Genomic DNA, 60,948 nt, shown 5'->3' with positions numbered 1-60,948 from the left:
GCCATTTACTGCAAACCTATTCAAATGGAAATTAGAATATAATCTCTGTCATGAGACAGTACGGGTAACCAATAATCTTGCCAGTTTGATAACTCCTTAACCTTTTAGATATAAAAAATATACTTTTTATACTTCCTTATATAACATCAAGCTTTCTGTTTTCATTGTGTTGCTTTGCTCAGTATAATAATCATTTATTTATTTAAATATATTTTCAGAATGATCCTAAAATACCAGATATGGTTCAGTTTGGCTAATGATTCAGATTTCTAAAAATAACAATATTTAAGTCTTCATTGTTCAAAATCTGCGCCAGAGTTAGTGTAATATCAAGTTCAATTTTAAAGAAAACTGAATTATGGGATAAATTTATGGGTACCCCAGGCCCGCTACCTTAATTAAAGTTCTCGGCTTGTTCATGTTTTTTTTTTTTATTATCATTCTGTTTGTATTGTTTTTTTTTATGTTTAATATGTTTTGTTTGTTTGGTTTGGTTTTTATATGTTATTTTTTTCTCGGTAAAATAGAACAATGAACGCAGAGTGACCAAGGGCACCAATATTCTAGCTGATATGAACAGAATGTAATCCAGGGACCAGACGGAGTAAACAGACAAACATGAAAAAGAACATAAAACAAATCAAAATAACACAAAGCAACAAAAGTAAATGAGCAACTCCGATGGTGACAGCAGTAACATTACAGTGCAGATGCCCGGATGCCAATGATTGTATAACAGAAATCGAGTGTCGATGCAGCTACATGACTGTATTATTTCATTACATTTGTATCATCCTGTATTCACTCGATAATTAACACTTTATACTATCGTTGTACAAAAACACGATTTTGGGGATCTAATACATCGATGAATGAAAATGAATATAAAAATAGACAAAATTATTTCCAATGGAAATCATACTTTACTTTATAAGTTATAAAATACTAAGAAAATGACCAATGATTGTATCTCAAAATGTAAATGCCAAATCATTTAAATATCAAACACTTTGTATCAAGTATCGAGTTGATAAAAGTCCTTTCTGTTGAATTATATCACTATTTTTCGAAAGTGATTGAATATCGAGCAAAATTGTATTACATATCACTCTAACTAAATCAATCACTTAAACATGTTAAAAACGAAAATTGCGTGGAACGTGCTACTAACCTATGTAACACAAAACGTTATGACATATATCCCAATATGGCATATCAAATATTAAAAAAAAAAACAACAAATTTTTAACTTTTTAGGTTACACATTATCATGGGAAAAATACAGATCCATTGCCAACACTTTTGAAATTCAAGATAAATGATATTATTTAATTGTATTTAAAATGCAATTAGGATAGACAACAAAGCTTAGTGGGAGAGGCGAGAGTCTATAGATAGGTTACAAATAATATGTAAATGCAACAATGTAGTCTTACGCTGAATTAAACCACGTAAAACGTTTTGATATTATTAAAGTAAAAGATTAAATTATTTCTTATACATATATAAACAGGTTAAATAGTAGCTGTAATTTACATTAATAAAAATAGTACATTATGGGTACCACTCATGCAAGATACAAATGAAATAACACGACTGTTAGACAGTTATTTATAAAACATTATAAGTTTCTCCGTTGATTTTGTAGGCACGAAGGAGGTGGTCTAGACTGAAAAAAGTCATTGTTCAAAAAAGGGACGGAAAGACAAATCTTTATTACCTGTATTTCAAAATAAGTAATTATATTATTTCATGCTAATGTCAAGACAAAAATTGGTTCCGGAATGATGCTGATGTACTTTTACTTTCATAATGGTGCAATTGTGATATCAAATATACTTAAAATTACATCTAAGATACATATTAAATGTGACGTTAGCTAGGCTAACTTTGTTATCAGCTTATCTAGTAAATGTATTACAGCTCATGATTCTAATAGTACTGATTAGAGATGATTTTGTGAAATTTATACTTAGGTGTGTTGCCTCAGAATATTAATAATACAGAGCAACAATGTGTTTGCATGTACAAATATGATATATCCCTCTTAATTATGCAGACTTTAAAATCCAAGCTTAATTATTAGATTTTCTTCAACACAATTGTTTCTGATTTTAATCTAATTGAAATTCATAGTTTTTTTTTCATTTTTGTATTATACTTCTTTGTTTTCTTAGTGTTTTTGTTTTGTTTTTGTTTTTGTTTTTGTTTTTGTTTTTGTTTTTTTTTTTTTTTTGGGGGGGGGGTGTTTGTTTAATTTTCCTAAAGTTATTTTCAAACTTCTTTTTCCTTCAATAACAAAGTAATGTGTTGATAGGCCTGTTACAGTTTTTTTTTAGATAAGGAACCAAGATCCTAGCGGAAATCAAAATAATTTAATCCAGAGACAAAAAGCGACCTCTCCTTTTCTGTAAAAAAAATGCATGCAATTTTTCTTGTCTTTTCTGTACAGAAAGATAAAATGCAATTTCTTACTTCCGTTTTGGAAACAAAGCAAACAGTTGGGTAAAACATTTAAATGTATCGATACTTAAAATTTTATACAACTTTTGAAAAAAGAAAAAAAAAACACGATTTAGGGCTTTTGATGAATCGATAGAAGACAGCAAAGCAGCAAACATAGTGAGAAGACACAGGTATAAAACAACAAGAATCCTTACACTAAAATTTCAAACAAATTAAGGATGATGATACATGTACGAACCAAAACTAAGTTTATGTCAATTTGAATATCGAATAATATCGAATATAAGGCTAAATATGATTAAAACTGAAAATTCAATACAAAAGTGCGACAAAACGGGATTTAGGCGTCCAATACGGCCATTATCCGTTCAATACGTCATACTGGCCTGATTAAAATCCATAATGGCTAAGGATATTACATGTATGTTGTATTGGACTTTTAAGTGAACACAATTATAATTGCGTATGACTTTCAAGTATAAAAACAAAAAATAAAAGGACACAATTACTGTTTACACAAATATACGTATAAACTGTCCAGTTTTTGAAAATTTAATTGAAGACAAAATCATTCGGCTGATAAACTGTAACAATAAACATATTCTCAATAGGGACATGTTTAAAAAAATCATGACAATGTCAAAACATCTTCTATTGAGCAATTGCAATGTCACTTTACTGTAGGAAGCGTGTTTACCCAATGTCTATATTTTAATTTCTATGTTATTCGGTAAGCGGTGTATGAAACGTTACATTCCCGATAAATTAGCTTTTAAATTTTCAACTGACTTTGACTTTAAAATATATGATACATTCTGAGACGTTATATATATATATATATATATACAACGTCTCAGATCGTGACGACTCTGTTCGCTACACTGCTCCATCGGATCAAATTGATACAGGGAAGATATGTAAACGTATAGAAAGGTCAGAAAAATTCCCAACGATGTTAGAACTGTCAAATTTTCGATGCAACTTTTTGGTCGGTCCCTCCGCGGGACTTGAACTTGTACCGCTGTGGCATCTATGGCAACATCGCCTGCACAAAGTCCAGCGCCCTAGACCACTGGGCCAGCTAGGCTATGTAAAAATATAGCTTTCGCTGGCCGGGTGATTCCTCCTCGTAGGATTAATCTAGGGCTGTAACTTCGTACACGATGTATGGTAGTACGGGACAGTCTAGGGAGCTGGACTTTGTGCAGGCAGTGTTGCCATACATGTCACAGCGGTACGAGTTCGAGTCCCTCGGAGGGAACGACCAAAAATTTGCATCGCAAATTTGACAGTTCTAACATCGTTGGGAATTTTTCCGACCTTTCTATATACGTAATCATGTAATAAAAAGTTTAAAGTTTCAAGTTTATATTGTTACAGTAACCTGAACCCTCGACCAAGGATTGATACAGATAGCACAAGGCCTTCTTTTGAACTGTATAATATCACACGAAACCCGATACGGCAGTAAACAATGGGTAGAAAACGCAATGTTATGTTTAAATGGTATACCATCTAACCCATATAAATATCAGGCATCAAAAGAATCTCCTAATAGAATCCTATTTTCCACAATAGGAATATGTAATATGTCTGCTTTTGTAATACTGGGTACGAGAAAAATCACATTATTATATGAAGACAAACGATGGATCATCCAATATATGTGTCCCTTGGCGATTCTGAGGCATAAAAAAGTTTTGTTTTGCCATATTAGATATATAGTTTATGTTAGGTATGACATACACATTAACATACAGTTTTGTTTTTACTCTTGTATTTCGTTAACGGTGGTATAAAATTATTGAATAAAAAAACATAGCTCATATGTGAATTAGCAGACTTGCTATACGTCCCTTTCTCTTTATATTAAAGGATATATGAACAATGTTATTGATTGCAGCTATCTCTCTGATAGCAAAGACTCTTTTACAGAAATAAGTGGTGATGTTATCAGAGAAATTAATTACATAAATTGCCTATGTCATATATATAATAAAGAAGGACTTCCTAGTAAAGAGTTCAACACATTGTTCTTCATGACCTATTCCTTATACGGAATATAAACATGAACATACTTAACGGTTTGTATTTCAGAGAATAAAGGCGATGATTTAAATGAGATAAATGCAACTTTAGTCGTGGCATTATGTATCATTATTGATTTTGTTGTTGTAATGGTAATTGGCATATGGGCACTAGTCATTCGGCCCCGTGCAGGTCCGGTTGTTAAAAGAATAGGCCTGCAGCAGCGCTAAGCTTGTCGTAAAAGGCGACTAAATAGTGCTCAGAACCCTAACCGGGGATTAGGGCGCTTTGCCCACAGAGCAACTGGGATGTGTGTCCCAGGTGGTTGAATGGGTATCCCCTGGCGTGTTACATGCTGGGGTTGTCAGGCTATAATACGGAAAACCTGACCGCAAACCATACTGGTGCACCGTGTTGGGAAAGATGCCACGATTCTCGCACGTTAAAGAACCCTACTGTGGTATTCTCCCGGAGTAGGAACCATCGGCTCCGCCACAGGAGGCTAAATTGCCCGACCCTACCCACCTCTCCCTATTTCCAGTGGCAATCAAAATTTGTCGACCCCATTGTCCTTGTGTCCCATCCCTTTTTCATTTCATCATTTCCTGATCATTTCATGTTCATTTTATCATCAATTTCATGTTCATCGTCTGAATATAGCCGAAATATTGCTGCTCGGACGTTAAACACCAACAAACAAAACAAACAAAATAGTCATTCGCTTACAACGAAGAGGTTAAAAAAAAACAAAACAAAACAAAAAAAAAAAACAAAACAAAACAAAAAAAACAGGAAATTTACTGGAAATGCACAAAGCATACTAAGAGTAAACATGTAGGTAAAGACTAAAGAATAAACAGCATATAGTTAATGTTAAAACGATACATATACGTGTATTTTGAACATTTAAATAAGAATCGTTTCATTTTTATCCGACAAAACAGTTTTATGATTAAGCAATCAACCATTATTATTTTTTTTCATTGGAGTCTATAGACAAATTGCGTGCACATTAATATGAAAAAATATGCAGATAGTCTATTTAATATTAAAAATATATTACTAGTCTTTTATATCACACAGCCATATTGATTTTGGATTATGAACTTTTCTAACAAATGAAAAAGAAAAATTTTGCAAAACTTTAAGTTTGGTTTATTCGTTTCAAAATTACAATTAACTATAAATTCAAAAAGTGAATACCAGGAAACAGTTATACCCTCAAGTGAATCAATGTACATATGAAAGACTAAGTTTGAGAAGAAAAACCTGGAAAAAACGTTTATTTTGACGTTTCCAAAGTAAAGTTGTGTTTTGCGACGTAAAAACTATTTTCACGTCAATTTAAAAAAACAATAAAAAGTATCGAAAAGTTACGGTACTACGTTAAATTATTACGACTGTGGACGTAATGAATAAAAATATACGATTTTAGTGAATCTGATAAAATAATGAAAGAAATGTTGAAAAGAAAACCGGAAAAAGAAAGGCCCACCCTTTTTCGCGCGCACTCCTGTATGTTTATATGCAATGACGTCCTGCTGAAATCAGGATCAGCGTGTCTGCATCAAATTATTTTGAAATATGTAGACACGCGCGTCCACATTCGGTAGTGAAATATTGTAAAATCAACGTATTTATGATCGTCTAATTACCTCTTGACAATTATTTCAGCTATAAGATATAATAAACTGTACAAATATTGCAAAAGATTTTTTGTTTTTTTTTTCAAATCGGACGAAAACACAAAACAAAAAATGATGTATTCTGGTGTGGCCCTTTTGACCCCCTATGATTCGAAAACCGTAAGAGATATCCGAAATCTGATTGAAAAATGCAGGCAGGTTTATTAATGAGGAATCCAATGAAATCAAAATCGGACCAAAAATAAAAGTTATGAAAATGTTTTTAGGCGTTGTCCAATTTTGACCCCCTATAACTCGAAAAGGTCCAAAACACATAAAAACAACTGTACATTTGTTTAGCCGAATTAAATAAAGAACACAGTAAAAATAGAATATTTAAGATAAAAAAAATCTAGATGGGATTTAATAGAATACGTATTTTAACCCTTTTTGGCCCATTTTCCTAAGTTTGCAGGGGCAACAAAGTCCATATTAAATAGGAATCTTCTTAGTTGTTGGTAAATTCATATCAACATTTCAGAACAATTCGTCAACCACAACGACGACGCGGACGACAACTGCGCCATAGCATTATACGACCACAAGTTTTGTTCGTCGTATAATACAAACGGGAGATTTCGGAGTCAAATTTTCTCAAAGAGGGAGATTTGTCAAGGTTTTTGTTTTCTCGAAATGTTTAGTAACATACCTTATAAAATTACGAAACAAGTACATATATTTGGAAATATCAACATACATCTACATTAGAGATATAAAACCCTATAGGACAGATTCACTTCATACGCTTTCACAATATGATTTCCGGGGGGGGGGGGGTGAGTTAATACTGACTTTTTTGCTTGTAGGTTTGTAAGCTTTCTGTTTTATTGAGGATGTATTACTTTTTTTGGCGCATCACGAATTTTTTTTTTTCATAATTCCTAACATTAGAACTATTTACCATATCAGGATGTAATCTGATCATGTCAATTGACCAAAACGTACGAAAAATCGATATCGAATCGGATAATTAAATAAAAAAAAAACATGTAGTGTGTGTTATTTTATGTAATAAATTAAATAAGCATACTCCTTTTTACATGTAACAACTATAGAACGGTGTACGTCGCAAAACAAAAAGACATCAATTTTTTGTCGCTTTCGACGTTACCAAAAATGACACCAACATCGTACGCTACGTCTTTGTATTTAATCTTTAGTTATATTTATTTGTTAGAAATAATTATTCATAAACATTATTGTCATGGATGAAATATACAACATTAAATCAGACATTATTCTGTAGTGAATGAACTGTCCGTTAGACAATAAATGTAGAATGTTTAATGAATGTTCGGCATCTGAATGGATATCGAATGTTACTGAAATGTGAGCCTTAAAACAAAAACAAAAAAATAATAATAAAAAAAATTAATGTGTGTGTGCATGAGTTGCAGTGCTATTATAATGCCTAAAACATAGAATCATTGACTTGATTGTTCTAAAACTAAATTTTCTACAGATAAAAGTATAAAATTTGTCTTTATATCTTTGGTAAACAATCATATTCATTCAATATAGTTAAGATGTCAAGGTAAAAAAAACATTTTTTTTTTATTTTTTACTCGTTTTACAGTTGTCAACTATTCACTGCGATTCTTCAGATCTGCACAATAACGTGTTTCTAAAGTAAAACACAGGCTGGTACTTATTTGTAAATCTTGTGAGCATATCTTTAAATTCAAAGATCATTGTGATATTTTTATTTGCGGCAGGAATTTTAAATCATAATCTCCATCTTATTGTGGGCGCCACGATTTCCAATTAAGAAATAAATCACGGAAACTCCATTTCATCATTGTTTTTACAGGGGCAGTCCATTTATGTCGCATCAATTTCGACTGCGATAGTGAAATGTTAAATAACCACATGAATGGCCACATCTACCCAAAATAACTGAGATAAAAGATACTACAGACATTGTGAAGTCAGCCTCATATCTTGACCTACACTAAGAAATCGATGGTAAAGGAAAACTATTGACCAAACTTTACGACAAACGTGATGACTTTTCATTCAGACTTGTCAACTTTCCTCTCATCTGTGGCAACATCCCTTCGGCTTCTGCGTATGGAGTGTTCATATCACAACTCATACGTTATGCAAGAGCTTGCCGACACTACGCGGACTTTTTGTATCGCGCTAGAACTCTAACAAATAGTATTCTGGAACAGGGTTATTTTGCTACAAGATTGAAGTCTTCACTACAGAAGTTTTATGGTCGTCATCATGAACTCGTGGATCGTTATGGTGTATCCATCAGCACCATGAAAACTGATTTATTCAACGGGTCATAGTTTTCCTTTCCTCGTTTGTCTACCCCGGACCTGACTTTTTATGAGCAACTCGGCGGGTGTTTCTAGAAAAGCAGAGGACGCTTACCCTACCGGTGCACCTGGTCCATGCTCCCAGTTTTTAGTGGAGTCCGAGTTGCTCATTTACTTTTGTTACTTTGTATGTATGATTTTAGTTACTTTGTGTTCTTTGTTGTGTAAGTCTGTTTTCCATGTCTGGTCTTTGTCCCTGGATTACATTCTTTTGATTACCGCTATAACCTTGGTTCCCTTGATTACTCCTTCATATTTTTGAATTGCCTGTGTACATGTCAAAAAGTTAAAGAGCAACCTGCAGTCAACTTAAACTGGGAGAATCAAGTGCAAATGTAAGGTATGCGTCCTCTGCTTTTTTGAAAAAAAAAACCTGTCGGGTTGCACATGAAATACTACTTTCGAAGTGGACAAAAGAATAAAGAAAAACTCTGACACGGTAAGCAAATCGATTATTATGGTGCATAACGATACACTATAACGGCCCGAGACTCTACGATGACGACCATAGAATTTTATAGCAATGATTTTATCTTCTAGCCAAATTACCGTGTTCAAGAGTTTAAAAAGTCTAGCACGGTACAAAAAGTCTGTATATGTATCTATTTTCGACAAGATCAAGCAGAAATTATCAAACTAGCTTTAAATACTTAAAATCAGATAAAAACTTAATTTCGTGAAATTTTATGCCTATTATTTCTTATGAAACTTGAATTTGAATTATCAAAATTTTCGCATTATTATCTTTTTTTATTAACTTTTGCTAGAAACATAACTTGACTTGTAGAAAGAGTTCCGCTCCAATATTTATATAAATCCAGTAGATCATAGCAAAGACAACCATTCATGTTTGAATTGTTTAATTATCGGCAAACAAATTAGAGCACAAAGCATATTAGGGCAAATGATACAGTTACGATCACTCCGGAATGCTCTTCTACGACAGCAGATAGAACATAAATCCTGACAGACGCTGTCAGGACACATTTTGCCCTATTCCCTGACAGACCCTGATAGAAACTGCCCTGGGTCGTGACAACAAAATACGAAAATCTGTTTTAAACTGTCATACCCTTGGACAGTTAATGACATTAAATCTATCTATTCTACTTGACGTCGTTTAGAACTTACAGTTCGGGATTTATATTGGAAACTGTGTGATGTACAATGTAATGTAAATTAACAAATCTTGAGTAAACGTGAGTCATTTTTTTTCAATGTCACATTTTTTTAATGTTTGAATGCGAACATTCCATAAAGGTTTAAAATTATTGACTAAAATGCTATTTTTATTCAATTGAAAATCATATTGGTGGCTACAACACATAATTTGCAGTCAAATTCTTTAAATATGCCGAAGTCTTGCAAAATGTATAATCGACAGCACTTTTTATTCCATATGGATCTAAAATCAATGATTAAGATACTAAATGCAAATGATTGTTTACCAAAGATATAAAGACAAATTTGACACTTTTATGTGTAGCAAATTTAGTTATAAAACAATCAAGTCAATGATTCGTTGTTCTGTCTAGAGCCCCGTGCAGGTCCGGGTGTCAAAAGAATAGGCCTGCAGCAGCGCTAAGCTTGTCGTAAAAGGCGACTAAATAGTGCTCAGAAACCTAGCCGGGGGCTAGGCGCTCTGCCCACAGAGCAACTGGGATGTGCCCCAGGCGGTGGAATGGGGTATCCCTGGCGTGTTACATGCTGGGGTTGTCAGGCTATAATACGGAAAACCTGACCCCAAACCATAGTGGTGCACCGTGTTGGGAAAGATGCCACGACCTTACCCATCCCCCCTTTTTCCAGTGGCAATCAAAATTTGTCCACCTAATATCCTTGTTACCCATCCTTTTTTTAATCATTTCATGTTCATTTTATCATCCGTTTCATGTTCATTGTCTGAATATAGCTGAAATATTGATGCTCGGACGTTAAACCCCAACAAACAAATATTGTTCTGTCTAGAACAGTTACTGATAGGAGAGCTTCAAGACCTAAGTCATATTATGATAGAGCTTGTCCTGTAATAATGACTGCCCAATCAATACAGTTTCTGACAATTTCGACTTAGTATTAAGCCAGTAGTGTATGTGCTAACTCTTCCATAGTAGAGGCAGTGGTTTGTGTGTTAACTCTGCCATAGTAGAGCCGGTAAATTGTGTGTTAACTTTTTCATAGTAGAGTCGTTAAATTGTGTGTTAACTCTTCCATTGAATCGCAGGTAAATTATGTGTTACTTTTGCAATATATATTTTCAATAATAGAGTAAGAAGATCTTATGTTAACTATTACATAGCCAATTTAGCATTTTGGTCGCTCCTTTTGTAAAATATGTCTGAAATCAACAACGAATCATGTGATAATTTAAATAGTATAAATGGGAATACCACTTTGGCACGAATTCATAACGGAACCAAAGCACTTCAATTAAAGTAAGTAAATTGATCAGTTTTTACATTGTACCTGTATCCTAAAGAAAACAAGAAATAATTTTACGAAATATTTACGGTTGAATATAAGCCTTCCAATCATTGATTCATAGTATGATATACGATTGTTTGTAGTCTCATTTAAACAGGGAAAATTTACATAATCATCCGCATGTTGTCATTATATTAAGTAGACAGGTGCATTGGAAAGTTCTCTTTCCTATCTCAAAAATTATGCTTAATATCTACAGATGATTTAAAGTTTAACAGGTTTTATCTACTTCAATGTGAAATATGCCTCTGGTTGCATGTAACACATTTACCATTTAATAAATTTTAGATCACTTCTGTTTTTTATTGATTTTGGTGGTAGGCTTTAAATTTCTAGCGCTTTATTTTTATATTTTCATATTTCCGGTTTCGTTTTTCTTATCTTATATTCTTATATGCAGTGATTGTGTATTGATTGATTTGTTGCTTATGATGTAACGTCCAATAGCAGATACGTCTCGCATTTCAGGACAAACAGGACAAAAAAATTAAATAATCGCGTATATCCAGCTTTATCCCAACCCACAAGCTTAACTGAATCTTTCTTCGCAAGTCAACCAGCTTGGATACATTATTTTGACCCCGGGCCGTCGATTCTTCATTCAATCCCTTTCAAGTCTGTGCATTGCAGTACTTACTAATTTTAAAGTCCGTTGTGTGACTAGGCTGGCGATCATACCCATGCCTACTGCTTTCGCGTGTTTACTGAGATGGTTTTATACAGTTTGTCTGTGTTTACAAAGGTGATTTATACAGTTTGCCTGTGTTTTGGAACTATTTTTTCTGTTTTTACATTTACACCCCACCTTTAGATGATAATGTCTCAGAAATGTTTTCTCTATTTTGGTGCTTCAATGCATTACATAACATAATTTGTACATAATTATGTTTGGGAAATGCATAAGAATAAGTCCGACTACAGGGTGTATTCAGGATAGATAAAGTTTTGCTTGATTATACTATAAAATACTGAGCGGCATTGAAAACGCAACACTTATGTTTTTTTTAAATATTTTCTCCAAAAGGTTATAAATCTAAGAAAGAAAGACCTAATTGTATTTGCCAAATCGATAATGATTCGCATGAATGATATTTAAACACATGTTCAAGTCACCACTCTATATTGTCCACTAGCAATAAAATTTGGCTGGAATGTACGCATGATTGATTTTGTAACTGATGTTTTTAAAAGCTTGACAAAGGTTAAACATTTTCCGCATGTTATTGCATTCAACCGCTTTCCTGTGTAACTGTCAAAGCCCAGGCTATGTAGACAACCATGAAGGTCGAGGTATAGTTGCAGGAGCTCTTTCCAGACGTAAAATTTCCTAACAAATAAACTGTTTGCCTTCAACAATCGCCAGGTTGGTTCAGTTTTATCAACAAACTGGATCTTTGAACGATCGCTCAAGCCCTTATAGACAGAGAGTCACAATTTACCGACAGTATCTCTTAATTCCTCGCCAGCATCTCAGGGATCGTTTCAAAACAGCAGTGGGAATCGCTCGTAGAGCAATCGGAATCCATGGCAACGAATCATCTCTTATTGACACATGATGTCAATGGTCATATGTTCTGATCACGGACGAATCAAGATTAGATTTCATCTTCGCCATAGTGATGGACTTATTCTGATATGGAGACGGAAAGGTGAACGCTATACGGATCCGTGTGTACAGGAGACTGATTGTTTGGATGGTGGCAGTGTCATGGTGTGGGTGGCATTTCCCTGAACCACAGAACCTCCCTTGTAGTCATTAATTCTAATTTGAAATATCAGACCTACATTGACGAGATGTTTTGAACAACAGTCATGTCGTTCTTTCGTAGACATCATGATATTGACATTTTACAGCAGGACAATGCACGTGCGCACGCAACACGCATTATACGAACTTTCTGAATGGGAATATAATGTACACTACCGCGGCATGCTTATGACAATGGTGCCATGACCACCGTCCTTCGTTTGTCTGCAAGTTGAGCCGACTATGATAATTTGCTAAAGACGTTGAATGTTTAATATTTGTTGTCTGTTAAATTATTAAGTTTTTGACAGAATATTTATTTAAAGAAATGTAAATGTTGCGTTTTCATTTGCACTCAGTAAACATTGAGGGATAATAATTAAGAGCATATTTAGTAAGGTATTCAAATAGTCAATTCTCTATGATATTCTACACATGAACATATGCAGAGTCATGACATCCAGAATCGTTGAAGTATCCGGATAGAAATAGTCCAGGAAAATATTTCTATATTAGAAAATTTGATACCGTATGTTATACATACGGCTTGCTTTAGCAAGTGCAAATGCAATAAAAGACGTGTCAAATGTACACCTTTCAGATCCCCTTAAAGTAAGACAGAATGAAAAAAATAGATGTTGTGTATAATTTTCATGAAATTTTGATTTTTCCCAAATTCTGCTTCAAATATTTTGATTGCAACCACTACTGCAGCTTTTCAATCAATTTACACCTCTTTCTTACCTGAAATCTTAAAAATTCAACAGTTAAATTTAAGTCGAAGAAAGAAGAAAACCTTTTTTTTAGGTATGCATGTTCAAAGTTTCTTCTCTCATTCTTCGAACAAGACAATAAAAACGCAATTGCCTGCAGGGACATTTCTTTTAACATACCAAACTTTGTCAAATCAGTACGTTTCCATCTTCAAATTTCGTTTAAATACTTTGTGGCTGATACTGTTATGCCTCCAAAAAAGGGGAGAAAAATTTAGAGTTTGTTTGAATTTATTAATAAACTGGTTTAGTTAAGAGCATGAAGCAGAGCTTCTTTTTAATGTCTGGAATCACACCATTAACCAAGTAGATATACACAATGCAATTCTTTAAATCGATTAACATTTCTCAATATATATTTATCTGGCTCCTTAACAAATCCAAAGTAGATAAATGAGATAGTATGTAATTTATAGTTCAATACGTTTAAATTGCAAATGTCAAAATATTGTACCAAAACGATACATGGTTCTATTATTATTGTTTTTGACGTTGCCAATTGTATATTTCTTTTTGGTTAAATGTGATTTAATTTTAGGTAACGGTATGTGGGATTGAACGTTTTGAGAGGGAAATACCATCGTGGCACAAATTTGATTGTTTTAAATTTTGACAATACTATGTTTTTACCTTTTGTCAATTGTTCCTGTAATTTGTTCTGAGAAACCACTTTTTCATAAAAAGCTAATCAAACATTTGGATTGTTGATATAACTATTTTCAAACAGAAACATAAGATGCCGAAGTCAAAAAAAAAAAAAAAAATAAAATACAGTCAAAGCATTCATTGAAACATGTTTTAAATTTAAATAGTCCCGGAAATCTTTCACATTTTGAAGAATTTCTTTGAAATGTTTGCAATGGCCCTTATAGACTTAAGACACTTTGAAATCGTTCCAATGGCCCCTATAGACTAAGACATTTTGAAATCGCTTCCATGGCCCCTATAGACTAAGACGTTTTGTATTGCCCATATAACATATTATTTATGTAGAAACTAGCATAGTTTAAAATCGTTAGATTTTACGAAATCATTACGACTAATGTAAACAATACAGGATCATCCATTGTAATAACACATGCTATGAGTGAAAATGACACCGGAAAAAAATTATGTTTAAAGAAAACAATTAACACGACGATCGCGCCGTATTTGTTATGAACACATTATTTTAGATGTGAATTCAAGATAATTTTGGACTAAAACATTTTTTATACGATTAAAGGATAAACATATTGAAACAGAATAAAGAACTGATATTCAAAGAGTAATCAAGGGAACCAAAGTTATAGCGGTAATCAAAAGAATGTAATAAATAGTCAAATAAAACCACAAACCCAATCAGATACAAAAGAAGATGTACACCTACTTGATAATGTTTTTATCTCAAAACAAACCCAAAACCCAATAAGCAATTACAAAACAAAGTTCTAATTCTTCCTGATAAGAAATATCTATCAATGAGCATATTTTACTGGCTAGATAACAAAATCAATTATAGTCGAAACAAGTGGTTTGACCTTCGTATATATATTTCAATGAATTTAAATATCAAAAATTGAAGATAAAGTCAACAAAAGAACACGACTATTTTAAAACGTATTCGAAAGAAGGAAATTATTTTTTGTAGTCTAAATATTCTTCCTGTAATAGTTTGCTTCCCCTGTTCTTCGGACATTACAAGATAAACGTGTTTACCCGAGATATCAGATAAATGCACACTTTTCACTATATTTAGCATTTTCCATTTTAGACTACAATTCCAAATATTCTTAATTAATATAACAGTATAAAGATCTGGTGTTCTGTTTAGATGTAGTTTACAGGTACTCCTATTGATGCATTCCATTCGTTATTGAATGAATTTAATTTTACTTCATTGTTTTCCTATTGTTTTACCTGGAATGAAACTAAATGCGTAGTAGACAGATCCGAACGTTTAAGAACTTATCTTGTAATTAATACAATCAATATTTAGTTATATTTCTTTCCTTGTTTATATCAACTGACCTCACAAATTTATATTCACTTACAAAATGAATGGTACCACTGGTGAAGCTGGATATGCTTGTTCTTCCGGGGCAACTGTTGCCACTCCTTTGTTATAAAGGGTTTTATATTAGTACTACTTAGGTTTTTATTAAGGATTTTATATTGGTACTAGTTAAGTATTTATTAAGGATTCTATAGTGGTACTGATTAGGTTTTTATTAATTATTCTATATGGGCACTGCTTACGGTTTCTTAAGAATTCTATATGGGCACTGCTTACGGTTTCTTAAGAATTCTATATTGGTACTGATCAGTGTTTTATCAAGGATTCTTTATTTGTACTGCTTAGGTTGTTATTTAGGATTCTATATTTGTACTGATTAAGTTTTCATTAAAAAATTTATATTGGTACTGCTCAGGTTTTTATTAATTATTCTATATTGGAACTGCTTAAGTTTTCATTAAGGATTCTATATTGGTACTGCTTATGTTTTCATTAAGGAATCTATATTGGTAATGCTTAGGTTGTTATTAAGGATTTTATATCAGTATTGATTACTTTATTTATTAGGGATTCTATATTGGTACTGATTAGGTTTTTACTAATTATTCTATATTGGTACTGCTTATGTTTTCTTTAAGGATTTTTATTGGTACTGAGTAGGGTTTTGATAAGGATTCTATATTGGTATTGTTTAGGTTTTTATTATGGATTCTATATTGATACTGCTTTTTTTCTACAATCAAAAAGAGGGAGAAACCATATAATAATATAAAGAACTGATGTTTTGTGTCGATGCGGTTTTGATGACCTGTTAATATATTTCATTCATTAGTGAATTGATTTTTTGAACATAATTTATGTTGCTTTTCCTGGTTCCTAGAAGACCAAATTGGCACCACATAGCGTTCCAAATCTCCCTAAACAACTTTGAATAGCAAATTACTTGGCTATAGAACAAAACAATTTATACTACAACGTCTGAAGCTATATATTATAAAGAATTCTAATACCGGCAATGACAAATGAAGTCAAAAAGATTATCTATCTATTTGATTGCCCTTTTAAAGTATCTACTAAAGTATATTAAATTAAACTATTTTAGAGTACATTTAATAAGATATGTACGGTTCACACCTGTTATGTCTTTCTTTTATTACATTATTAGATAAATCATGTTTAATTTAAAATGATGAGGTACTTATTGTTTTGATATTTTTTTTATCTGAAATCAAAAGCGAAGTAGATAGACGGAATGCAAACATCGCTGTATGTTTTTACTTTATTATAGCCTTCGGTTTAATTCCTCGGATTTTATTATGGATATCCATCATTTCAATAACAGATATTAATCCTAATTTAGTGTTCAACAAAAAAAAAAACAAAAACAAAAACAAAAACAAAAAACAAAAAACAAAAACAAAAAAACGCTAGATTTGATTCAAGAGATCCAATTACTGCATCATAGCACATAATAGATTTAAATACTCAAATATAGAGGTAATGTCCAAAAGGTAATTTACCAATTTGATTTTATCAGCGTTGGTCTTTAGGATTATGTATTTACAATTTATGTGATGAGTTGTGGCGATTTTCGTATTCAGAATTAATCAGCAAATGCAAAAAAAATAAAAAAAATAAACAAATAAACAAATAATAAAAAAAAAAAAAAATAAAATAAAATAAAAAAAAAATGGTTCCTCCAAATACTAAATTTGACACGTTTTAGTTGAGGAAAATTTCGGAGAGTCGAAATTATGCAAATTATACAACTTTTCACGGGAACAACAGAAATCTAGTTATTACTATTATTATTATTATTTTAATTTTGTGATAAACTGTAACTACAAAATTCGCCACATGTCTTCAAAAGAACCTCAGAAATATTAATTGCCATTGAACAACTAAACAGAATATACCAAATAAGAACTGTCTCACGGAAGCATAAATGATATACGACTTTTGAAATTGAAAAATATGTCAATTTAAGCGATTTTTCGATTGGATATGTGTACATTTTGTTTGAAACCCCTAATTGTTACCGCAACATTCTTGATTTTATTGTAAGGCTGAAACATTGCGGTAAATTTTGATACCTATGTATGTCATAATTCGTTTTGTAGAATATAGAAGTTCGAAGAATGAAAAATCTTTAAAAAGAAATATGTTTTGCCTCAATAATTTTATATAGCAGCCAAAAAAAAAAAAAAAAAAAAATTAAAAAAACAAAAAATAAAAATAACAAAAAAAAAAACCCCCCCCCCCCAAAAAAAAAAAAAAAAAAAAAAAAAAAAAAAAAAAACATAAAAACAAGTGGTCGCCAACCGCCAATATCGACCTACTGATATAATGTTGTGTCTTGACAGGTCACCTAAGTAATAGAACGTTAAACTTACTAACTTGGGAGCAGAGTGACAAGTAATTATTAACATCCTACAACTATACCTGACAGTTCTGATTTTAGAGTTATACAGACTGCACCAGACATTTTGTATTTCAAAGTGTAGTTAATGGTTCAGCGAAGATGAAAGAATTCATCAAAGTATATGTTAAAAAGCGATAAAATCAATTTAAAAGCAGAAATATTTCATATTAAATTTATTTTGTGCATGTCTCAGAAGCTTTACAGGCTATGATTTTATCATATCAAATAAAGTTCTAAATCTCTGTGTAAATGGGAAAAAAATTCATGAGAAACAATTTCATAGTGTACTATATTTGCACTGTTTTGAAGTATTTGTCAGAACATACTCAGCTTCAAATTTGCTGAAAGGGCGTTTATTTTTGGGAAGGGGAGTGGTGTAGAATTTAAAGAAAATATATGTTTCAATGTTTTACCTTGCAATAAGAAATGATGAAAAAGTTTTGGCGTTTAATGTCCATCAACACATTAAGTTTAAGCAAGTTTAAAAAACAAAAAATATATATTATCATTGGCAAATGTATAGTCATGCACAAGTACAAATATAACAATATATTTTATATTCTAATCACCCTCAGTGAAAAATTATGTAATAAAGGAGAGAAGACAAGGCAAATACAAGACGTACGCAAAAAAAAAAAAGAAAACCACTAAAATACACAGTACGCAGAAACGAAATGGAATGAGCAACACAGACACCACTACAAAATAATAACATGGACCATATGTACCTGTAGGCTAAATTAGTCAAATATTCAAAATAAGAAAGCAAGACCATACCTACAAAAAAGAAAAAAAAACAAAACAAACCAAAAAAAAAAAAAAAATAAAAAAAAAAAAATAACCAAAAAAAAAAAACAAAAACAAAAACAAAAACAACGAAGCGATATATTTCATTGTAAACGATTTTGTATATTTAAAACATAAAGCAGTACCATAATTTGACTTAAGAACAGACAGACAAAACACTTGTTGGAAGGAAACCAAAAACGTACAAAAACAAACAAAATATCAAAGCCAATGTTTTACTAGTTTATGATTCCTATTTAAATGCTTGTGGAGAAATCATTCTGACGCAAAAATAACAAATAAATTGCTTTATCTTATAACCTATGGACTATTGTTTTTATTTGTAACATTATAGATAATCCGAATGAATCATTTTTCCCCAAAGAATAAGATAATACTTGTTACAATCCGAGTTGTTGCATTTGATAAAGACGTCGCTTTTTATTTAGATCTTTGCTGGTCCTTCATTTCACAAGATTAAAATTACCAGTTTTCATTAGATAATAACATTATCCTTCTTATTGAAAGCCATCGAAATGTAAATAATGATGGGGCACTTTCCCTGTTGCACTGGTGCATTCAAATTAATAAGGTTTAAATAGTTTTAAAGTCTGAACCTTGTCTTTAAAAACATGAAACAAATTGAAAAAAATAAAAAAAAATCAGATACGTTCAGAGATGATATTTGAGGTGTTGAGGGGAGAACATTTTGAGAATTCCCGTAAAATGACGTCATCTCTCAAATAAACAACACTACAAATCATTGAAACGATTAACTTGCACTCTGCCTCCCTACAAGATAATAAGTGTTATAATTGACAATAACAATATTTTCAAAGAGTAATCAAGGGAATCAAGGTTATAGCGGTAATCAAAAGAATGTAAACCAGGGACAAAGAACAGACATGGAAAACAGACATCCAAAACAAAGAACATAAAGTAACTAAAATCATACATACAAAGTAACAAAAGCAAATAAACAATTTAACTCGGTTCGACTACACTGAAAACTGGGAGCATGGACCAGGTGCACCGGTAAAAAGATACACCCCAAGCTCATAACAAACATGTCGATTGAATCGATACATAACATTTGGACGGATAAAGCACCTAAATGCCATCAACTTATTTGACCACAGATTCATTTTTATACTTCAATAGTCATGTTTGGACTTAACTAACAAATTGAGAGTAGAATGCAGAATTCGCCTTATTTTACTTTAACGATCATGTGTTCATATCATTATCAAAGCAAAAGTGTGACGATTTCCGTCTCAAAACGTAAACAAATAAATATAGATTTAAATGTTGTCTTTAGATACTCATAAACGACTTTTTACATCATTCTTTCTGTTCAAACGTTATCTAGTTCGGCACAGTCTTAGACTATAAGGATGTAATAATCATGACAACAGGAACTCTTTGGCTTCATGAGTTAGACCTGGAGTAAGTGGCATAACTCTTGAAATCAGTGATATGCTTGTATCACATTCAATTTTATCAAAGCCTATTAAGCTTTTTAAACAGAATTAATTCAGTCCAAGTTACCTTGATAAGTACTTGAGATTGATGTGAAATACCGAATACAAACGTTCAAGAGTTGTGTCCCTTAACTTAGCTATACCTCCTTAAACAAAGCAGAACATATTAGCGAAAAAGCACACAAGTTGTGGTGAATATCCATATAACGATTCAATATATAGATATTACGCTGTAATCACTTGACCAATCTTTTAAGATATGTACATAAGCATTAATTGAAAAAGCGAGCATTTTATTTAAATATATTTAAATATCACATTTGATACTTTTGTATTTATTTGCTGATATATTGAGTGAAATCATTGAACCAATATAAATTATCCAGTGCAAAACAACCTTAATATGTTTTTCACACTATTGCTATTTTTAGTTATATCTAAAAAGGCAACAAAAGTGAGTTTAGTCTTAATAAGGCATGATTTATGTTATAATACAATTCTTGTTATATGTGTTTTGCAAGAAACTGTACACAGGCAAATTTTAGACGCATGTCTAACATACGTTTTGAATGGCTGTATGTCAGACGTCTATCAAACGTATGTTTAACGTGTGTGTTTCAGGCGCATGGTAAACACATATCCAAAACGTATATCAGACATATGTTGTGCAAACATATGTTAAACGCATGTCAAAAACATATGTCTACCGTATGGTGTACGCAGACATATGTTAAATGCATATCAAAAACATATGTCTACCGTATGGTTTACACAGATATATGTTAAACGCATATCAAAAACACGTTTTTGAAATATATTGAACATACTTATAAATGTTTAACACAGTATTAGTAATCGAACTTTAAATTCAATTACTCGAAGTTTAGAAGAAAAAATAAATAATTTTACTGCATTTCCTTTTGTCATAATAGAATGAAATTTAAAAAAAAAAACAATAGGATTAAGGGGATTGAAGCCTATGTTTCCTGGTTATGGTCACTTTGGTATACCATTTCCATTTATAATAACATTAGATTAACATTATAGTGTAGATTGCATCTTGTAAGTTTCCGTAATCTCTCATGAAAGAGAAATGAAGGGAACCAAGGTTATAGCGGTAATAAAAAAAATGTAATCCAGTGACAAAGACCAGACATGGAAAACAGAAATACACAACAAAGAACATAAAGTAACTAAAATCATACATACAAAGTAACAAAAGTAAAAGAGCAACTCGGACTACACTAAAAACTGGGAGCATGGACCAGGTGCACCGGTAGGGTAAGCATCCTCTGTTTTTTCTAGAAACACCCGCCGATTTGCTCATAAAGAGTCAAGTCCGAGGTAGACAAACGAGGGAAGGAAAACTATGACCCGTCGAATAAATCAGATTTCATGGTGCTGATGGATACACCATAACGATCCACGAGTTCATGATAACGATCATACAACTTCTGTAGTGATGACTTCAATCTTGTAGCAACATAACCCTGTTCCAGGAGCCTATTTGTTAGAGTTCTAGCGCGATACAAAAATTCTGCGTAGTTTCGGCAAACTCTGGCATAACGCATGAGTTGTGATATGAACACTATATACGCAAGAGCCGAAGGGATGTTGCCACAGATGAAAGGAAAGTTGACAATACTGAATGAAAAGTCATCACGTTTGTCGTAAAGTTTGGTCAATAGTTTTCCTTCACAATCGATTTCTATGTGTATGTCAAGATATGAGGCTGACTTCACAGTGTCTGTAGTATCCTTTATCTCAAGCTTTTTTGGGTAGATACGATGTATCAAATCCCCGAAATTAGGATTGTTTAAAGATAATACGTCATCTATATGGCGGAAACTGAGATTGAAGGATCTAGACAAACGATATTCTTTTTTTCTGATCAGATCAGCTATAAAGTCAACCTCATAAGAGTGAATGAATAGGTTAGCAAGTAAAGGAGCACAATTTGTTCCCACTGGAATGCCGACCATTTGTTGAAAAACACGTCCACCACACTGGACAAATATGTTATCAATTAAAAATTCCAGCATTCTGTAAACATCTTCCTCTGTATATTTGGAAGATGATTTGGAATTATTTCTTACAAAGTATGAGGAATCTCTACCAATAATTCTATATTTGTATCTAGGTGTACCATCTTTTGGAAAAAAAAACAACGATGTATAATGTGTTTAAGTCGGGATTTTAACTGAGTATGGGGAATAGAGGTATACAGTGTTGAAAAATCATAGGTCTTAATGCTATTATATTCAGATAATCGTCTTGAACTGATTGTCTCCAAAAGATCTTTCGAATTTTTCAGGATCCACATTGAATTAATACCATTACGGGAGTAACAGGTGTTGTGGTAGGACTGTAGACCGTCTTTGACAGATGTGAGTATAGAATTAAAAGTTGTGAAAGGTTTGATGGTACGTTTTGCAGATCCAGCTATGAAACGTTGTTTGTATGGATTCTTGTGAAGTTTAGGAATCCAGTACATAGATGGTAAATCACAATCATCGTCCTTGGTAGAGAGACCAAAAGAGGATAGTACAGATTTTCTCTTCTTTGGAGAGAGTGGTAGCAGTGTAGGTCTTATCACTGCTATTATTTTCTACGTCTACCTCTGGTAATAAACATTGGATATAAAATGTTTTGCAGACAAAAACAATGGTGTTTGGGCTTTGTCTGCTGGTACGACAGCATATTTGTCATGTATAATAGACAATGTTTTTGCTATATCGGGGGGTCTTTGAAAACTGAAGAAGACATAGCACTCATTGATCTACTTAAAACTTTCATTTGTTTCAAAATTAAAGACCTCACGGCCTTTAACCACTCTGACAGAGAATCAAATTATTCTTGTTCTCGTTTTATCCATTTTCTTGCATAGTCCTCGACGGCATCCATAAGAACTTTAAAGTTATAATTCCAATTTATGGAGCGTGGTTCACGGTACTTGGGACCTTTAGAAAAGATATTACGCAGAGATTTGCTTTCGATAATGGTTAAATCTCCCGTAACGACGTGACCAGAAGGACCATATTTGAATGGAGAGGTTTTCCAAGAACAGTCAGGTGGTTTAGCCTTGAAGTCCTCAATCTCGATGTTCTGCAATAGCCTTTTATAATTGAAAAGTTTGGATGCGATGGGTGAAGTATAGGAATATGAAATGATTGGTATGGATTTTTCTTTGAAATATTGGGAAATTTTGTTGGTAACGTTTTTGTGATGAAGTATATTAGTCAAATTAATTGCATCTATACCTTTGTTGACAAACTGTAGTGGAAGAAATGATCGTTTTTCGCCATCATGACTTTTCACACAAACTTGTTTAAAGAGTCTGTGGAAACCAATATCCCAAATGATGGCAACAAGTCTGTATAATGATGAGGTGGGGTCAGAAACAGGAGTGTCAAGACTTGTTTTGTAAAGGGAGTGTAGTAGCGTGAGAGGTATAGAATAAAGTTTGGTTCTAATGCAATGAAATCCAAGAGGTTTTTGTATGAAAGGAAGGAGACCATCTATGGAGGCATCATGCAACTTAGATGACGTATAGTGACGATGGCCATGACTCCTTTCCCGTCTTGATTTTTGTCAAATAAATTCATCACATTTATGTAATTGTTATATCGGCTTGAAAAAGTTTCCTATACTTTTGATGTTGTCATTACATCCGTAAGGTATTGCAGTACCTAGTCTGCGTATCCAGTACTCCTCTCTTTCCATACGATAATTTTTACCTAGAACTGGACTGCTCGTAGAATGGTAAAGATTGCTAAACTGTCTCACTTTGGTATACCATTTCCATTTACAATAACATTAGATTAACAGTACAGTGTAGATTGCATCCTGTAAGTTTCCGTAATTTCTCATAAAAGATTGCAAAACTGTCTCTTTAATTGTTTAATTTGTCCTTCATAAGTTTAATAATTGGTGTTTACCCAGGCAGGACCATATTAAAAGTCTAATACAACTCACAGTTTTTCAATGAATTGAGCACAATAATATCTAGCTTTGGGTACAGAGCCCCCACCAAAAAAAAGTTCAATTATCATTTACGCATATTCAAGATTTCTGTATCCAGGCTTTAATCTTAATCTGTTATTTTTTTCCATTGTTTAAATAAAAAATAAAAAAATAAAAAAAGATAACTTTGAAGCGGTTGGTCAATTCGACCCATTTAGAACAGATTTTCGTCGTCCTGTTTACCTAGACTGGGCGTTAATAGGTGTAAAACGTGATCTGATTCTGAACAGATAATGAAGCTACCGGTTTGGATACATACATTCCTGATATTTAATTAGGTTCCAGTAACAGAATTAGATAAGTATTTTGTTCCAGTAAAGAATTCAAAGGCTTGTAATCAGTCATGTATGAGTTTACTTTACCGACAGACACATGTAGCATACGAACATTGCCCATTACAAGTACATTTGTACATGTATATTAAACATTTAAACGTCATGGTTTGATAATACAAAACAACAACTTATACAGAATACCAACACGCAAAACTATGATGTGCACCCCCTCCCCCTCCCCCTCCCCGCCACTTTGGGATCATATATATTTGATTTTGATCCGACTGGTTAGGCAAAAATTATTCGATTTTGCCATTTTTATGCAATTTTGCTAGGATGCCCAGACATTTACCATTTTTTGCCAATTTTACACATGAAAAAGACAAAAGTTCGGATAAAAAAGGAGGAGTTCCGAACTTCTGGCCCTGCACACCCCCTGGACCTGCTGTGTGGGCAGTCACCTTTGTTAATAGTCCCATACGTACATGTATGTTTAATTCATTTTCTGGTACTACAGCTACAAAATAAGGCGCTTGAAATTTTATCATGTATATACCATACATGTACAAAAGGTGTGTACTGTAGTTGTTTAGTTTTCAGACAGAGCCACATACAGCTGTTTTTGATAAAATTTGTGTTTACAATAGAGTACTACATTTATGGCTTTGAGGCTTTTCAGTTTTCTTTAGAGCGCTTAGTATTCTTAAACTAAAGTCTGGTAAAAACACTCTACAAATATTAACTTATATTTGAAAGCTGTATTTGTTCCCGATTCTTTGTGGATAATTGTTTTTCCTTTTAGGATTTTATTAAAATGCAGACTTGGAAGACACTTGGGCATTGATAAAAAGAACCAGAAACCATCCAAAGGTGAGGAGAGTTCACTCTAGGCTTTTCTTGTATATGATATTTCCTGCTGTTTCTTAAACTGTTCATTCAACAGTTTTAATAGAATATTATTTTTTTATAAATTAATCTTCAGTACATTTGAAAATTAAAGGTACAAAATGAACAAGTACGTGTAAATTTATACAAGCTTTAAGTAATCACTTGCAATAAAGTCGTGACATGTAACATTTTTTCTCTTCCTTTCACATTTGAAGTTATGTCACAAATACTGAGAAAATTTTTTTAAAACCTTTTTTCCTTTTTATATGCCCCTCTTTTAAGACCAGGTGTGTTATGGTATACAATGTACCAATGTCCGTTTGGCAGTCGTTCACAGTTCAATCAATAAGTAAACAATAAAAAAAAAACCTGAAATCAATATTTTTGCCTTTCCTGCTAACTGATAGCACGAAGTCAAATCACTCACACATGTAAACGATATAAACAATATTCATACACTTTTGTAATAAATTATGAATATGATTATAAAGTACCGTTACATGTACACATTCTGAGCTTAATTTTGACTACTTTTGATCGAATACACACAACGAATGCATTTACAATGCATATTTCTAGATTCAGTGTGTTTTTGTACTACGTGAGGGGGTGGGGGGTGGAGGGGCAATTGACTCGAAAATAGTTAGTGAGACCTAACCTGTTAAAACCTTTTAAGTCCAACCAATCCTAAACTGCTAAGGGATATTTTATTAAATTTTACTGGGATGTTGAAACATATATTATATGTAGATGTGCATGAAGGAATATATAGCTTACTGTTGGAGGACTCAAAAAGGGAGAAAACCCAACAAGTGTTTTACATTTGTAATTTCATGTGAAGGAAATTTGTTCATTGTATATCTAGTTTATAATGGTCTAATGTTTTTAAATTCTAATTTTACTAAATTTGCTGACTATTCTTAGTTGTTCTAATAATAATGTTTGTGTCCCATGTACGAATGTATAATGAACTGTATACCAGTAACCACTAGATATTTTTGTTTTTGCAGGCACTGAATTCGAAACCGACATGTTTGTAATTAATTGCAGTCAATTCTGTTTAATCATTATAGGGACATTCACATATCCCGGATTCTTTGCAAGCTATTTACCTGTGTGGTTATTACTGTGAAATTCTGAACAATTTTGTTGCTTTATCAAAATTTGGTAAAACAAAAGGGAATAAAACCACGTTTAACTAAGTATTTGAATTAACCAAGGAAGAACAGCCACTGATGAAGTCGCATCAAATTATTTTCCAAATAGATTGAACAGTGTGGTTTATATTCACATGACACATGTGATTTTAAGCTGCAATACAAGAAGTTTACCATTTGTTTACAGCCTGCCTTGATTATTACTTGGTTAACAAACTCTTGTCCAGGCTATAACTTTTTTGTGTTTTAATGTGGACTATATTGATAATTTGCTCTGATGATTTTTACCAAAATTACTGGCCTAACCCTTGAAGTTTACATTTGGTTCCGCTCCGATTATTTTTACTAAATTGCGGTCATGAACTTAGCTTAATTCACAGAAATGACCCCTTTTTCTATATGCTTGCAGATTATGGCATGAATTTAGGTATATACATTTTGTACATTCACCATGATAAGTTACAGGTCATGTATACGTTTTTTGTCCGCTACACTAATATTTACTTTGGATTAACTAAAACTCAAAGAAGTTTGAAACTATCATTCTAAGTAAAAGAATTAACGATATGTAAAAGATAAAGACATAATCATTTTCAAAAAATCTTTTATTTTGTTGTAATCTGTTCTAATGCCTAAAAAAACACTCCGATTCCCTTTTTAACCCAGTCCTTCTACTACATGTACATGCATTACTCTTATGAACAAATTTACTTGAGTATCCAACATGGAGACGCGTGCAGAATGTCAATGGAGTCAATCTCAATGATTCCTAGTTTCCATTATCATTAGCATTAGAAAGGGGAGGTTACTATGTTTAATTGGCTAAAAGAGCAATAAAATTGGATACAAAACCATAACTATGCCTTTATATCTGATAGATAACATGTGAGGGGAGTAGATTTTCAATGGTTAATGAGAGGATTATTAAAAAAAGAGTTATCATATTTTCTAGTAAAGAACAACCTTCATGTATAATTTAGTACCTTATTAGTGAACAATGTGTCTATATTAAACTAGCACCCTGCCCTTTTCAAATCTTTGCTAGAACACTGTAAAAGTAGTAAAGTAGAATTTCAATTTTGATGGTAATACTATAAAATACTTTTAACAAATGATAATTTGCATACAAATGAATACAAACATTACAGTGGTCAGGAAAGAATTTATTGAAATGGCACATTTTCAGCATTTATTACAAGTTTTCAAATTGTATATGGGCCATATATAAGCATTCGAAGTACAATCCTTTGATGGGTCATTTTCAGCTTCAATGGGTATATGCCCATGGCCCCCTATCTTTCCCTACCATTGGATAAACAATAGCAATTAAAAAAAAGAATTCATTAACCCCTATTATCTCACGTGTTATGCATCATGGACTCCATAATGTGTGAGATAGTCAATAAGGAATAACAGCTAAAAATAGCAATAAGGGGGAGAAATCCTGACAAAAATATGGAGTTATCTCCCCTTTACAATGTATATTAAAATGTTTATTTTCAGTTTGCTTCAGTTTAAAGTCTTAAAACTTTTTTTCTGTGTTTATAAGGTGCATTGTGCTGTAGAATTTAATTCCAATATGTTTGGTCTTAATTGGTATAAGGTTACAATTTATTTTGACGGGACTTGATCATTGTTTATGTGAAAATGTATTGATATCCATAATATTGTATGTGACACATTTGTATAAAATATCCTGTCTTGTACAATTCTACATTTTTGTTTGTTTTGAGATTAAAGCTTTTTCGATTCTGTTTGAAAAAAAAAACACCTTTATTGTGCATAAATTTTAATTGAATGTGTATGTACATGCAAGATAGGATCCATTATGATTGTTTGTAGTTAATGAGCTAATAAATGTACATGTACCAAACATTTGTTATAAAATCGTGTTGCTACTCAAATATGTATAATATTATTATATGGTAGCGTAATTTAAAGAAGTTTCACCTTTCTACTGAGTGTACACAAAATGTATATGGTATCATGCTGGATGTGACAATAATAATACATGTACACGTATATAGAATTGTAGGCAGATCGAGATGGATAAAGTTTGCAAAATATTATATTTATTTAGTTGTAGATTAAAAAATCATTACTACAGTACAAAAAGTTTCATGATCATTATGATCTCGTTTATCGTTACGATATGTATTATTTTGTCTATTTTATGTTATTTGTGTGTATCTGTTTGCCATGTCTGCTCTTTGTCCATAGATTACATTTTTTTTTCTATTTCTGCTAGAAAATTTCTTGCTATAGATTTTCAGAAGTCAATAGTTTTTTTTTTCCTTATTCCCGTTTCAAAATTATCCTACATTGCCGTGTCACTGTCTTCTTTATTTGACCTTGATGTATATATAAGTATTAAGTATTTTATTATTATCTTTTCAGGTAAAATAGTATTCTTAATTATAATATGCCTCACCCTGTGCTTGATATTAGCTTACTTACATTCGATTTAGCAAGGTCATCTGAATATTTGAACAGTGCATGTCTAATATCAATATATTTTTCGTTTTAGGTTTTAATCAATTTTAAATGGATTGTAATGATGTTTTATTCTCATTCCTTTCCTTCGTTAGTAAATTTGAAATTTATTTATATTTTATCCAATATTTATTTATTTTATATATTATTAAAATAATTGTATTATCGTCTGTTATAAAATAGAAACGGGTTTTGTTGCCTCCTGGTGTTAAACATAAATCATATTAATACGCCAGTCGTATCTCTTCCAAAAATCTATATCCCTTTCATTTATTCTCTACAATTCATGTTATATTCTTTTTAAAAAGGAATTTCCCACAGATTTATTATTTGGGTCATTTGAATTTTCCAAAGTGTATATAGAAAAATATATTTCTCCATTTATATTAGTATTTAACCTTTTTTTTTATTATATCGAATTTTAGTTTTCTTTGTTTATGAAAATAGATTAATTTTGGAATTTGATCATAAACCCTTGATAATTAATATAATTTATAAGTAAGATACTCTGCATATTGACATAAGATTGAGGTAAACATTGTATATTAGTATGATGTAATACAACCATATTTACATTGTATACGCATATAGATACTGCATGTAAATTCAAAGATTCCCATAATCTTTAAATGTAAAGTTTATGTGAGCTTCTGGTATACAGCTTACTGTCAATCTTTACACTTTTGTTTACTTTACTTTTTCAAAATTAGGTTCGGCTCGTTCTATGAAGATTCAGATAAAACCGATGTTCTTTGGTCTAAGTTTTTGTTTCAATTTCATGATACATAAATGCGTCCAAAAAAGTGAACAAACTGTGACGTCCTATAATATAAAAATTGATTTTCAAGAATGAACGTGGTTCATGCTTATTTTCGATTATTTCAATGGGCCTAAAAAAGCTTTGATTTAACCAATTAGCGAAATTGGCAATCGATTTATATCTAACCAAATGTAAGGCATCTACAGATTGAGCTTGATTCCTGTATGGCAGAGCAATAACGATACAAATGTCGTACAAGTATTGGGGAGGGGTATAACGCCTATGTTCATGACGTTTGCAAATTCAACTTTTTATTGTTCTCGTCACAATGAGCAGAGTTTCGATACACATCACAGGTACACCTCTAATAGGGAGCTGTACACGTTGCATTGATATAGTATCAATACCATGTTGGCAAACAATGTGATACAAGATACAACAATGTGAAGCATATAAAAACAATAAAAATGAATTGTTTTGACGCAATTCATTATAGTACGTTAAGTAATTATTCCGAAATAAAAACAAGAAAATCGTCACAAATGTGTCCCTAACCTTCCGATTAGCATAAATGATCCCATGTTAAGTCAAGTTATTTAGTCATTGTTCCTTAAGTGACGTTGTTATAAGGAAACGGTGGATATTCGCTTTTTGTTTCACTTTCACATCATATTTAAAAAAAAGGTTTGTAATTTAGTACAAAATGTATTTTTCTGCGATACAGAAAGCTGTATTTTCCATTATTATTTCAGGAAAAAGGTAAAAGCACGAACTTTTCAGCCTCCGCATCAGTAGAAGTGTTCACTGCCTGAGGTATTACTTATTATATGCGTCTTTTATTTGTGGCACATATACTCGTAACTGCTGAAAAATTGAACCCCGTGTTTGGCCAATATATTGTTCACCACTAAATGGACACGTTATACAGTTTATCAGGTATCGTGTTTTAAAGTTCATGTTTGCATTGACTGTGTTAAATACCAGTCTCTAGAATATACACTTTCCTATAGAAATGTAATAAAATTTCGTCCAGTGGTCTAAAATATGAAACTGCTCAACAAATAATTACTAGTGTTATTCCACAATTTTTCCGAAAATAGATCATCTGGAAAATCCAAAAGGAAAAAAAAAAACATTTTCTAAACAAATTATGTATAAATATAATATATAATATATAGCAAATGTACAACAATGTTCAATATATACATTGCTGTAATATGAATGATCATACAGTTATGAAAAACTCCCTGCTTATGTTGATAATACTGAACTCTCTTCCGTTTGTTATATTGAAAACGAAAGCCAACACGTCTGTAATTATAATAAATTTTGCAAAGAAGTTAACATTAAAGTATATACGCCAATATCCTTAAATTGCAGTGATTCAAAACATATTGATGGCCCCAAGGGCCCATGTTTTACATGTAACAGGTAATATGACAATCGTCATAGGCTGAGTGACAAAATTTATTTTCAAAAAGTACCTGTCTTGTGCTAAAGCAATTATCAATTGGTATATATGACGGAACGTTATCCAGGACTTACTCATTTTGTATTTTGTAAAATGCGAATAAAAGGACAACAAACAGAAGTGCAGATTAATGCATTTAACTGTATATATGTAGTTATTACAAAAAAAAAAAAAGAAAATGGTAAAGCATTAAAAGTGACCAAAGTAGTATGTTAACTAGCCTTAAGGCAATCCTTTGTTTGCTCTGTTATTATGTTAGTGTGAGAAAAGTTAGGAGGAAAATTGTCGGCAAAAGATGAATATATAAAGATATTTGAAGAAAATTAAACAAAAATATAACTGTTATTTCATAACTGTTTCCTCGATCATGCCTTGTCTATCTTTTGATAATCAATCGCACGGTTCAAAAACAATACCGGATTTTAAGTAATTTATTCATCTATTTTAAGACTTGTCAATATGATCTGGGCATCATTGTTAGAAGCTTTTAAAGAAACTTTTCTGACAACGTTGTTTCAAAGTCCTGGAGGAGAATTTTTACAAATCCTTTATGGAACAATTCTCTATGTTTCTGGCGATTATAAAGGCGGAATACAGAACATTGGAGAAGGTATACAAAGCATAATTGATAGATTACTAGGTTGCGTAGGTCTATGAAAAAAAGCTTGAAAGACGGCTGCGAAAGAAGGGTGAAATAAATTTCCAATTTAGATGTTCAGATTGCTATGTACCACTGTTTGGTGTAATATATACGCTCAAGTGACTTGATGCATATTGACTTTTATGTTTTTGTAATAACATTATCATTCATGTTATTTTTTCTGTTACACTATTCTGAAGCACAACACCATGGTGCTATAATATTTTCATATAGTTCTTTATATTTAATGTAATCAAAATAATGTTCAGACTTTTAAATGGAAGTCAATACTAAAGTAAGTTTATGATACATATTATCTAGCTTAGATAAAACAGCGAATTTTGTACTTATTTCACTTGTTCCAAGCACGTATTACAATAGTTCTCACTATGTAAACTTTTTTTATACATTATAATCCTCAAAGACTAATTATTTTTATTCCGTTTGTATAGAACAACAACAAAAAAGCAACATCACATGTACACAAAAAGAAAAGAGAATTTGATCCTAGATATAATTAAGATACACTGATATACTGCAAATAACATAACTTGAATAGAAAAGAACTAAAATTATCAAGTAAAACTTGATTTTAAAAACAAAAAATGTTCACATATTTATTGTCAATTCTTCACAAGATTTACTGGTGGCATACATGTTTTTACAATTTTATAAAAATCGGTATCAATAGTAATTTTCCAAAAAAAAAAAAAAATCATTTTATTCCAGTTTGGATAACCGTATTATATAGATATCAATGTGCCTTAAAACATATCATGCAGTGTGTTTATTCTCTGGACCCTGCTTCTGATTTGTTTTCGGAGGAATAATCCGGAAACAAAGATTCTAGCGGGAACAATACAATTCAGGGATGAAGACGAGGGTAAACAGACACACAAAAAAAATAATGAAATGAAAAAAACTAAATAAAAAATAAGATATAAATAAAAAGGGTCAAAAGTAAACAAGGGATTGGGAATCTTATAAATACTCGGAGCGTGAACCAGCTGAATCCTTAAACGTCCTCTGCATTTTACGAACAATGCCAAGTTGCTCACAAAAATATTCAAGGGAAGACGACAGAGAAAAAAAATATGTGCTCTCTCTGTAGCGATGACTGAAATATTGTAGCAACATAACCCTGTCCCAGAAGCATAACTGTAAGAAACTAATCACTTACAAAAAGCCCGCTTAGTAACTTGTGAGATCTAATATGAAAATTGTATACCCAGGTGTTGAAGGTATGTTTTCATAAAGATAGGGAAAGCGGGCAATACGGAATAAAAATAAACCTATTTTGTTCGTATAGTTTGGTCAATAGTTGTCTTTTCCCATTTATCTTTTCGAGTATATCAGCATAATAGGCTGAGTTCACAGTGTTTAAAATGTTCTATATGTTCTTAAAAAGAAACATTGTATATAACTAACAACTTGAAATAGCTCGACAATATGACTGGAACGAGGCATTTTACCTATCTACCTACCATCCGTAGTGGTTTGTTGGCGTACCATTTTTTGGCCGAGTGAATAATTAGCCTCTAATTATTGAGTTTACTTCCAGTATTTGGGTGAATGGAGCTACATGTAAATAAACTAAATTGCTACTACTATGGATGGGGTAATCGGTCTTCAATCATGTAGTATGAACAAAAGTAATCATGTGAATCAATGTTCTAGAGATAATCAGAAGAATGTACTCCAGGGAAAAAGACCAGACATGGGACACAGATGTACACAACAAAGTACATAAAGTAACTAAAATCAAACGTACAAAGTAACAAAAGCAAATGCATAACTCTAAACAACACTAAAACAGACAGCATGGACCAAGTGCACTGGTAGGGTAAGCGTCCACTACTGTTCTTGAAACAACCGCCGTGTTGCTCATAAACAGTCAAGTCCGAGGTAGACGAAAAAGGAAAGGGAAAAATGACACGTTGAGCAAATCTGTTCTCATGCACCGTAACGATCAAGGAGTACATAATGAGGACCATAACACGTCTATAATGCTGACTTCAATTGTGTAGCAACTTAACCCTGTTGCAGAAGCCTACTTGTAAGAAGTCTAGTGCGATACAAAAAGTCTGCGTAGTTTCGGCAAGCTCTGACATAATGTATAAGTTGTACTCTATTAGAGTAACAATACATTCCTTAGCGCTAACATATTAAGGGATATAAGGGGTTAAGAATTAGGTAAATAAATCAAGGAATGAGAAACAGGGCGAACAATGCATTAAAAAACTGTTTTTTTTTTTCAAAATAGCATACAATACAATAAATACAATAAACAATAAAAAAAAAATGTCTATACCAACGCGTTGGCTGATAGTCAGTATCAATGACACAAATTCTTTGAGACAGTATACATGAGTACATTTTGTACATGCCAGTCTGAAATAACCTGTGTACACAGTAACAACCTTACCTTAAACATAACAATATTATCGTTTATTGATCTTTGATTATTATAAAATAAATCTCATTTTCTGTTTTTTTTTTATCAAGAAACAAATCCCTATAGCGACCCAAACAATTAAATTAAAGCCAACAATCAGGACTCAATTGAACTCATCAGTACAAACTTGCAGGATGCTCATATGTTATATTTGTTAAACCACATAAACATGTAAACATAACCCAGTTACCTTTCTGCTCGCCAAGTCATTTACATTAACAAGAGGTCACTAACAATTATGTGGATGGGACATTTATTACAGAAAACCTCACAAAGTTATGGACTGGCTTTATGCTTAGAGAATGTAACAAAAATCCAATTGAGGCGTACTAGAGTTAATCGGAATGTAAACATTACATATCTACATGCTAGGCAACGGAGGTAATGTTAAAAAAAAATTGACCCATGTGCAAGTCAGGAAACCCCTTTCAGCAATAGTTCATCAGTAGGTACACTTAAAATAATAGAAGACATTAATGACAAATATTTCTAAATATACAAAAGTTTTATTTTCATGATGGTGCTAATTACAGAATGAACAATGCCTAAATAAAATTGACTAAGGAGAATTCATGTTTTCATTTTCATGTTCATGCCATCCAGGTTTTTATTTTAATATCTGAAAATCTATATTGTAAAATGGGATCGATAACAGTGTTAATTTCTATATAAATTTAAGAGAACTAAGGCCAAACAAAATGATACCCTTATTTTCTTTTACCTTACTGTCTAATTCCTTGACTATCCTACTGACCTATTGTTAAGTTAACAAACAACAAAAACTAAAACTAAATGACCCGACATTTTACAGATGGTACATCAATTTTTGGTGTCTAGAAAATCTGGGTTGTTAATAAGATGTTCGTATACTTGTTTACTTTGATAATTGGGGAAAATTCAATACATGAAATAAAATGAAATCATAACCTACCGACCTATTTATTGTTTTTGACTTGTAACATGACATAGATGTTTAATTTATTTGGCCCACACTTGTCAGTTAATTAATTTGCTATTTGTTTCACTTATTAAAAATTGAATTGTTACTGCATACATGAGTGTCAGGACGTTTTTCTGTTACACTCAGAAATTCAAATGAAAGGTGTAACCAAAATTGTTCATAATTCATTCATTTACCAAAATGTCATGTTACAATCTAATTGTAGTTTTAAAACACTTACTAGATACCTTGTCTACTTATTATTATTTGTTAAGATTTTTGTAGGGCTGCCTCCTTTAGATCGTGTGACCTGAGTACCAATAGGAACCGTATGTTACGACCCCTTCTCACTGTTGACTATGGTGATCCGCTCTCCAACTTCAGAACCAGAGAAATGTTTACGTTTTTTTTTTTTATTTTGTAATCTTGGTATCATTCAAATATTGACTCTTACCGTCTTTTAAACACAATATTATGTGATCTATGAAACCATTATCATTTGTGCAGAGAATGCTTTGATTTTAATATTCATTCGTCATCTATAATTAATCATGTAATTAAGTAAATGATAATGATTAACGACTATAAGATACTGTTATGTGTATTAATCATTGTAAGAACACAATAAATACCCTCAGAACATTTCTTTTATAACTGTTAAAACTTTTTTTCTTATTGCCCTTGCATCCTGATTTCTGACTGCATTTAAATAAATTTTAACTGAATATACCATGTGGACAAACAAAAAAATAAATAAATAAATAAATAAATAAAAATAAAATAAAATAAATAAATAAGTGAATGAATACAATCAGAATTTAAATACATGTAATAAATTGACAAGATTTGTAAGTAGAGATTAACATTTTTCTTTATTAAACTTAAAAAATTCTTGAAATTAAAATGGGCTATTACTATCGAATCGAAATTAATTTATTTGACATAATCTTAAAAAAAAGTAAAATGAATGATCACACTAACATATTGAGATTGAAGCATCCTTTATTGAACAGTCATTAGGACTGAGCGGGGATACTGTACAAGTCTTAATATAGTGTGTTTCACTGTTGTTTGACTATTGTTATGTTGTGACATTATGTTTACAATAATAATCCTAACTTTTCTTTACTTCAACATGTTCAATTTATGAGCTTTATACATTAATGTTTGACAGAAAATCTAGACAAACTGAAAAGTATTGAGATAAGTCGGGACTCGTAATCAGTCATATTTAGAACATAGAAGATATAACTTGGATGTGATAAATTAAGATCTTCGTACATAATTTATGTTTTTTTTACCTATTTCATTTTTCCGTTGTTTGGTGATGTTTTATCTCTTCTATGGAACTCATTAAATAAGGTTAATGGCGGTTTTTTGTAAGAAGGTTTGTTTTGTATGGTGTTCGATATCTTACCAATCCACAAGATAGTTATTAGTCCATTAATCCAGTTTTGTTCTTGTTTGATTCCTTTTTCTTCTACTTATTTCCATCACCGGTACTGAGACCATTTCCGAGTTGTGTAAAGTTGCATCAATCCATTTCGATTGATTCAAACTTATATAACCATAAAATGGCCCCAACATATGATTATAAAAATGATTGATAATTCATGAATAAATGTTAAAATTGAACTGCCCCAAGATAAATGCAAATTTATCGAATACAGTCTCATGAAAGAATCATACAGTTCCAGAAAAGAGCACGTTGAATGCTAAATGAATCCGTTGATATTTTGTTTCGATTATTATAATCTAAACGAAAGATTCTGTCTTCTGTTTCGTTCTGGTTTCTATGGTTGCTGTACACAGACTTTTTGGAATAATATGTCTATTATCAACATATAGTGATATTCCGTTGACCCTTACTTCTATATGGTTTTGATTGTGTTCTTTCAACAACAAAGGGGTTCATAGTGTAAAATTTTTCAGACTTTTAAGTCTTTTTTTATTGTCATACCATTTGTGAGGAGCATTATATTAGTTTCATTGTCAAAATATAGTCATCATTATCCATCTATCCTCTGAAGTCATTTCAGGTTCGATGTTTAAGAGAAATATCTTTAATGTTTAATTAGCTAGATAGTCCATCGGTTGGGTTTCAGTGTTTTCAAATGAGTCTCTTTTTAGAAAGAATATCATTCAACGTTTCTCCAATGGCACACAATCATCAACGTTTCATTGTCGTCTTGTTCTTTACCCTTTACAATTCCACTTGTCAAGTCCAAGATTATTTGTGATATTTCGAAGATTATATTCCATAAAAACATACCAGAAAGGCTCATATTTTTTTCACTAAAATAGGATAAACGAACTTCACATTTGCTTAGATTTGTCAATCTTGATTACCTTTCGTCATAGTGAAGTAAACCCGTAGCACTCGTTGACCGTTTATACAGACTTCAATATAAATCTGGCAAAATAGATAGTATACCACCGGAGCAACTGATACGGTAATGCATATTCTCTCGTATCAATACCATAGCTTTTCGTTTTTAAAATGCTTTCAATTTCAGTTTTAGTACATATGGACGACGATACCGTTGAAGCATAAATGAATAAAACGTTTTGAAAATACATACTTCGGGGTACACGAATGTCCGGAAGAAAAAAGATTGATTATTTCGATTAAACTTATTTCATCCTTTATTTGGAAACGTCATGTTATCATGTGAATAGGTTGAGAGAGAGAGATACATTTTATTTCTTTTTTAATCTTCAATTGATTCCAAGATTTATCTGTAGTGTTATTCTCGTCAAAGGTTACTTCAAAAACAAAAACAAAAAGAGTATGCATAGAAGAACGATTCGCGTCAACGCAATAAACATGCGGGAACATAAGCCAGAAAATAGTACGCAAGAGTGTTAAGGTACTTTGAGGGATTTTTTTGCTAAGGGAAATAACTCTACAATGACTGTGCAAGTAACTCATTTTGGCATGATTTCACCAAAAAATGAGGACAAAAGCGGGGGAATGGTAGGTATTTAATGTTGATTTATACGTCTGATCATAGGTTCAGAGAAAATGAAGTGAAAGTAAAGTAAAGTGGAGGCAACCCCTCCCCCTTTTTTGACAGAAACAAGTGCCTGTGCATGATACACTGTCAGATCTGGACTACATATATGTGTATAAAAAGTGCTCCATGGAAATATATCCCAGTTATCAACTGAATGATATACACATATTTATTTCAGTAGACAAAAAAGGGACAAAATTAATTCTAAGCATATCACACGCATGCATACATAGACTAAGAGTTACGATGATAAAAGCTACTGTTGTTGTTGCTGGTATATTCCTCTAGTGACAGCAGATCACTCTGAAAATGTAGATATATATTTTAAATTGAATGTTGTTCAGACGCTTTTTAGGGGACAGGATAAATTTTACATTTATCAAATATAGCTATATATATGTACAAAAGTGTTAGCTACATGTATTAAAAACATGTGCATACATGTATTAACAGTCTGTACATAAACATGTGAATTATTAATCCCGACAAAAGTGTAGGCACTCAACTGTTCACCTCAAACATTGTGGACTATAAATTTTACCAAAGCAACAAATTTACATGAATATTGTAAGATAATAATGATGATAACACAAGCATATATAGTACATGTACATGTAACTTAACATTTTTTGTTTGTACCCACATTACTGAACATTTGTATACATCCTGTGTTACAAGAGCTAGACGAAGGATAATTCATGTCTTAGCACAAGTTTTCACTCGTGTCATCATTGTTTGAAGTATGTATGCATGCATGACTGCATGCATACGTCATTGTACATGTACTTTTGACCATAACATTTATGTATTATATTTGGTATTATCCTGATAATCATACTACCTATATGTTTAAGCATCAACGAATTGAAAAGCTAAAAAGCATTGTGACAAGGGTCTTACTTGCTTTCCATAAACTTTTGTATTGAATCATGCCTTGCAAGTACAAGTATCTGAACATGCCACTGTACATGTATGAGAATGTGCATTTACCTTTCATTTAGGTGCTTGGGAATTATATGTGCCGGCCAATTAGATCACTAAGTCAATAGTGATTGAGGTACATTATCTGATGTAGCATGTTGATGATGTTAACAGAAATATTTTTCGATTATTAAACTAACTCAAATGAATTGCATATGGTTTACACTTAGGGCCAGTCATTTTTACTCGGAAGTCACGTGAGTAGCTTCGAGTATTGTAAGTATAAGAACGACAAAAGGGCTTCCGCAGATAACGTAACGGACGGAAATGCTTTCTTCAAATTAATGCGTGATTCTCTTTTAAACTTTAAATATTTCACCGATATCCAAAATGAATGATATTTCAAATATTTTAAGTGTTAATTTTCGGCTGAATATTGTCAAACTGATAAATCTGGTGCAATGTAATTGGAGTTATCTCTCTTTGGGTGGTTTTGGATTTTAACTATGCCTCGTGAATGGTATTATAATCACAATCATTTTATTAAGAAGCGTCACAATCAACATCAAGTTTAAGGTCTCAAGAACCTAAACAAAGGCAATAATCTTATTTTCAAGATATTTGTGTACATCTATGTTTTGTTATTCTGCAGGTTGCAAGGGAAATATGGGCTGAACACCAAAACACTATCAAACCTTAGTTCATGTCATGACCGGCACTCTAGCAAGTTGTTTAAAAAATAACCATCGGAAAACTATCTTGCAGGTTGCACGCCAAGCGACTTCCGAGTTTCAGCACTTTCGGTGCTTTGATTTATCTCCAGATGTGGGTTGGCATAATTTAAATTTACCTTATAAAAAGAGTGGTTTCCTGTGCAGACTGGGTTATAAGAGAGTATTTAGCATCCAAGTATAAAAGTGTATGTTACATACTCAGGGAGCAATTCTAAATGTAGCCTGGGGTTTAAAATGCTCAATAACATACACAGGGCATACTTTGGTATAAAAACACATATAACATTTTCTGGCATAAATTTTATTTGTACCATGCAACCATAAATGATTCACATTAAAAGAAAATCATGAACCCCTCCCCCATTCAAAAAATCAGAAAAATTGTATTTTTTTTCTTTGACACCCCCCAATTTTAGCCAGCCCACCCCTGGAGATAAATAATGACCAGTCCCTTAATATGATAACCCCACTCACATAATGGGAGTATATTGCAATCCTTTTTTTTTTCTTTATTCTGTGAATTTTTTTGTCCTTATCTCGGCTCTCAAGTTTGGTATTTGGTTTTGTATAAATTGGGTGTACACTGAAAGTAATTTCGGTTGCTGCCTATATCCATACCTGTATTAACATATTTACATGTACCTTGCACAAACTTTCTGTGTCAAATATTTGATAAGAACTGGTATGTATATCGTACATGTGTGGCTTAATGTATCAATTCTTTATTTACAGAGATCAAAGTTGAATTGAATGGACCTTCAAATGACTACAGTCTGGTTTGTAACCATTTGCCTCTATTACTACAGTCTGGTTTGTAACCATTTGCCTCTATTACTACAGTCTGGTTTGTAACCATTTACCTCTATTACTACAGTCTGGTTTGTAACCATTTGCCTCTATTACTACAGTCTGGTTTGTAACCATTTGCCTCTATTACTACAGTCTGGTTTGTACATACATTATGTCACCAGTATATTTGGAAGATAACAGATTGATATAGTCAAGTTATCTTTCTTTTTGGTAATACCAATCTGCAAGTTCTTGGGTTCTAATCACTGTATCTTAATCAAATTTTAATCACCATATACATATACATATACATATACATATATGAACATGTAGATCATAAACATACTAAGCATGCTAAGGAAAAACAGATTTTATGAGAAAACATAATCTGTTGAAAGTTTTGTTTATACAAATATGGAATGTCATAACTGTGTCCAATACTGAATAGGTTGAATTATTCATGTTATTAGCTTACATGACCTGTATCAATTATCATCGTTTTGTGCATGTCCATGTATTTCAGATACTGTTTGTTCTTGAGATGAAATGATGCTGTGTCTGTTACAGCACATTAATTAAAGCCATGCAGGTACATATACATTTTTGACTTAGTGGACGTGAGTGCCCTGTAGTAGTAACTATGTCTATCTGTCTGTTAGTTCAACGCCTGTCCTGGAGAGAGGAATTCTAGTTTACTTTGTGTGTACCTTTAGCTTTCATCCTTTCATGATAACTAAAACATCTTTTTTTATTATCTGAATTCTTTAACATTTTACTCAGTTGTAATACTGTTTTTTTTTTAAAAGGGGAGGAATGCTAAGTGCTTTAGTCCAGCTGCCCATGTTTTAGAAAACTCACTATCTTTTTTCATGATTAAATAACCATAGGCCATATATAATATAGATAGCTGTGTTGTTTTTTTACCATGTTTATGTATTTATGTATGTACATGACATGACATGTATTTTCATTTTTATTCATATTTGCCATATCAATTTTTACAAGACTTGCAGGGTAGAAATTATTATAAAATATAATTATCGCAAGTCACAAATATTGAAGTGGATACCACTTGTGTCCACTTGTTATCTGCTGCAAACCACGTGGTCACCATGGCATGTGTTTAGTCCTTTCACAGTTGAATGATCTATTGTTGAACGGCTTTTACGCATATTTATTGTAATTTTGTAAACATCAAACTATGTAGTTTTTTTTTGCTTTCTTTGAATAAGTTGTCATACGAGTCTCGATATGTTTTCCCAATAAATCATGGAAATAGGGAACGTACACAGTAAATACTAACATCTTCTGGTCTTATGAATGAACCGGGTGACATGCGCACTGCGCCACATATAGAATCTCGCAATCTCAGAAGAGTCAATTTTTCAATAAAAACTGATTCGAGAGTTGTCAAGTCTATTTCAAGTAATAACCTTCATACACATAGTATTTAGGAACAAAGTATCATGTATTTCGCTGATTTTACTCACACTAATTAGTGATATTTGTCATTTTTTTTCACCGGTTCTGAACACTCGTACTTTCGTTTTCAAGTTACACTTCCGGTTGCGCAATGTATGTTACGCATAGTAGAATTGTACTTTAAGATTAAAATATAAAACAAATGTGTTTTGCACCATAGAATGTTTTTATTGTTAAAATAATGTACAATTAGAATATTATTGTATTTTATTAAAAAACTTGTGCACTTGTTGGAAGTGAACGTTTTTCCAACAACGCACGTCTTCTAACAAGTTACGTAATTACGCTAAAAAAATTAGTCTTGCTGAAACTTTTGGCTGTAAACGTTAGTATTTTTTTAGAGAGCTATACTTTTAAAGAATGAGTATTTATTTTTACTTCAAATATATATTTTTTTCGAAAATCTTTTAAGAGAAAAGTCAAGGATAATGGTAAATTAGAAATTTCATACTTCAAAATCTCATACTTCAAAGTTAAATCTACCAATTCAGTCTAATTCTTCATCAGAATCTGAAGGTGAAGAGACTGATGATGAGGCTATACAAATTGGGGTGGAATCAGATACTGACACTTCCAGTATAGGGACAAGTGTAATAACCAGAAGTCGAGATAGTAGATCCAAAACTAGGTTTTCAAATGAAAACCCTCCTTCATTTACAGGAAAAGAAAAATGGGAGGTTTGGATAAACAGATTTGAGGCAGTTGCCAATTTACAAAACTGGGATGATAAGACCAAATTGGGTGAATTGCATACCAGACTTCAAGGTGAAGCTGGTGATTTCACGTTTGACCAAATGAATAGTAAAACAATGAAAAAGTATTCAAAACTAGTAAGAGAACTTAAAAATAGATTTGGTGTCTTCGAAAATAAGAGAAATTATAAAATACAATTTAATAGAAGATGCCAAAAATCAAATTAAGGTGTTACAGGTTATGCAGCTGAACTAAAAATGTTGTATGAGAAAGCATATACTAACAGAGATGCTAAAACTAGACATGAGGATCTACTTCAAAGATTCTTAATGGGGTTATCAGATAATGATGCAAGGGGCCATGTTGAACTATTAAAAGATCCTAAAACTATCGAAGAAGCAGTACAGGAGGTTATAACTTACAAAGAAACCACATCAAGGTTGGAAGTTAATTATGATAATGGGGGAAAATCCAAGAAATTAAGACAAGTAAAGAAAAATAATTTTTCCAAAAACAAAATGTCCAGCATGGCAGATGAAAAATGATAGATCAGAAAATAAAAATGGGACAGAAAATGAAATTATTAAGATAACAAAACAGGAACTAAAAGAAATGTTTGATACAATGTATTAGAATAAGAGAAAATTTGAAATAAATGGTCATAACAAAACTAGTAAAGGACAAAGTCAAACATTTGAACAAAGAAGACCTTATTTCAATCAGAGTACTGAGGTGGGAAAGTCTATTATAGACAAAAATACCACATCAAACATTCCAATTTGTTATTGCTGTGGCCAACCTGGACACTTTGCCAGGAATTGTTACAGCAATCCAAATAGACAAAATACAGGCAATGACAGAACTAGTTATGAAAGTAGAAGAACTTACATTCCTCCCCAAGCACAGCGAAGTAATTGTGCACCCAATGGTGATAATAGACAAACTTTCAATACTTTCCCAGCTCAACCAACTACACAAAATTCCACCTCCCCCTTAAATGAGGCTAAACCTGAGGGATACTCTTTTAACTGAACCGGGTTAACCCCGTGGACCAGGAGTTGGCCCGTAAATTTTTTGAAAGAGGTCATATAACTGATGTGAAAAACAAGATACATGTACCTAGCAACATAACCCCTGAAACTCATAGTAAGAAAGAGGAAATAGTATTTGAGAATGAAAAAAGTTAAACTTTTGTAGATATCAAAAGTAGTAGTAATTTAGTTAATAGTAATGTATCTTATATTTATATCGAGGAGAAGAATTCTGTAAGTTCAGATCCTGAAGTAGGAAATGAACAAATAGTAACAAACCAATTAATAAAACGACAAGTACTTCGAAGTGATGGAGTCTACGTCGAAGGACATGTCCTCGGGTCTAAGGTTAATTTTACAGTGGATACTGGAGCAGTTCGTACAATGTTGTCCGTTAATGCTTTCCATAAAATCCCTAATTGTAAAAGACCAACTTTAGTCAAGTCTTACACTTTATCTTGTGCTGATGGCAAACCCCTGCAGGAGTTAGGGAAAGCCACCTTTGAAGTAATGTTGGGAGATCTATGTTTTGAAATCGAAATGATAGTAGCTAATATAGAATGAAAACTAAATGGGGACCTGTAGATTTGAAATTAAAAGATGGAATTATGTTGCTAGGTGATCATGTTATTCAAATCACTCAAATTGGCCATACTAACAACCATATAAGGAAGATTTACGTGGCTGAAAAGTTTGATATCCCTCCTAGAAGTAAAATTTTAATAGATGTTTTTGTAGATCGCAAGCATGATGATCCTATTGAATTTGGAAAAAAAATGTTTGCTAGAACCTTCTGACGATTTCTCTGAAAAATATTCCCTTATCATGGCACCATGCCTAGTTGACATCAGTAACAGTTTCACATGCAAAGCCAGGATTCTGAATCCATATGACTATGAAAATACATTATACCAAAACACAATAATTGGTTCAGCTGAAATAGTTGATAATACTCCTGTAACATTATTTGAATGTGAGGACAGTGCTGAAAGGGGAAATAAAAATATGTTGAAAAGATTGAAACTGCTACAACCAAAGCCTGTAAATTGGGAAACCAATTAGAGCATTATCAGAAGTCTAAGCAAAAAGGGGACTTCAGAGGGTGGGAAAAGCGGAAATGTTCCAAGTCACTTATTAAATATGTATGAAAATATTGCTCCATGTCGAACAGAAGCTGAAAAGACAGCAATTGAAAATTTGCTGGTAAAATACTCAAACGCCTTCTCTAAAGATGAAACTGACCTAGGTAGAACTAAACTCCTAGAGTTCAATATTGAAACAGGTAATGTTTAACCTGTGCAGCAACTCCACGCAGAGTTCCATTTGCTTATGCAAATAAAGAAATGAAAATTATTCAACAAATGGAAAAACAAGACATAATAGAAAAGTCCACATCTCCATGGTCAAGTCATTTGGTGTTAGTCCTCAAGAAAAATGGGAAAGTAAGGACATGTGTTGATTATAGAATCCTGAATTCTGTTACACACAAAGATCCCTGGCCCCTTCAAAGAATTCGAGACTGTCTAGACACTGTAGCCGGAGCTTCTCTATTTAGTACTTTCGATCTTACAAGTGGTTTCAATAAGATTCCTGTTAAGAATGAAGATATACACAAAACTGCTTTTGCAAGGAAATATGGTCTATATGAATATAAAACATTACCATTTGGACTAACAAATGGACCTGCTTGTTGTCAAAGACTTATGGAACTTGTTCTAAATGGCCTTCAGTGGCAAATGTTATTGATATACCTAGATGATATTATTTTATTTTCATCTAATTTTACATAAGATCTAGAGAGACTAGATATAGTCCTAAATAGAATAAAAGATGCTGGCTTAAAATTGAAACCGGAGAAATGTAATATTTTTCAAACTAAAGTCACATTTCTGGGTCATATTGTTTCGGAAAAGGGCGTACAGCCAAACCCTGATAATGGTGCCAAACTTTTACAGTGCCCAACCCCAAAAACAGTAAAAGAAGTGAGACATGTACTTGGTATAGGTAGCTATTACCGTAGATATATAAATCATTTTTCAGAGTTAGTTAAACCATTAACAGACCTGACTAAGAAATCTAAAATGTTCTTGTGGTCTGAGAGTTGCCAAAAGGCCTTTGACAATCTTAAACAGCATTTTGTCAGTCGTGGTATTCTAGCTTACCCAAAAGATGAGGGCGAATACATACTAGACACAGACGCAAGTGACGATACACTGGGGGCAGTCTCACAACAAGTACAGGACGGTACACTTCGAATTATAGCATATGGTAGTCGTACTTTGAATAAGGCCGAAAGAAACTATTGTATCACAGACAAGGAACTCCTTGCTGTACGATACTTCATAGAATATTACAGACAATATCTTTCAGGTAGAACTTTCACAGTGAGAACTGACCATCAAGCTCTTATTTGGCTATTTAGCTTAAAAGAACTTAAGGGCAGAATTGCTAGGTGGATAGAAATCATGTCAGCCTTTGATTTTACAATACAATACAGACAAGGGTCCAAACACGGAAATGCTGATTTTATGTCTCGATGCACAAATCCTAGGGATTGTGACTGTCCTATGAATGATTACATGGAATATCTCAAATGCGGGCCCTGTAAAAAATGTACCAAAAGAGCTAGAGATATGATAAGCAGCATGACAATACCCCAAGAAGGGACAACATATACTTAAAACTCTGAAAATTCAGAAAACTCTTTATTAAAAGCAGTAAAAACTAGAAATCAAACATCTCAAGATGATGACTTTACTGTATGGAACATGGGTCATAGTATTGACGAATTGAGACAATTACAAGACAAAGATGAGGATATTAAACATATACGGAAATGGAAAATCTCCAACAATAAGCCCTTTGAGAATGAATTGCAAAGCAAAATTCCTGCTACCAGATTTTATTGCCACCAATGGGATAGTCTCATAGTAAAGGATGGGTTGTTATTTAAAGAATTTTTCAAACAAAACAATACAGGTCACTACTTACAATTTTTGATACCTATGGAATTAAAAAATGAAGTTTTGCATAGCATGCATAATTCTATCATATCTGGTCATCTGGGGAAACGAAAAACCACAGAAAAACTATTGCAGAGGTTTTATTGGTTTGAAGTTAGGGAGGATGTTAAAATATGGATAGCAGAATGCCAAACTTGTGGTGCTAACAAATTACCATTAAAATCGGCCAAGGCTCCATTAGGAAGTATGCCTACAGGTGCACCTTGGGATAGACTCTCAACAGATATTATGGGACCATTCCCCTTAACACCTAGAGGAAATACATATATACTGACTTTTACTGATCACTTCACCAAATGGGATGAAGTCTTGGCAACCCCTGACCAAACTGCAACAACTTGTGCAAATATACTTCTAAATGAAATTATCAGCCGTTACGGCTGTCCTCTTTCGTTACACTCAGACCAAGGTAGAAATTATACAAGTGACCTTTTCACAGAATTATGTCAACTCCTTGGAAGACTAGAACAGGTCCCAGAAATCCAAAAGGAAATGGGCAATGCGAAAGATTCAATCGCACATTATTAGGAATGATTAAATCCTATATAAAGGGAAAACAAATAGATTGGGACCAAAATTTAGGATGTCTAGCTGGGGTATACAGGGCAATCCCAAATGAGAAAACTACACTTACACCAAACCTTATGCTTTTGGGACGGGAGATAAGAATTCCAAGCGATGTATTAAAAGGGGGTGTCCCCTTAGGAATTGGTATAAATACAAATAATTTTGGGGAACAGGTCTCCCAGATTCGGGAAACTTTGCATAAAGCACATGAAGTTGCTAGGAAGCACTTACAATCAAATGCTAAAAGAAGGAAAGACTACTTTGACAGAAAGTCTAATTTAACTGTATTTAATGTCAATGATAAAGTCTGGTATCAGTCATGTCAACAGAAAGGTTTATGTCCAAAACTACAGCATATGTACACTGGGCCTTATTTAGTCACAAAAAAAAAATATAATGACATAAACTATGAAATCCAGGTGGATGAAAATGGTACAAAAAAGGTCATAAATCATGACAAATTGAAAGTTTACTGTATGGATGACAGTCCAAAATGGATAAAACCCCTATTAAAGAAAAAATTGGTTTAAAAAAATATATATAAATATAACTAAAACCAGTATTAGTTATTAATTTACTGATCTTCAAAGGTTGATGATCAATTGTAGTTTGAAATATTTGAACTTTTAAATTGTATATTTAATATTTAAAATGTAATGTAAATGAACAATGTGGAGTGTATAAATGACCTTTCTACAAACCCGCATAAATGTTGCCTGAGAGTTCAGGTGTACTTAAATAAAAATGTTGCATGTACATGACATCAGTAAGGTATAAAACCGCGTGTCTTAAAATTAAATATATGTTATAAACAAGGAATGTACAAAGGTTTACTTGTACAAACCAAAATATAAAGGTTACCTGAGAGTTCCGGTTTACTTTTTAACGAAACATTACATCCACCGGATAATGTCATATATCATTAATAAAATATTGATGTGTGCAGGAATCCATGATGTAGTTAAAAAAAATATCCAAACCTTTTATGCATGGTGAGGCATCTGAGAAGAGTCCTTGTAAAATCCTACCAAGAAACTAAAAATATGGTTTCCTTTTAGATGGCTTCACAACTGAGACTGTTAACAAAACAATATAATAAAAGAGGTCTTGTTTACCAGTGTCTTCATTGCCATAACAAAGGGGAGAGAAATATGGGGGAGAGAACCAGGGTAGAGGGTCATATTATGAAGACTCATCTGGCTCTAGACCAGCATAGGTACTTTTGTACCTTGTGTATGTACAGGGGTGATAACCGCCATCAATGTGAGAGGCACATTAGAACATTCGAAGCACACAAAAGACAGATGACTGCTCTGGGTCCAAATTTCAAAGGAGAGGAAGCCTATAGTTTCACCAATCTCAATCCTTATATAATTAAAATTGGTGTTGATATGGTGGCACTATCTCGCCAACAAAGTGCACAATATTGGGCAGAGAGGGAAAGGCAACCCGCTAACTTCAACAGGCAACCAGTGCCTACCCAACAACCTCAGATACAGACTTTCATCTCATCGCAAATAAGATATCCACCACCACAACAGCCTAACAATTTTAATTTAACCACATTTGCAGCAAGTACCTCAGATTCTCCTCTTACCATACCATACAGCCTCACGCACTCTTCATTATTTTACCAGCCACCAGCAACACAAATCTATCAACCAACAGCAATTACAACCCACAATGTCATCTCATCTTTACACCAATACATGCCAATGGGTCCTCCACAGACAACTAGTAGCCACTCAAGCACCACAACAGAAAACCTGTGACAGCTTATTTTCTCCTGTTCCAGCCAATTTGACAACTGCTGCTCAGACCCCAACAACTACTTCTGAGCCCAGGTCATCCACACCTGTTGACGTAACTGAACAAATAAACTGCTCATGCCATTTTCCCCAGAGCTGAGCTCTCCAGTTTTTCACCTGCTGGATAGAGAAGCTGAGGTTCAAGAAACTGAGAACTTTCTGTCCAAGCTTATGGGGACAGATGAGCCATTTAACCTATCTTTTTCAGAATCTGTCAGTAATTCAGTTCCAGAAACAACCAATATAAATCCAGCATTAACACCTAAAAACCCTGCTATCACTGGGAGTGTTAATTCAGAGTCGAACTCGATACTAGATGCTCTCAAACAAATTACAAACCAAAAATTAAAAATACTTGAGCAACAAACCAAAAATAGTGCCTATATCAAGGACCTTTCGTCGTCCGCAATCTGCTGCCTAAGAGGTCAAGTCAGGCAACAAGAGCGCAATTTAGCAAGGCCGTCAAGGTTAGTTGACCGCCTTAACTCTTACTACCTACGAAGCAGCCGACCAGAATCAACACAGTATCCTCCACCTAAACCAAAATTCACTATTAGAAAGATGAAGTCCGTGATTACAACAAAAACGAATTAATTTAGACAATCAAAATATTTTAAGGGATATTGTACTGTAAAAATTTGGGTATTTAATAGTTATATTTCAGGTATTTTTAAAGTTAACAGATTTTTAGGGGTATTGATTACAGCCAAAAATTTATTTTGAATAATTCAGAAATCGAATTGATGAATCTATATTTAGATTTTTAAAAAAATTATTTACTTGGTATTTATAGTTTGAGACATTTTAATAGATATATAACATAACAGTACAAATATTTATTCAGTATAGAAGATTTTTTTTTACGGTGAAAAAGAAATGTTCAAAAAGAACCTTAATATCCAATTGAAATAGTCGAATTTTTATTAGTCTAGTAAATTATTGTAACCCGATATGAAACTTACCAATTTTCATGCAGATAAATGATTGATTTTCAATCCAGAATTTTGTTATGGCTGTTGATAACAGCATCCTGAAAGACAAAAGTACATACATGTACATATGTTAAGATGTAGCAAATTTTTTTTAAGATACATTATTATGTAATAAGTATTTGCGAGGACGCAAATGATAGAAAAGGGGGTAAAATGTAGAGAACACCATTAGCCATAGTATACATTTATTTTAGTAAAGCACACTTGAGTCGTTTATCAGGTTATTATCTCATGATTAAATAACCATAGGCGATATATAATATAGATAAATGTGTTGTTTTTTACCATGTGTATTTGAATATTCAATGGGTTGAAGAAATGAAAGCTAATATTTTATGAATAAGCATGTTTATTTATGTATGTACATGACATGACATGTATTTTCATTTTTATTCATATTTGCCATGTCAATTTTTACAGGATTTGCAAGGTAGAAATTATTATAAAATATAATTATCACAAGACACAAATATTGAAGTAGATACCACTTGTGTCCACTTGTTGTCTGCTGCAAACCACGTGGTCACCATGACATGTGTTTAGTACTTTCACAGTTGAATGATCCATTGTTGAACGGCTTTTACGCATATTTGTTGTAGTGTTGTAAACATTAAACTCTGTAGTTTTTTGTTGCTTTCTTTGAATAAGTTGTCATACAAGTCTCGATATGTTTTCCCAATAAATCATGGAAATAGGCAACGTACACAGTAAATACTAGCATCTTCTGGTCTTATGAATGAACCGGGTGACATGCGCACTGCGCCACTTATAGAATCTCGCAATCTCAGAAGAGTCAATTTTTCAATAAAAACTGATTCGAGAGTTGTCAAGTCTTTTTAAAGTAATAACGTTCATACACATAGTATTTAGGAACAAAGTATCATGTATTTCGCTGATTTTACTCACACTAATTAGTGATATTTGTCATTTTTTTTCACCGGTTCTGAACACTCGTACTTTCGTTTTCAATTTACACTTCCGGTTGCGCAATGTATATTACGCATAGCAGAATTGTATTTTAAGATTAAATTATAAAACAAATGTGTTTTGCACCATATAATGTTTTTATTGTTAAAATAATGTACAATTAGAATATTATTGTATTTTTATAAATTCTTATTAAAATATTTGTGCACTTGTTGGTAGTGAACGTTTTTCCAACAACGCACGTCTTCCAACAAGAGACGTAATTACGCTAAAAAAATTAGTCTTGCTGAAACTTTTGGCTGTAAACGTTAGTATTTTTTTAGAGAGCTATACTTTTAAAAAAATGAGTTTTTATTTTTACTTCAAATATATATATTTTTTTGTTAATCTTTTAAGAGAAAAGTCAAGGATAATGGTAAATTAGAAATGTTGGTTTATAATAATTATAGTTAAATTCTCAACTCTAAATTCGCAGGCAAATCTTAGGTTAATTAAATATCAACTGCATAGAACTTTGCCATTCATCGGTATAATTTTTTAAATAGGAATAAATAGGAGATATTTGGATTTAAGGGAGTTTTCTTGAGGCAAGAAACTATTTTAAAAATGTACTCATATTGGAGGACAATATTTGTACTAATAAACTTTTCATTGTACAACCTCAACGAGGAGTTGAGAAGTACTATTGATTAAATGAATTGGTGATAAACCAGTCATTTAAATTATATTACAGTCAGAATAAGGTTTTCGGACAACTCTTACCAAATCAAAAATTGTTTTTCTAAATAAATAATTTTTAGCAGGACTCACTCAGATATTTTCCCATGTATATTTTTAATTTTATTGTAATTTCATGGGTAAGGAACCTATGATTATTCATTGTCCTATCTTTAAGTATTGAAGATATATTTTGGTTCTACAATGGATTCTTGCCACATGTACTTAATATAATATGATAAAAGTGAATGAGTGAATACTCATGATATGTTGTTAGTATAGATTTGTTAACCTATGCAAACCATTGTTGTTATAAAATAAAATTATCAATTTCACTAGATCTCAGTTACGGTAAATCCAAGGCCAATAACCCCAATTCAGTCTCATATATATCAAAAATAACTAGTAGCACCGCTAGCCGCTACAATATGATAGATTTAAAAAAAATATTTTGAAAATTTGCATACCTAGTGATATTTAGGTTTAGGGAAATCGGAATTCAGCTTATGCTGAAATTTCAGTGTACCTTACTAAGAAGTTCTTAGGAAGAATATGCTTCTAACTTAAATACCACTTTCTGTTTAGGAAAAAAGTTTGTTTTGTTTATGTTTACTTTGTTGTGCATTTAAAAGTGATATACTTCACACATTTAGCTAGTCCAATGAAATTAATTTCTCGAGTGGTACATTTGTCTTCTTTCATAAGATGAGGAGAAATCGTGTATATTTTGATGAGGGACGTGGGGCTTTTCGAATGGCAGATGAGGTTGGGAATAGTGGTTTGTTCTTTTTCATATTTGAAACCTTTTTTGGCTTCTTTGATATGAATGTGAGAACGTCAAACTTCGACTTAATAAAAATCCCAAATGGAAAGGGCGAACTAGCGTAGGCAAAAACATGTTATATTGGTCCTAGTATATGCAGTGGGGTTAGAAACAACCTTTCGTTCGAAAATGTGCTATTTTCGTGAAAATACTGGCGAAAGTGAGGAATTCGCCCCTTTCAAAATCTTAAAAACTGATGACTAAAATCCAAGCCGTTAAAATTCAAGATATCGAAAACCATTTATGATTCAACTGAACTTCAAACTTTCCCTGGTTATACCTACAGTTTTGTCTGCACAAAAATGACAGAACAAAGTTTTAACATGAATTCCGCCCTTAGTGCATATGTCAAGCAATCTTTTTGAAACCGACTGTGAAAACCAATTTTGAATTATTTTATGTCGACAATAAAAATCCTATATATACAAAGGATGGTCAGTCCTGTTGGTTTTAAAAATGTAAGTTCCAGATAGAGATGCAGAGAAACAAGAAGGGTAATTGAATCTGCTTATGGAATTTGAGGGTACGCAATAAGATAAGCATGAGTAAACTTTTTTTTCGCATGAAATTTTTATTTTTGCTTGCCTCGCCCCGCTTGGTCTTTAATTATAATTACATGTACGCCCCCTATTTTGAAATCAAACTAGATTAGGAGGCGCTCAGTTAAAAATTTGTGAGGTAAATTTTATGAAATATTCTTCTTGAGTGGGTGCAATGTAGATATCGTTTGTGGTAAAATTAACAAGAAATTGAAGTTTCAACCTAAAACCGCCTAAATCTACCCCTGACAACTCATACTTTGCAAATTTCAGGGGTGGAAGGGGCGAACGCCCGCCACGCCCCTGATTGAATCCGCCCCTGGTGTTGTAGGCTAAACTCTTGAATCGGTGAGTTCTAGATCTTTAATCTATACTATTCAGGCATTTTTCAAATATGGCGTGATCGCAACCTAAAATCTACCAGATACGAACAGAGAGTTGTGATAATATTTTTAGCTGATGCATGAAGGCCATTGTAATTTGACGGTACATATAAGCAAATCCCGCATGTGGTAGTGGATTGGGTCGATAATCCGTTTCTTCCATTCACTGTTTTGCTCTATTTCATTCCATAATGCAGTACTATAATTATGAGTAATGAACTATATGTTATATATTTAACAGAATTTGAAGACAATGTATACGTATACATTCCCTAAAATTAAACGCAATATTATTCTACGCGAAAGGTTTTTATTTTCAGTCAAGTCTGCCAATGTATGGATGCAATAAACCCATTGAGAAAACGTTCTGCATTTGAAACAGGAAGGAAATTTTCGAAAGTACCATGTAAAATTTATCGAACGTTTCCTTGTAATAACGTTTTACAGATAGAAATTAGAAAGAAATGCGTTTAAAACCGGTTTACATTTTGTGCTGAAAGTAAAAAAAAAGGCGAATTAAGAAATTTATGTTTTTCATTAGGGAAATCATTATAAATGTGGATTTCAGTTTCGATTTGATCATATTCAGTTGTGTAAGCTTCACCAGTGTCGCCAGTGATAAGAATGTGGTATGGATCCGATACATATGTATCATCATTTATAGCACTTTTTATTGATTCGTTTCCACCCATTTCTATTTCCGTTACAGATTCTAAGTCTTGCACATTGATGCTGACATTATTATTGTTTCATTTTGAAGTACCAGGTGGTTGAGCATCAGACGATAACTCAAAATCATCTGTTATCTCTTTGTTCATATCATTTGTATCGATTCGATCAATGTCGGTAATTTCTAGTGCAGTATCAGCGTTAGATGTATGGTCATGTACTGATGATTCTGTGTTAAGCTCACTTTCATTTATCTCGTCATAATGAGTCTCACCGTCCATGTTTATGTTTGCAGATGCTATATCAAAACTTTATCTCTTATCAATGGCAAATTGATGTAGTCATTGCTAAAAATAGGACTGCACCAAAGCTCAAAAGAATCTTTGGTTGGAAGGTGTAATCACTATTATTACTAGAGCGGTCATAATCGGCAACAGACAAAAAAAAAATCACTTAAAGCAATGGTGTATTACCTGCCCTTTGAATTCTAGTTTCTAAACACCCATTAAACTCATTTAAAATTTTTATTATTTTTTTTTTTTATATTTGAAAAGCAATTCTTATGGTCCATTCATTTGTATTTTTTCATCTTGAATTTATTTGTATTTCCTAGTTTTATCTATCTTAAGTTCCCTAATTTCACTTTGAATTGACATCCTATCTATACACAGTTTTATACTTTTTTCTAATTGATGCATCCTTTGAATCATAAATTTATATTAAAAAATATACCTATTTAATTATGTAAGAAATTACACATAAGAACTAGTGAACTGTGCATATAATATGAAATAATATTTAGTTGGTGCGATGACATACACACCTCATGTATAAGTCATGTACGAGTTTTATAATACTTGTTTCTCTAATTTTGTTTCAATTTTCATACTGCATGACAGGTGTTAAAAAACATTTCTCATCACTAGTAACTTTTTTGTTCGAAGAGTTCGATTGGCTTAGAAATCAATTGCTTGTCTTGGACTCCATCTTGAATCGCTTTGATTGCCATTGGGTTATATTTCAGTTAAATGAGATGATTTTGATGTTTTCATACCTAGAATAAGAGTTATAAAGGGATTCAGGAAGATTTGAAGTGAAAAAAAAACGTTTTGAAATCATCTGGTTTCTTTTGTTTTGGAATGTTTGCGTTTGTGTGACGTCAATATGCTTCATACAAATCGGAATCACAACATTTCGCGCGCTTTTCCTTTTTCGGAATTGTTGACGTATTTAGGGCATTAAGGAAACAAAATCTACCCTCAATGCTTGTTCATTATGAATTTCTCACATCTTTTGAAATACATTTCATAGTTTAAAACTATATATTTTTTTCACTTGATGTGAGAGATTTCATAATCAACTCGTCGTCGTTGTGGTTCTATATTTACATTTAGATTCTAAATTTACGTCAAATGTGTCCAACCCTATATCATTCCACACATAAAACCATAAGATGTCAGGTCATTCTGATTTAACGCTTCTATCTTAAAAACTACTGTGTAAAAAATCATGTGAAATGTTCTTCCAAAAGCAATGTCTTCAATTATTGAATTATTTTAAAAAATCAAGCTAGTGTTACAGAGCTTTGTTCCGTTTTTCGATACATTAATTCCGATCAGAAACGGAAAGCAATACACGTATAACTTTATCTGACACTCAGAACCAAGCTGTCCATATTGTATTCTGTCTGTATATATCATATTTCTAGGTTAATCTGAATGGAAATAATAAATTGAAAATAGTGTTGTAACTGCTAATGCCAGTACTGAAACAACAAAACAACGATTAAAGAAGAAACTCAAACCACTGTACAATCTTGTGAAAACATGCATATCAACATATACAACGGTGTTTTAAAGCATTCATTATTTAATTTAATTCAAGGTGTTTTTTTACGGATATAATAAGGTATTAACTTTGACTTTTATCAAACCTACCAGTGTAAATTTTCTCTTCTTTGTTTTCAAAAATAATGTATGAAACTGCACACTCATTATAACCATTTAATTTATATCTTTCAGAAAATTCATCGTTTAAAATTTTCCAGATTTTAGAACCCTTTATCTCTCGCAGTAATGTACCAGTTTCTGAATAATGCTCCCATCTAAGAAATGAATAGTGTGTCAGGACTTTATTCGGAATGCATTATGAAATGCCATCTTTCTCTATTACCATAACACGTGAAGTATCTACAACATTTTATATAATAAAAGTGCACTCCATCTAAATTAAAATGCCACATTTGCAATTGCTATCGGAAGACCTAAATATTTACACAAAAGCACTTCAAATGAACCAAAACAAAACACAAATGTATATGATATGTATATACGTAAAACATGGGGTCTATCAAACTGTGCTTTAATTATTATGATAAAATTATATCCTTTCATTTACATCTTTTATTTTAGCAGAGTGTTAATAGAATTTGATTCGTCAGTACTCTTTTTCACAAATATATCTTTTTATTGTTCGAGAAAGTGTTTACCATGAAAACAAGTTTTATACTATAACATATACGTACCCCTCATCAAGAGGCGAAACTCTGTTACTGTAAGTCGAATGTCATAACTCACAACTTCCCAGCATCTGTACAAACCCTCGTCATCCTTACAAACATTTGGCATCAATAGATTGTATTTTCCTGTGGTTAGGTCATTTTCTACATCATACTTGCTATTATCAAAGACAGATTTAATTTTGAGTTATCAGTTTTGTAACTGTCTCATTATTGTCAATAAAATACCTGATATTCTGTTTCTACCAATGGAACTATTCGGCGTTGTTTCGGTCATTGCAGGACTGCTGATTTTCTGTGTTTTCCCGTCTATAACTGTAAATAATCAAGTTGAATTACACTGCGTTATTGTTTTTTAAACAAAGTATAAAAGCCTGAGATGATATATGTAAGGTTCAACTTGGTTACAAATGTAGGAAGTACACTGTAAACAGGTTTTCTTCACATCATATCTATATCCCTCTCTGATGCTGTTGTTTTATCTACATCTTGAACGTATAGGTGTTTTATATATTGTCCGTCAAGTATTATAATGAAATTACGTTCTTCTCTCGTAACACACGGTGATGTCATATGGGAATACAGTTTCAATATCACATCTTAAGAATGAATAAGAAAACAAAATAAACTGCAATAAACCTCTCATTAAAAAAACGTGGTAACACGTCTTAAGGATATTTTACTACTTAACTCATTTGCAAGATGATTATCACTTGCACTGACACTCGTTATAAATTGTTTATTATCCGCGACCAACTGTTCGCAGAATAGAATTTATCTAAAGACAAATGGAAAGAAACGTACTCCAACATTACTACTTTCGATAATGAATTGAGTATTCAGTTGAAGAAAAAATGCAATGAAAATTCGAAAACATGATTTGACGACTCTTTGCGATGGCAACTAAAAGCTTGCAATATTAATCATTTATATTGAAGATGTTAGATTTTTATTCCAGCTTAAAATCTAAAGAATGTATATTAACATTGAACTGCTTTAGAACTAATGACGACAGGTGACGTGAACTATAGCATACTCCTTATTGTATTTCATTTGTTATGCGCGAGTAAAACCGTTTCATACAAATATAATGAAGAAGCTTACCATGCAATGTATATGATATCACACATATGAACAGGCCTGCTCTTTGTATTTGTTGTGTCATTTTAAAACATTAATGTGTTTATATGCTACAATACAATCTGCTGAGAAATACGATCAAGAAATTATTGTTAGATTCGAATTATGCGGACGGTTGAACACATTAGGAATTAGAACATTCATACAAACGTTACCGGATATGATTTTGTCATGTTAAAAAATCATATGATATCGAAAAAATCGCATATAATGAACAATTTCCCGTCAATATATATATTGACCGCATATCATATACATAGGGTATCTTAGTCTCGTTCTCGATTTATTTCGGATTCATTTTTTTATGTTTGTAGTCATTCAAAAAATAACTTATTAGTGCTTTCCTTTCGATGTCTCCAACCTCAGTCGTTGCCGCACTTTGAAAATCAAGCCATTTATCATTAAATTGCATTATGGTCCGTGATAGTATTTTGATTGAAAACATCATTTGTTTTTTTATTGTGTCACAGTGTCAGTATTTTCCCCTATTATTTTAACGATTCACATTTAATTTGAATAAATTGAGTACTCCCAATTAACGCTGCTGCTTCTTTTGAATGGATTTTTGATCATGTAAATCGCAAAATATGTACGCCCATAACCATATAGAATCGTAAAACATCTGGCAGATTGAAAACACTGTTGTAGAAAATGGGAACGGAAATTGGCATTTAGGCAACACTATTGGGCGTGTCTTTTAACTAATTTTAACTGAATACTTAAAGAACAGTCCATATAAAATTAAGACAATGCTTAATTTAAAAGTGATTTAGGGTGTATAAAAAAACACCGAACAAATGATACAGTTTGGTCTACATATCCACTTCTTTTGAGTAACAATAATCATTTCTGTTTTCAAAAATGTATCTTTTTAGATGATCAAACATTGATAATTCTCATTCTTTTCTCAAAAGTGCAAGAACCAAATGACAGGCTAAGCTTAGTTTTGTGGTCTGTAACCGTTACCGAGTAAGATATATTAGTGAATTTGGTGAGTTTTTGAAATGCCTGAATCACTTCCTGTCTGATTTTTATAAAGACTGATATTTAAAAATAAACACTCGAGAAAGTGTCTGTTTAATTAATTGATTGAACAAAGCCCCCAGAAAGGTGTCATACATTTAACATCATGAAGAGTTGTACATCGCAATTCAGTGCAATGCAAGAGTTTTCTGAACATGGTTGTCTTTCTTTTTACTTGTTTTATAGTACTGTATCATTCACATTGAAAGACAGCAATACGTCCATCCCATGTTTATGTGTTACTTGAATGTACATGTATAACTGACACCTGTTCGCAGGCCTTGGAAGTAGTCCCTCGTTCTGCACTGTGCGGAATATGCTACATACTGTTTAAAACAATTAATTCTATTTTCACAACATTTAACTGAGATTTAAGAAAAAACATAAAACAAACGAATGTTTTGAATTCTTCAAACAAACCAATAAAACATATTTTTAATAAACATATTGTCAAGTTTAGACTTATAGAACAATATTTTGAACAATTACATAAATATCTATAGATACAGCACTTTAACTGTTTCCTGATGCATTGATCTTATTAGATGTAAATATACATCGTTTGTGCCTTTCTAGATGCAATTACAAAACTGTTTTATACAAAAGTAAGCCTTATTATATATATTCATGTCATCCGTCACACACTAAAAGAAACATTCCTTATTGTTTAGCTCGCAAAATTTGGACCGTTTGTACGGAACTAAATAGTAGAGACGATAAATTGGCGGAATTGCCAGAATTTCTTCTCAAACAGGGATATCCGAAAACTCTTATCGATGGGTCTAGAGAGAGTAAAGCAGATTCCTATCGAAGAAATAAGAGCAACTAGGAACAATGACACGAATGATAATAGTACAATTCCATTTGTAGTCACCCATAATCCTTGCAATACTAATATATTTAACGTTGCCCGTTCCAATTTACCTATACTAGCACAGTGCGAAAAATTGAAGAATCTTATAAACAACGACACCGTTCTATCAAGTAAGCGACAACCGCCGAACCTAAAACGCTTACTTACCCAGGCAAAATTTTACTTAATTACTAACCCATTAACATATGCAATATCGAAATGCAATGACAGTAGATGCGGTACTTGCAGTTATATACACACGGGAAAAGAATTGGTTATGAAAGATGGGAATGAAATATTCAATAATGCGAACATGACATGCAAGAGCACTCATCTCATCTATTGTATACAGTGTAATAACTGTATGACCGTCCAACGTCAACAAATAAGGGAACCAAGATACAGAAATATTCTATTGAGCAAGCATTTAGATGAATGCAGTGACGGTGGTTTTAAAATATTTCCTTTCTACAAAATGCACAGTTCTGAAGACCTTGTACGGGAAATTAAAGAAAAGAACTTTATAAAAATGTTTAAACCTACTTTAAACAGAAAATAGTTTAATTTCCCCTTATTTTTTTACTATATCGTTGGGAATTTTTCAGACCCTTCTATAAGTTTACGTTATCTTCCCTGTATCAATTTGATCCGATGGAGATTCTGAGACGATATATATATATAGATATAGATATAGATATAGATATAGATATAGATATAATCGTAATATGAATTTGATTTATTTCAATGGTTCTTACGTATTATCTGCTCCTTCATGCTAAAAAAATTACGTACACAACAATGTGACTTTATACAATCGAATATAAGACTAAATATAATTAAAACTGCAAATTCGATACAAGAGTGCACCAATACGGGATTTAGGCGTTCAATGCGGCTATTATCCGTCCAATGCAGGCAGCCCTAAGCTTGTCGTAAAAGGCGACTAAATAGTGCTCAGACCCTTATATACTATATAATATCATTTATCGTGAGGTGTAAAAA

At 32.4% G+C, this 60,948-nt stretch overlaps 1 long non-coding RNA gene and 1 pseudogene across 1 annotated transcript; both read left to right on the top strand.

Annotated features, from left to right (window-relative positions):
* The first annotated feature begins 10,824 nt into the window (after positions 1–10,824).
* LOC148599332 (uncharacterized) lies at positions 10,825–32,331 on the top strand. Its single transcript, XR_015918245.1, has 3 exons — positions 10,825–10,941; positions 30,544–30,604; positions 31,712–32,331. It is a non-coding gene; the product is annotated as an uncharacterized LOC148599332 (long non-coding RNA).
* Positions 32,332–38,208: 5,877 nt separating this feature from the next.
* On the top strand, positions 38,209–43,965 carry LOC148599331 (uncharacterized; annotated as a pseudogene).
* Positions 43,966–60,948: the final 16,983 nt, after the last annotated feature.

This window comes from Perna viridis, chromosome 13 (assembly GCF_037379345.1).
Source record: "Perna viridis isolate PV_CMFRI_1.1 ecotype Kerala chromosome 13, ASM3737934v1, whole genome shotgun sequence".
Taxonomy (NCBI): Eukaryota; Metazoa; Mollusca; class Bivalvia; order Mytilida; family Mytilidae; genus Perna; species Perna viridis.
This window is presented reverse-complemented; position numbering and strand designations above follow the sequence as displayed.